General features: G+C 38.6%; 1 protein-coding gene across 1 annotated transcript; it reads right to left on the bottom strand.

The window, feature by feature from the left end:
* Positions 1–13,908: 13,908 nt before the first annotated feature.
* On the bottom strand, positions 13,909–55,689 carry BTC (betacellulin). Its single transcript, XM_019720717.3, has 6 exons — positions 55,186–55,689; positions 32,472–32,570; positions 23,711–23,828; positions 18,796–18,942; positions 17,192–17,287; positions 13,909–15,846 (listed from the first exon to the last, which is right to left on the bottom strand). The coding sequence occupies exons 1-5, from the start codon at positions 55,247–55,249 to the stop codon at positions 17,194–17,196; spliced, it is 522 nt and encodes a 173-aa protein (XP_019576276.2). The 5' UTR covers positions 55,250–55,689; the 3' UTR covers positions 13,909–15,846; positions 17,192–17,193.
* Between the last annotated feature and the right edge of the window lie 16,400 nt (positions 55,690–72,089).

Below are 72,089 nucleotides of genomic sequence, written 5' to 3'. Positions count from 1 at the left end.
ATTAGTTCATATATACTTGGAAGGTAAAGGTTATTAATCTTAATACATTAGCTCTCTCAGATAACAATTTTGAATTTCATATACACATCTCTAGGAACTTTATTCAAAAAAGACAAAAATGTTAGTGAATGAGAATTTTACCAAACTGTGAAAAGACATTTAAGTATTTGTGTTGGGGGGCCCTAAAATCACACAGCTGAGACTCTAGCCCACTCTACTGAAATACTGCTGGCCCCAGAATAGAGGATATTAAGGAGTCTATAATTTGAGTCCAAAATGCCATATTTTATCTAATATAAAATGCCGTTGATAAGAATATACCATTATTTTATGAAAATTAAGAAAGATTTTTTAATTAAAAAAGAAACTATGACCAATGTTTTCTTATCAGTTAGAATTTTAATTTTACCCTAGTTGAAATTAATATTTCAGATGCTTTAGATATAGATTCTTTATATTAATGATCATGTGTATGCCTCATTGTTCTGCTAATATATAGTCCAGAGCAATTCTATCGTCTAATATAATTTGTGCAAGGGAATCCAAAGATTATCAATGGTGGGCTATTTCTTTGGCGGTAGTTCCAGCAATTTAGTTCCAGCAATTTCCCCTGCTATTTGATAAGTTTCTAATTATGTATTCATTCATTGTAACACCTGCCCAAAGAAAAAGTATTCTTCCATATCTGGTACCCTCACTGGGGTTAATACTGCCAGACACTGAGCACCCTTGACTGTATGTACAACCAGTTGCATGGTTTTGACCTATGAAGTGAGTTTAAAGATGATATCCACTACTGAGTTCTTTCCAGGCAGAAACTAAATGGAAAAAAAAAAAAAAAAGGAAACAATAACTATTGTAGTAGGTGCTTGGCCTTTCATATTATTTGTGAAATAGGAATAAACTAAAATAATGAAAAAAGAAAAAATAAAGGTGTAGCTTATACAGGCCTGATCCAGAATCTTTGGTTAGCTATCCACAGTGGATGCTGTCTGCTTCACTTCCTGGATTTTTTTAAATTTCAAATCCTGTGTTGCTGCACATGGATTAGTTAAGAGTACCTGATATGTTCCTTTCCAGCTTAGTGGTAAAGAGTTTTTCTGACGGTGTATTTTTCCAGGATACGTAATCTCCTGGTTGTAAATTGTGGTGTTTTAATTTCTTCATCTCCTTTAATTAATTGAACATCAAAAGCAGAGAAAGCTAAGTGCTTTCTCTTAGGTTGACCTGGTAAGGCTGCTGGAAGCCCTGTAAGCAAGGGCTGCTTTTTCCAAAGAGGATTTTGTAAGTCAGTCTTTTTTACTTGAAGCTATCTGATTATTTCTGAGACTATACATGTCTTTCTCAAACATGACATTGCAGTCAAAGCATTGGTCATACAATCAATGTTTCCAATCTTCTGTTTCAAGAACAGATTCTTATTGAATTTATGTAAATAATTACATGCCATGAAAATAGGAATACTCACCAAGAGGTTTTTGAATTCTTACATAGGGAAGCTCATATTCAAGGGGTGGAGAAATAGATTCCAGCTCTTGATGAGAGAAACTGGTAAACATTGTGGCCATTTGTTTCAGTCTACCACAATACACTCTCTCCTTACTGTTATTTCTATTCCTCCCAATGCAAAATAAACTGACCTCCTCTATGACTGTGCCAAAAACTGATTCAATATGATGTCAGTATCAAGATCTAATATCTTTTAATTTCTATGTTGTTCAGATAGAGATGAAATCCTAGAGTGTGGTATCTTGGGTTCACTCTCTCTTCATCCAGAGACCTCTAATATTATAAAATGATACGTACTCTTCAGACAACTAACATACAATGGAGAAATGGGGACAAAATGACCATAACTGAGACTCTCATTTAAAAATATCAGAAAGAGGACAACACTGCAGTGACCTTTCCGTAGAAATTCTGAAATCCAGCTGAGTATGTTTTTCTCCTGTGGCAAAAAGGAATGATCCCTGATTACAATGGAATTCTGCTCTCAGGGAGTGGTTCTCTTGTCCAGTGCTCATTCCGTCTCTTGGTTGCCCTCCCTATACTCTTGCTTCCATCATGAGATGGCCTTCATTCTCCATATAAAATCACACATGTTTGTAACTAAGTAGCTTTCTCAGAATGCTGTCTTCCTACTTATAAACTGTTGTGGGCCCAGATAATATTTTATAATTTTGAATAATATTTGTCCATTTTAGTCTAAATTTGCCTAGTATGTATAGGGATTCAGGAAAGACTACTAGAAGAAACAACGTTTAAATCGAGACTTGAAAAATGGTTGGAATTTAGACAGGCAAAGAAGGTAAGCAGTGGAAGAAGAATATTGTAAGCAAAAGGAATATGTTCTGTCTATGAACTGTAGGACCTTGGGCAAGTTCCTTGAGCTCAGATTCAGAACCTGTGTCCGTCTCTGAATGATAGGAACAGTAATAGCACCTATACTGTAGAGTTCTCATGAGGGATAAATTAGATTTTGTTTATAAAGTGCTTAATACAGAATCTAGGACATTAGTAAGTACTTAATAAATATTTTCTAGGGACGGTAACAGCCTGGAGCCAGACTTCCTGAGGTTGGATCCTGGATTTGTCACTTAACTAGCTGTGTGATCTTGGGCAAGATATTCACCTCGTGTCCTTCAGCTTCCCCTTGGGGATGACACCAGGTACCTGTGTAGAGGGCTGTTGGGAGGATTCTGTGAGTTCCTACGTGAAGCCTGCGAACAACTCTTGGTACATAATAGTTTCTACATGAATGTTAGCTTCTATTAGGAATAAAGAAACCTCACAACAATCAAATTATGCATTTAGAAATTATGCTATGACGTTTAAGAAAATTGAGACTCAAAAAGTGTAAGTAGCTGCCCAAGTTCACTTAGCTAACAAATTCCATGATCTGAAACTCAAACACACAATTTCGGATTCTAACCTCACTCCTTGAGGTCTCCCTAAGCTCTAGTAAAAATTGCCTTCTTGGAAACGAAAGGAACAACTCTTGACTAATTAACATAATGATATTACCATTGCTAATACCATCCCTTGGCCCTTTCCAAATCAGTAAAGATGAATTTCCTGAGAAGTTTCTGAGCTGTAGGGAAATAGACGGGAATTCTTGTCACTCTGAATTACTCGTACCAGAATCTTCTAACTACAACACTAAGCAATTTGTGTTTGTTAATAAAAACTAAGTCTCCGATTTGCATATGAGCACCTAGAAGTGCAGAGAAAAACGCTCTGGTCCTTGAAGCACTGTTCATTTTTTAAACAGAATCAACTTACATAATAAATTGTCAGCATACCCTTATGTAATAAGATACTCTGGTGTCAAAAGGTAGATGGGTAAAAAGCTCACCAGAGAGCTGAGCTGCAACCCCAAGTCTGTCTGACTCCAAATGCCTTGTCCTGTCCATCGTGCCAGTCCCGCCAAAGCATGCTGCCACCAGAAGTCATTTGCAGTTGCTCTTTTATGAGCCTCTGGAAGAGAGCAAAGGAGATAGAGGAAGGGCTGGTTAAAAAGCACTAAAATGCACAGAAACTTAGGGTTTGGGATGGCTTTAGGATTCACCTGCTATATCTCTGACAGGGAACTGTGGTTCACATTTTCATGGAACAAAGAATTTCAGATCTGAAAAAAGTCGCTAAGGCCAACAAAATCCCTAATATTCAGCCTTACCTTTCTATTCTCTTTTGGTTTGGTTTCTATGGCAACCTGTAGTATTTATTGGGCAATTTTGTGTGTATTCACTGAAGGCAAGTGATTGCTTTTGCTCAGCCTAGAGAGGGAGAAAGGAGTCTGGAGAGGTCATTTAAAAGAAGGAATCTTGTTTTGTTTTTAGAGAACTCTAGGCAAAAGTCTTAAGAAAAGAAAACTGAGTTTATTTCTTTAACTTTGTGGTAAGCATTAGCTGAAAAATAAATAAAAATCAATTATAAGGCGAGGAATAGGAGGAAAAAGAGAGGGAGAAAGAGGAAGAGAAGATGAAAAGGAAGATGGGAGGGAAGGAGAAAGAAAATAAACACAAGTGTGCTGTGTGGATAGTCTCAGAAACCCTATCTAAATTCTAGCCATTTTCACTGCTTGCCATCATACTCCTAGGACATGTGCCCACTTCCACCCCACCTCTCTCATCTTCCTGCACTCTGACTTCTGCTCCTGTCACTTCAATGAAGCAGAGGACACCACCTGGCTGACTTGCAGGGAACCCATGTCCCACCACCACCATCTGGAAATCAGTTCCACAGATCTCGAAATACTACCTCTCCACCTCACATGCCTCCAATTCTCTGTTGCTCCACCTCAGGGCTTTCTCCATAGAGAGGGGATTGCTCTATGTGTGAGCAGGACAGCCCAAAAGTACAGGGGATTCAATGCCACCCACAGAGATACCTCTCAATCAATGAGACGTTGGTGTCTGTACATAAAAATTCCATCTTGACACAAGCACTGGTGGATCACTTCTAAGGGGCACTCTGCATGGTTTCTCAAATGGACCCAGTGGGAATTAGCTCAGTTGTCCAAGGTGTAACTTTCTCTCTAACATACTTTTATGGACCATCTCCCCCTTCTCTGTATCAATTTCCCCACTTCCTCACTTGTGGATCCTGGAACCAGTTCCCAACTAAGCAGTCACTCCCAAGTACTCATCTCAGATTGTGCTTTTAGGGGCATGAAACCTAAGACACTAGGGGTCCCCTTCTTGGCATCAATGTATGTGAGAAATAATATTAATAATTAAGTGAATTAATGTTAACAATTATTAACAATTAAAGCAGAAGTGGTATTTATAAGCATTGACACTGCCCCAGTTCCTCATTCGGGGTCCCGTCAGGGAACTAGAACCTCCCTGGGTGTCCATGGAGAGAGTCTACTGCAGGGAACCGGAGCCCTGTACAACCACTGGAAGAGCTGGGGAATCAAAGGTCAGGAAGCTACAGCTAGAAGCGTGTGATTCTCAGGGATGCACCTACAAATCTCATGTCTGCCATCTGTCAAACATCAGCTTATAACTGCCGCTGGAGAATAACAGCTGCTCTTTTCTTACACCTTTGAAATTTTGTGCTGATTCTCATCTAGACGTGTAAGAGGAAAAGGACTTTGGGAAGCAGGGTCCAGGTCTCTGCCCTTCACTGCAGATGGGAATGTCGGAAAGGAGGTGGTCATGCTAAGATGATAGCAGGTAGTTCAGCACGCACACATATGTGCTTTCCAGAATGTCCTGGCCATGCCAGAAGCCTGACCTCGGGCAGTGCTGCATAGACACTGACAAACTCTCGCACCCGATTTCTCCTTCTCTAGACTCCGTGAGGACCGCCACAAATCATATCATTTGACATAATGTAATGATGCAGAGGTTTCAGTTGAATCAGTTAAATCAGAGACTTTCCCAACAAGCCCATGCTTAACTTACACACCCAGTCACGCTGGCTGCTCCAATGTCCCAGGCCTCTCAGCCGAGCATTTACAAAATGTCTTCCAAATCTTCCTTTTCACTGCTCTGTCCCTCTATGGCCACCAGCCCCACTAACGCCTGCATCCTGCTCCTCCCCTCAGGTTCTCTATTTAGGTTAAACCAGGGTAATAATTAAACACTTGTGCATATACTTTCATTCAGCTGTGAAGAGCTGACTCTTACAAGCTTTACTCCAATGGGCCCATGTGCAAATCAGTGGAAAACTGCAACTTTCTATAATATCCAGAGAATAGATCATTGTTTCTGACTCATTGAAACCTCACACTTTTTCTTAGTTTCATCCTTGTGGCATATTCCACCGCAGGTCACCCTTTCCTGCTCGTTCCCTTCCTCTTTCCTGTGGTTTTCCTTACGATGCACTGTCTTTGCTCTCTTCCCATCTCTGGCCTTTGTTTCTGTCCATGGCTGCTGCTTCTTCTCAACTGGTTACTCCCTTTAAGTCTTTGCACCCAAACTTTTCTACCTTTAACTCTGTGGAGGTCCTTAACACAGGAGGCCGTAACAGATCACTTTGAGGTTCTGAAACATAAAGACTCTCATCCCAGGAAAATGCATGAGCATGTACTGAGGGGTATTCATTTTATTTTTCTCCTTTACCTCACTGAACACACAACCCTGCCGTAGGTTTTCTGTACATGATAGTCAGCTACCACCAAGCAGGAAGCTTAGGTTCCCTCCCTGCATCCATTTCTTTGTGGTTTGGAAGCTGAATTGTGAATTAGGCCACTACCAGTGGCTCCGCCACAGCAGAGTGAGGTAACACCATGGGGGCTGCAATGGACCATTGAGTCAGAGGCCAGATGGAGGAGGAGCCCATTAGATACCAGGGGCAGTCAACTCAGCAAGAACAGGATGGTCATTGATACCTGGGGTCATGCCTGGGCCTAAAATTAGGACCATGAGGTCACCTTCCTTAGATTTCATTACCAAAAGCCAGCGAACACCCAGCAGGTGGGCCAGGAGGCCTATGCCTGGATAACAGTGGATGCTTGCTAGAACAATCCAAGGGCCCACATGAGGCCTAAATCCCTTTCCTCATCCCCTGCACACCACCTTAGTGAGAGAAACAGGGGGAGACGGAGAACTTTGGAGAGCCTGAGCTTGTATTTGAAGGGAGCCAGGAAATTTCTGGAAGGGAGTATTTACATTACTCAGTTGGGCTAGGTATAAATCAGATTAGAAATTTAATTAGTTTGCTTTCCCACTTACTAGTATGTGAGCATTCAGGAGAAAAAAACTAATTAGTAGTGGACTATATTAATTTATTAGATTTTTTTTTTTTTTTTTGCCCAGCCAATTTGGTGTGTGACTAGCATTTTTTCCCCCAGAAACAAGCACAGACATTTGCATTTCTTTTCAAAAAGTTCACAGCATCTCTGAGGTTGAAGACTCCTGCTCTGTATTCATATGTTCAGAGATACCATTTATTGGTGGGGTTCCACCACTTGGCAAAATCTGTATTTTCAACCCTTCTGTATAATTTATACATTACAACCACTAGCAAGACCTCTTAACTTAGATGTTCTATAGGCAGCTTGAAACTCAATGGATGTATCTTCTCTCCCTAAAGTCAGCTCCCACCTCACCTTGCTCTTGCTGTCATGACCATGCATTTCTGTGTTCCAGTCTGCTTGCTCACAGAACCAAAGGTACTGCCGTCTACTCCCTTTCTCACTTATTCCCAAGTGTAGCTGATGTCAAATCCTGCTAATTTTTTTTCCATGAAGTGGATCTAGGTTTACCCCTTATCTCTCCATTCCCACTTTCACATTATTATTCCGTATAGAAGTACTGCAAATTAAGATACAAACTTCTCCTGATTACCTCAGCCCCTGCGCCCTTTGGTCCATCTCTGGTATTTTCGAGCATCTCATAAAGGTGTGATTTCATTATGTCTTTCCCCTGCTCAAAGCTCATCTTTTTTTGGACCTGGATTTCCTTGAACTTCAGATCTACATTTCCAATTACTTCTGGATCCTTTACAAAGATGTTTCTAGAGTCCTCAAATCCAGGTTTTTTAACCAAAATCTTTATCTCTAGTACCTCACCCAATCCTCCACCACCTGTCTGCTCCTCCTCCTCTAATCCACAGCTCAATTCATCACACCAGGAGCTTTCTGGTCATCAGTTTGGGGCTTTCAGTCTGTTCTAACTATTCCCTCTCTTACATCTCCAAATTCAACAGATCACAAAATCCTGTTGATTCTATCGCCAAAACGTCTTGAATATTTTGCAGCCTTTATATTTACACTTCCAATTCCAGCTCTTGTCATTTCTCCTGCTATTCATGTCTCAGCTTTCCAATTTGCCCTTTATAATGCTTGCAGAACTATCTTCTTAAATGATATATGATGTCAGTTGCCTGCGCAAAATATTTTGTCTTTCCCATCCAGTAAAGTCCAAGAATTTTTAGCATGATATATCAGCTATACTGTTGTCTTGTCCAGCCCCTACCTGACAGCTGTTTTCAAAAATAATCCCCTCGACACACTTTGCTCCATTTTTCTAACTAGGATTGTCAGAGTTAGCAAATAAAACTATAGAATGCCTACTTAAAAAGCGATGTTTGGAAAATTTTTTTAAAAAATGTTCATTTTTTGTTTATCTGAAATTCACATTTGACTGGGTTTCTTTCTCTTATATGGTAATATTTTTCCATACAGCCTTTTCCAAATGTGCCTCATGTTACAAGCCCATGTGATCTTATTTGTAATTATTGTTCTCTTCAAGTGGAATTCTTCACCTTACTCTCTCATATATTAATCTCCATCTATCCTATAGATCTCTTACCAACAGAAAGATCAGCTCTTCTTTGATCCTGGGACGTGGACCTTATCTAAAGCTATATAGTGTGGTGAACTCAAGGCTTTCCCTCACTCTTTTTAAAGATACCCTTTATTAAGAAAGAAACTTAATGATGTAACTCAGGGGATTGGGGTGAATGGCAGAAATGCTTGCCAGCATAATAATGCCAAGGTATTAGTTTTTAAGAAATTAATTAAAAAATCACTAATAAAATGGACACAGATTTCTTTTGAAAGGGCAAGGTGGAGAATGAATCCTAGTGGCAAGTTTTGCTTGATTAGATACTTCACAGGGGAAAAGCAGAAGTCCTCCATATCTTTCCACCTCGCCTAAAGAGGGCATAGAAAAGAAACCAGCAGACCCCAAGACAAAGCCCTTCCCCTTTTGTGAAAAGACAAAGGTATTCGAAGGCTAAGGCTGCTAAATATGTGAGACACCAGAAGGGCCTTAGGAGACTGAGATTTGATTAAGACATGGGAATTGATCCCAGGGAACAGGGACAGGCGAGTGTACCTGAAGGGGAAAGCTGTGTGAGGGGAAGTAGAGAGAAAGAGAGTTAGAGTCTGGGAGTCCCTCTGAAGGCCTAGGATGACCGTGATTGGGTCCAAATCCTTCCCTTCCTGCTCTTAACTTGAATGGTTTGGAAACAATTCCCAAAATATTTTCAGAGATGAAATGAGTACACTATAGATGTGTCTAGTAAAGAGTCACTTTAAAGAGAAGTAGGGGAGTCAGCATCCGGAGCAGGGAGAGAATGACTATCCCCCATCTCCTGGTCACAGGCTGACTGGCCACATCTTCAATGTGGCCTACTGAGGTGACCTGGAGCATCTCCACACAGACAGTGACTCAGCAGGAAAAGAGTTAGTTTGATCTCGGCTTGAACCTTGGAATATCTTCTCATCTACACCCGCCTATCGCATCCCACTCGTTCTGTCAGGCCCAGATAAATGCCACCTCTTCTGAGTGTTCCCTAGATGTAACATTCTCATCTTCTCTACTAAAGAACAAAATTCTTGGGGACACAAATTCAGTCTAGTTCCTTCTTTTATCCTGAGTTCTTGGCACTGTGCTATGTAGATAGCAAATGCTGACTATTCACCGGATGAATGAATGACCTTATTTGGGTCTTTATTATAACCATTGTGCATATGTATTTTCTCTTTGAAAATATTGTCTCTTGTTTTCCTTTCTACCTCCTAGCACTTTGAACACTTTTGTGTGTGTGCTTTTTGTCAGTTTTTGGAAATATTTAATCAGTTGAATTAGAATCTGAAGGTAGTTTACAAAAATGACGACTTCGATTTCAAGCATGTAACTGATGTCACATGAGGTGATGATATTATCATGAAAAAAAGATGCTGCTCTGTAGTGTGATTTTCAGTGTATTGAAAAGGTTTATAGCATTGATATCTCCCCTAGGATTTTTAAGCAATGCCGTTTCTTAGTTATCATGAAAGTAAACATCTGGCTAGTCCATGCCTGAATGGTGATAAATTCTAGATCGGTGGGATTTAAGTAGTGAAGTTCCATTGAATTCAAGAGACTCAAGCAATGTATGGTTAATTTTGGTCATTAGAAAAATATTTTTTAAATTACATCAATTTGTATAAAACTTTACTATTTGTTAAAACTTCAGGAACAGCCAAACTGTTACCTCTTCATGCTTTGTGGTTTGGAAAATTATTTTGGTCACATTAAATATTCTCCAATAAGAGCAGGTTCTGCATACCTTACATTAGTGTACATGCCATGTTGTTAATTCGATATATGTTTCACTCAATGTCCTTTTCTCCTATTTTCAAATATTTTGACTTAAGAAAATACAGCTAAGCCTGTTAAATCTGGCTGAAAGGTTAAATTTTAAAAACAAGCAAACAAAACACTTACTAGCTGGTTGCTACAGAATCCTGTTAATTTTTTTCAATGCAATTTTTCAGTTTTTCTAATATCTCAAAGAGTTGTCAGCCACATAGACTTAGTAATCACGTATTTAGACAATTCGCAGAGTCTGGAACAACACATTCCTTTATGTTTCTTTTTATTTGGAAAGTATTTAATTTCAATGTACTTTTATTTCAAAGTCTGAGATATCAGAAGTAAGAAGCAGATGACAATCATTTACTAGTAATATGATTTGGAAAGGTTTAAGCTTCCTTAGGCTTAGATTTATCATCAAATAAATGGGTATGATAATTCTTACTCCGCAAGCACATTGTGAATAACAAATATGAGAGGTTACTCCCAGTCCCTGGCCCAAACTATTTTTAATACAACTACTGATGTTGAATGTATAAGTAGTAAAGTCCAACTCTATCTCCCCAAATAGCTAATTTATCTCAGCATAATTAAAAAATGATTAGGCCTTTAATTGTTTTTAATAGCAATGTAATAATTGTGCCTCAATTTTCTCATTGGGTACTTTGAAGGGGAAGTTGAGAGGGAGAGAAGAAGAATATAGGGAGAAAAAGGAGGCAATTTCACAGGGTTGGAATTCTTCACCTTATCATGGCTCGTTCAGACAAGAGTAGGAAGACATTCTTTCCATAAGGATCATGAAGCCTTAAAAATACAGAGCTCTTTCACTGTATTAGAGCCATGACTTCGGTCCGAACAGAATTCCTTGTTTTCCATAAGACTTAATGGAGCACGACTGTCATCATTATCATCATCATCACTCTTATTATTGATTTTACTACTAATAATTAACATTAATTGAATCTTTATCTAGAGAGTACTTAAAATATCGCAGGTGCTGAGCTAAGCATTTTGTTGGTGATATTTCATCTAATCCACTCAGCCTACCCTACTTATCATTTATTTTCACTTTGTTTATGAGAACAGAAGTGTTCAGAAACTTGCCGAGGGCCTCCCAGTAAGTGACAGACTTGGGATTGAAGCCCAGACTTGTTTGAATAAAGATTCTGTGCTTTATAGCCTTTGCATTACAATAGTTTAGAAGCAAATTCCGGCCCTCACTCCCATCCCTATGTCATTTCTAGAATGATGAGGAACACTGGTGTGGTTAAGAGTTGAGACACTTTGACGTGCAATTGGGGTTGAGAAGCAGAGTGGTGTCGGTATAGCACCCAAGACTAGATTCACTTTAGGAATAAAACCAATCAACCAACAAAACACAGTATGTAAGTGATTTTTTTTTTCTTTAGAATTGCTAGTTCTAGTTCATTGAGTAAACAAATGTTCCTAAGGTGTTAAATATATATATATATATATATATATATATGTATGTGTGTATATATATATATATGTGTGTATATATATATATATATATATATATATATATATATATATATGCTAGAAACGGGTTTATTAAAGTTAGTATTTCAAAATAGTTTTACAGAACAAGTCAGATAAAGGTTCTCTCTCCTTACTAAAAACTAGCATATGACAAATTGTCGTCTAGCTTGGATCACAAAGTTTCAAAATATTTTATTATTCTGCACACATCTTATAACTACAGATGCCATAAAAAGCAACATTAAGGAGCTCTGTGTTTGTGCAGAATTTTGTTTGTCTTGACCTCTTTCAAATGAACTGCAGATGAAAACTGAAAACAACTCTTGAAGTCCTCTGTTGTACATTTTTTTTGTAACTTAAACTTAAGTAAGAATAATAAAACGTGGAAGAAATAGCCTTTAAAAACACATTTAGTGAGCATTTCTTTTGTAATACAAGTACTATAATTATAGCTTGAACATACTTAGATATCCACATTTTGAAATTTTCAATAGCAGAAATGTTCCTAATAATTCGTCTCTTGAAAATAATTGCTGAAGTAGGTTTTGGATATGTAGTTTGTTTAGTTTCCTAATATAGAATTTCAAACACTAATGGCTGACAGGTCCTGGGGAAGAATGAGTTTACAGAAGTGCCAACCAGATGTTATTATAAGTTATACATTCCCAGGAACAGTAACATTAGCCAACACGCAAGAATAGACTATTGCACGTTATGTTCCAGCATTAAGGCTCAGCTGCCAAAGATGATCACATGGGAACAGGTTCCTTTGCAGAAAAATGCTTTGAAGCATAGAGGATTCTTTGAAGAACAGATGCCCAAATGTAACACCCATAGGCATCAGCCATAGCAAAAAAAAAAAAAAAAAGCATAAACTAAGATTTTTATACCAAAGAAACACAGTTATACATGTTTGCTCTTGATAGTTATTATTAAAATATGTAAATTATTTGGGGTCAAAGGAAACCTGCTGGTCTTACCTTATACTGAGTTCTTCTGTCAGTACCCACCTTGAGTTAGGATCGGTTAAAAATATGATGACAAAGCCATGTGGGTAACATTACTTCTTGGATAAGCCCTATTATAAATTCTATGACATGAAAGATGATATCCAGTAAAATATAAGCTCCACAAGGTGACAAATTTGTTTTTAAAATTTTGTTCATTGATGAAGTCCTAGCACCTAAGGTACTTGGGACTTAGTAGGTACTCAGTAAATATTTTTGAATGAATTCATAACTAAGTATGAGCAGAATGTACTAAAATGTAGGTCTCCTTAAGTCAATAGCTTGGTTTTAAAGCCATGGGCACTGAAATATGGCCTGAACTTCCCTCCCAGAATTTTGCACAAACCAGGACCTAACCCAAATAGCAATTTATCGGACTCAGAACATTTTACTCCACTCTCTATGTAACTCGCCTACATCATGAGCCATTATATGAAGTGGAAAATGTGAAAGCCACAAATAATCCACTTCAGGAAAGAAATAAAAAGCTCTCCTCCATCTCTGCCCGTCACTTAATACTGTAACATCATTGGAACCAGGAACATCTCACATGCCCATATACTTTATCCTGTCGTACCCAGGGCATTCTAGAATAAGGTATGAAGCCCTGATCCCTTCTCTTTTTTATTCCCTTGAATAGTCTATTCTTGCGTGTTGGCTAATGTTACTGTTCCTGGAAATGTGTAACAACATCTGCTGGTCCCTCCACTGCTAGAATTTAAGAGAAATTCTGTAGATTTTGACAAGGATCCAAAAAATATCTGCCCTTATCCAAGATTTGGGGCAGAGACCTTGATTTCTCAGAGCCAGTCCAGTTCAGATGTAATTTCCTTCAGGAGTCTTCCCTGATTTCTCCGAAGCTGGCCTGGTCATTCTCCTCTCTGATCCCATAATAACTTCAGCCTTACTCAGAGCTCCAAATTGTATTTAAATGATCTGTAAGTTGCTGTTTCTCCTGTTAAAATGTAAGCTTCCTAAGGGACCATATCGTCATTCTCCTTAGCATTTGTCATAGTGGGTAGCACGGTGCCTAGAATACAGAAGGTGTCCAGTCAGTGCTCGCTGAGCTCCCTGTTCCCTCTCCAGGCTTTCCTGCGGTCATCATCTTGAGGGACTACATGTGACAATGGAATTGCTAGAAATGTCGCTCTCATACAATTGAAGCACTAAGTAAAAACCATAGTTTGATATTCTGTTTCATAGAGAATGTTATTTCTGCTTTAAGAAACTATCGTCCACAATCTCATCATGAGCTGGTACGTGTGTATACATACATATATATATATATATATATATATATATATATATATATATATATATATATATACACATATACACAAAGGAAATGCATACATATATATGTATACATTATTAAAAATAAATTAATTTTATTATGATAATATTGAGTTTACATAAACAAGATCATTTAGTATATGCAAAACAATTACAAAATACATATTGAAACGATATGAAAATCTTTGAAGTTTTTTCTTGACATCAGACCTACCAAATTTCAAGACACCATTGACATTCTAGGATCAAAACAAAATTCCCCAGCCTGGATTGTCTTGAGAGATTCCATTGGTCAACTAACATCAGTTCAGGAAAGAAAAAACTTATACCTTGTTTGTTTGTTTTTTTGTATTTAAATGCTCAAATAAGTGTTTGTTTCAAGGGCTTTGAATATCATAGAAGACTGAGAAAGAGAACAGGCCTGAAATGAGTCTAGGAGACTTTGCGAAATAAACCATATACAACACAAATCAGTTGTATATAATCCTGTTTTAAAGACAGATATTAAGTCAAGAGAAAAAACAGGTTTAGAAAGCCATCAGTTGTGTGACCTAGCTCTCATTGATATTGGAGCTTTATCTGTGTTATTCGGAAGCACAGTCTCAGTTTCCCTCCAAACATGATGTGTGATGGGTGATGTACAACTTCACCTTTTGTCTGAATTCTCCACTTCATTGTGTGTATGGAGTCTACACTGTAAAGCAAAATTTATAGATTCTGGAAAGAAGCTGCTTGGTTGACATGCAGAATAACCGAAGTGTAGCAATTTGGGGACACACTCCATCTGTTTTTGTAAAAGATCCAATCAGACAATGTAGAAAAGTTTCATATTTTATGGAAGATCAGCTAAATGTAGATTTTGGTTTTTCAGTTTTTAAAGAGTCCTTATTAATATTATGGAGTTTAAAGAGCATTTGGCAAGATGGTCCCAAGTAATAGATATATGGCCATGATTTCATTGCAACAGTATTCACCTGAGAGCAATCACAGGTACTGCTTATTAGAAGAAAAACGATGAAGATATTGTCACAACCAGTCTCTGCCTGGGCTCTGCTGTGCTGTCACTGACCATGACTCTGGGATCAACAGCCTCTTTCAGTGCTATTATCGATCTTTTAGTGAGCATAAACTTACCTGGGGCTTCGAAACTGTCAGGCACTTACTTTCTATATCTCTATTCATTACTCTAGCTAGGGGGCAAATCTGTTTGATTTTCTCATGTAAGAATTTGTTCATATCACTGAGCATTTATAAAGGAGCAAAGAAATGTAATAAGAGTCAATTATATTGACTTTATATATACAGAAAACATGGTGGTAACCGTAACATACTTAGAACCCTGCAGAGTTTCTGCAGGAAACTGGCCCCAGCATCTCAGAGTCATGGCAAAACACAGTTCGGTAGAAAGTCTTGGATTATACTATTGAGTTAGATTATACCAACTCTGATCAACAAAAATGATGGTTAATTGTGTAAACTTTGAATTTGGGTAAATCTTGGTTCCAATTTTAACTTCATCAATTCTTAACTCTGTAAATCTGGGTTAGATTATTTAACTTCTTTGGGCTTATTTCTGTATGTGGGAAATGAGAATCATAATTGATATCTCAAAGGCTCTTGAAAGGATTAAAGGAAATAATATATTTTAAACTCTTAGCACGTGGTTAGTGTTGGATAAAAAGTAGTTTTATTATTCATTCAATTTCTAAGTTCTAAACACCTTCCTACATTTCTTTTTTATTTGACTAGTAATCCTGGTGGCAAAACTTAAGTGAAAGTTTATTAAAATTTCCCTTCTTAACTGGGTGTTTCCCAATTACTAATCAATAATAAAATTTATTATTATTAATTATTATAAAAACAATAGTAAATAACACAAACTATTACAAACAAAAGGTAAATACATTATTTAAAATCCATTGTGCTGTTTTCCTGAGACATAGTCTGTCCTTTTTCAAATGAGCAAGGCATTTTGTAGCTTGTCACCATCCTGGTGGTATCTTCATAGACTGGAGGAAAAGGGGGAAAAAAGAGCAAGCCATTTAAAAGAAATGTACTATACAATTACAAACAAAATCTAGAGCCAGCATTTTTATTTTTAGTTGCTACACCCCATTAATCTGCTGGGAGTTTCTGGGAAAGGCGATTCTTTGTGCTGCTGGGAGAGTTATGGAAAGTCACCCCCTCCCTCTTGCCGGATGTCTACAAGGGAGCATGTGGCCCTGACTGCTACGGGCCTCTGCTATGACCTAAGCAGAACTAGCCAAGGACAAAGCCACCTCTTCAGACAGTGAGAAGAAAGAGAGGAATCATATTTCCCTCCGTGGGAGTTTCTGGTTCAACCAAGTGTGCAAAGTACATTCCCTGTGGACTACCAGTCCATGTAAACCAAAACACTTCCTTCACTTTATACAGTTTGGTTGTGTGTGATGCTGTTACAGTCAAAATGACCCTAGTTGATGATGCTGGCTATGCTGTTTGCCCCCTTGGAGCCTCTTCTCTGCCCTGCTGTGTCCTCTAGGAGGTTGACTACAGATTACATCTCAAGGGCTCCCATGCCCTCTGAGTTACCTGCTGAAGATCTAAAGGCAAAAGGAATAAAAATGGAGGGTATTTTTCTCCATTTCCTGCCTTCCTACTTGTTTAGTCCGCAGTGGCTATTTTTATCCACAGCTATGGCTTCTACCTGGTGGGCCCTCTGGCAGCCCCTCTCTCGATGGCAAAGGAACACTCCCCCAGCCCTGTCATGCAGGAGAAGGAGACAGCCTCCTGCCATTGTTAGACTCTGGGAGCTACCACCTTCCTCTGGGTTCCCTTAACCATGACCCACACCCAGGTCCCTTCATCAAAATCTCTTTATTGGATCATCCCAGAGGATTTGTGATTCCTGCTCGGATCCAAACTGATACAACAGTTAAAGAGCTTAGAACAGCATTTGGCATATGAAAAATGCTCCATAAACGAAGTTATTACTACAACATTATGATTTATTTCCTTTTAATGTGAGATGTCTAAACTAAAATACCTCTTCTTTGTGTCCAAAAATGAGGAAGAAAAAAATCATAAAATAACTACCACACCCGTGCAAAATTAGAAAGCCAATTGATGTGGGTACATTAGAAAAGTATCTAGAAGTCCATTCTCCCACATGCCTGTCTCTAGGACAACATGCAAGAAAGATGTGAGAAAGTTTTTTATTTGGTTTCAAAGTCTATTTAAAAAGTCAATTTATTTTTAGATGTTTTTAAACATAATCAAACTCCAGTCAATGATTTACTAGAGGCAGTGAAGCCCTGTTTCACCAGGTAAAAGTCACCTGAATAGTTTCCCATCTACCAAATTTATCACACTCACCATTAAGCAATGCTAGTCTCTTGAGTATCTTCATTTACAGGAGTTATATCTTTACCCAGATTTGCCATTTCTTCTTTCTTTTTCCTTCGAAGAGGACTTGGAAAATAATGTTAGAAATTAGCATGAGCCTGGTAGTTCGTGCAAACACAAAATTAATCATCAAGAGAGTCTATGATCTTATTTCTAAACTGCTAGAAATGCATAGGTTGCTTCTTTCCTTAAATATTGGAGGTTCTCTCTTAAACCATCTCTTTATCTAGACTCCAATGATAGCTACAACAGGCAATAGTCTGGATGGAGTGCAGTTATATCTAAATAGAAAGAATATGGTACCTGATTGTTGATGGAGCTTGGTTAGCACAAGAACACTTTTCAAGCCAAGTTATTCTAGAGCTAGACTGAGAAGCATTATTTAGTGCATAAATAAGATATAATACAATATGAGAACAGACATAAGAAAACAAAGAGAGCCTCTGGTTGTGTTAATTAAACAGTCAAATACATTAAGAAATGTGTTAGATATCTGGACTGCAGTCCAGTTTCTCAGAGTATGATTCAAAATTAATGTAATAAAATAGGCCATTTCCCAGCTTGGCCCAAGTGATGCTCTGGCCCAAACCTGGCATTATAAAAACTCCCTTCAGCCACAGAGGAGGTGAAAAAAAGAAAAAATTTATATATATCTTTTGATTTTACAGTTAAAAGGAATCAGATTATCTGGTTTAATCCTCACATTTTACAGAAAATAAAATGAAATGTAAAGATATTAAAAAAACTTGTGCTAAGTCTCAGAGGTATTCAATGGCAGAGCTGGGACAAAAATCAGACGCCCAGAAGCTCCTCTAGTGTTTTTCTCCCTTGAAGGTTGTGGAGAAAGGAATCATGAGACGCCCTCTTCTGGTCTGTACCACAGCCCAGAATCAATTGGAACAGTTTAGGAGGCTGCACTAGCTTCTCAAAACGGGAAGATAGCACTTGAAGAAAATGCCTTTTTAGCATGCTACCTGGGGTGCTGGTCTTATAAACAATTTCATGGGTTTCCCAAAGAAACTAACTTCAGAATTGTACCAAGCCACCTGTCTCAGAGAAAAAGCAAGGTGTTTCTTGATTCCCAAAGTTATGGTATATAATGAAATGTAAAAAACAAGAAAAAGAGTATAAATATCTTTTGTATATGAAATTTATTTTAACATGGCCAAGGAAAAACATGTGTTGTTTGTCTGCTTCTATCTTTCAAAGTTACTGTGTCATGGTATAGCTTAAGGAAATAAAAGTCTCATTTAGCCTACAAACAAAATGACATAAAATATGACTGACTTTAGGACTAAATAATTGGTTTTTTATAAATTAGGAGATTTATACAAACTTTATTTTAAATTATAATAATTGTGCTCATTAAAACAACAAATATCATGTATCATGGGTTTTATTATAATAAATACTTCAATATAAATGATGGCAAACCTGGAAGAGTGATTTATTTAAATCAAAGCAAAAAGGAAAGAGAAAAGGTAGGGAGGAGGGAAGGAACAGAAAGAGAAAGAAAAGAGTCAGCAAGACATAATTTCTCAGACTTACTTAAAATTAAATTTAAAAATACTTACTGACAACAAATGCAGACACCAATAACCAAAATGATCAAAGTCACCATAACTGCTGTCAAACAAATCACCAAAATTTGTCCTGTATCTTCTCTTAGGTAAAAAAAGTCAACTCTCTCACATCTTGCTCCAGCGTAGCCGTCATCGCAGCTAGAAAAATAAAATAAAATTAAATTTAAAAAAAAAAAAGGCAAGAAGACTTTTAAGAATATCTAATATCTCCTTTTTGAAGAAATTAACATTGTTTTCATTACTTGGAATTAATAAAGGACACAATTCCCCTAAAAAATTTAAAAAGCTGTACCCCACTGTGTTCATGAGTAATTTCTCTTCCTTTGCTTTGCTGAAAACCTGTCATCACTTGAACATTATTAACAATATATCTAATTTAAATAAACAGGGATTTTGACAATATACTAAAATTTAGTTTGAAATTTTAGATTCTGAGTTTGAAAGAGAGGATATGATAAAATTCCCAAGCACTTATACATCCAGAACAAGCAATTCAAAATCCCCAGGATTTCCCATTCATCGAGGGCCTTATGAACAGTTTCAGTGTGCCCAAGTTCTCCTATTGTATTTTAAAATTATACTGTTTTATATGATCAAACATAGTGATGTGTGTGAAAGTTTGTAAATAGGTGCCTACACATGGAAAGATCCATAATCGTTATTCATCAGGATTCATTTCTGTCTCTCTCCCTCTCTCCATGCCCCCCTCCCTCCCTTCCCACCTTTCTCCCTCCTTCCCTCTTTCTTTCTCCCTATAACTTCCACTCATCATTTATTCTGCTTGCAGGAGTCACACATTAGGTAACACCCTCTTCTATTGCTATTCTAGTCACCACCTCCCCAACTACATCCACCCAAACCAACAGGTCTTATCCTCTCTGGTTCAGATTTCTGGTTCCTCTTTCTCATCCTCTAAGGCCACATTTTCAGATCTGGACACCATTCCCTCTATTCTCTTCTAAATGGCCTCCCTTTCTCCATGGTCTTCATGGAGAGGTGCAGTGACCAGAAACCAAAAGTTCCTCCAATGGGGAACTCTTCCCTCATTCCCTCCACTCTCTAGCAATACAGTCTTAGGATTCACCTCAGCTCAGGGGGTGCCCCAAGTCTCAGGTTACAGTTAAAGGTCCATTTGACCAGCCAAGACTGAACAACACTCAAGGAGCTCAAGGCTCAATGATTTGGAGACTCTCTATAGTATTCTCTGAATTGTGTCAATGCTTAAAAGGTACATAAGAAGTTTGGGAACATTTGAAACCAAATGTGTATGTTGCAATATCACCTACAGATATTTCCTTTTTTTTTCTCTCCTCAGATTCATTCAAAACACCAAGAGATATTGGTCATACACATAATTATTTAAATCTCAAAAAGAGGAAATTCTGCTTCTGAAAATATTTGTGTGCAATCTCTTCTTGTTTTGTTTTGTTTGATTTGTTTTTTAAAGAAATAATTAATTGCCAGGTTTCTTATAGTTTATGTCTTACAAGAGCCTAGGCAGTTAATTCCCACAAAGCCTATATTTCTCAAGAAAGGAAATCCCTTAATGCCGATATTGTAGCTGATACAATGCTTCAGAAACAAAAGAAACAAGCTCAGTCACAACCATAAGTTGAAAGGTAAAGGTCAATGCAAGTGGAGGAGAAAAGAAACCTGTTGCCATCTACTGCAAAAGGACCCCAGGATGTATTTGAAGAATGACTTCCTGAAAAAGAGCTAGGCATTTTCATTTCAAGGTTAAATAACAGGAAGAATGCTTAAGAATATCTTGAAATACCAAAATCTCCTGCACATAGGATGGAACTAGGGAAAAAATTACTTTTAATTGCATACTTAGGATGACGATTTTTTTTTAAGAGTCTTTTTTTTTAGGTCATAATTAAAACCTTACAAATACGGTCTCATCCAATTAGCTTAAATGTTTCTCTAACAAATTTAGTATGGCATTTTAAAACAATAACTTTGCTCATAAAATACATAGCACTTACTTCTGCTCTTTTAGAATGCTTTTCTAATTATAAGCTCCGGATTCAGTGGTTTAACCACGCTTTAGTTGAATTTTACTAAGTAGTACTTCTTGCAAGATAATATCCAATGAGCCAGGCTAGAAGGTGAAAAACCTTAATGCAGCTGGTTATAGTGGCTCTCACGTTACTTCACTTCTCATCACGTCAATAACCCACCAACTGACGGCCATTTCAATGATAGAGAATGAGGCAAAGTGTGCAAGATCAGAGCAGATGTTTATTAAATGCTGAATAACTGAATAAATGATTTTTATTTAACAAACACTTTATAAAATAAAATTTAAAATAATTTTTAAAGATGCCCAGGAATGTTGAGGACTCTGCAAAATCGGACTTGGGATCACTTTTCTGAAACAATCACCAGATAGGGTTCTAAGAAATTTATGTGTTAATTAATTCTTAGAATGACCATTTAGGTAGGTGCTATTAGTAACCAATTTTAAAGATGGCGAAACTGAAGTATAGAGAAATTAAGTGAGTGGGGCTAGGATTCAAATGAAAGAAGTTTGGTTCCCAACTTCATACCCCAACCACACATAACCCCACTTAAATGAACTGGGCTAGAGGTGGCCAGTTAGCTCCATTGGTTAGAGCGTGGTGCTGGTAACACCAAGGTTACTGATTCGATCCCCTGTGGGCCTGGGACCCTGTGAGCTGTGCCTTCCTTAAAAAAGAAAAAAGAAAAAATAGATTAAATGAACTGTGCTGCATAAATAAATAAAAATTATTCATCTGGAAACAAATCATCTCCATTTCAAGAACATACTGAGAAGATTAATGCAGGATTAGAGTCATTTGAAACTACTCTATTTTTTAATGTAGTAACAGGAACCCACAAATTCCTGTGATGCTAAGAAGAAGGAGATATGTCTGGTTCCGAGGACAGCATGGGACACGGGCAGGACAGTTTTGACTGAATCCGGGCTACACCAAGGCACCTAAAGTTCAAGCCTAGGTTCAGTATCTCCTACTCACCTCATGTACATTTTATGGAAAATCTACTCTACGCTGGGTACCATGATAAGTAGTTTTGCTTAATGTATTTATTTCGTAACATTTTTAACACTTGAGAGGAAACCATTATGCTCCAGAAAGGTAACTGACACATTGTTAACACTGCTTATAATTGGTGGAAACAACATCTTAACTTATGTCTATCTGATTCCAAAATCTGTGTCCTGACCCTTGTGTTTTTCCCGTTGATTCTGTATCATTCCAGCCCTAAGAAGGTGTTCCTGATTCAGACTGAAGCCTTGCTTTTGAAACTTAGCATAGCATTAGATAGACCGTGACAGAGGGACTTAGTCACTTATTCACCAGTCATTTCTTGAGCACCCAGTAAATTCCAGGCACTGGACTTGGCACTGGAACACAAAAATGAAGAAATTGTGAGCCCTGCCCTCTCCACCTGCACAGTCACAGAAGGGACATTCAAAGAAACAGACGTTTATTCTGCAGGGGAAATGTGTTGTCATAGAAGTGGGACGAGGTCACAGAGAAAGGACACCTAACTCACACTGGTATGTGTGTGAGAAGAGGGAAGTTAATGCAGGGGTCCAGGGAGAGGGGATGTTTGAGTCTCATCATGAAACACCAGTAAGAATAAGCTTTGCAGACTATGAGAAGAGCTTGTGTGATAAACCATGCAAAGGAACGTAGGCTTTTAGAGGAACATTTGGGACTGTAATAAGAGATATGGTTAGAAAGTGAAGCCAGGATCCGAGGAGCTATGGAGGCCAAGGAAGTAAGTTTTCACCTCACACTGAAGGGGACAGGCTGCGGATTGATCTCAGGCAGGTAGATTACACTGTGGTTTCATTTTAGAAGGCAGCAGTATTAAAGAACAATAGATCTACAGACATAGGGACCAGTTAGAAAAATGCACTAGGTTAAAGGGCATTCGTATTTTAAAAACTCAATATATTCTCCCAAGCCAGTGAGCCACTAAATGAATTTTTTTTAAAAATTAGTTCTTTCTCAACACACACAGAGGCACATTTTCCTTGCATTAACAATTCTTAGTCCCCTCTAAGTTTTATCAACGTATGTTTATTTTTTTTAATTAAATGTAAATATAATTAAATTTTAAAGAAGTCCATGACTTTTAAACTTTCCACTAAATTAAGGTTTTGAGCCACTGTTCTGAGATACTTATTTAAAAAAATGTGTAAATGAGTACTGGGGTTACTACACAGAATGTAATAATTCTCTGAACTGTAGGTCAAAATTATACTTTGAAAATCGCTTTGCTCCTCTATGAGGTAAGGTCTCAGAGCACTTTGGAGGGACATCTCTATAAAAGAAAATGAATATTTAAAATATGCAAAAAGGTTGTTTGTGCCTGAGTAAAATGGAACTTGGACTCTTAATCTACTATGAGTTAAAAAGAGAAATTTTCTCCCAATTCCCTGCTCTAATAAACAAAGTCACAAATCTCTATTTATAAATAGGACTGGTTTCTTTGCGTTTAATTGATGCCTGCAAAAGGAACTTTTAATTTGGCAGAAAATCCTTCATATTTAAATTAATTACAAACCACACAACAAATGCCAAAAGAATTCCTTTCCATTTGAACCACATGGGAGATGAATTGAGCTTCTAAAAGTATCTTTAACGCTGGGCAGAAACAGTTTTGCTTGCATAAGGCAGCAGAGGACACAGCTGGGCTTGCAACCAAATCTGGACTCTGGGATGTGCGTCAGTTCTGCGAAAGAGCAGCCGAAGCAGCCCCTAAAAAGTGCTGGGGCAGGACCAGGGGAACTATGCACTGACAGATGGCTTCAGATGGCTTCATTAGCTCAGACTTTCCAGTCCTGCTGAGTCTCAGACCAGCACCATTCTGCACCCCTTTGCTTGCTGGCTCAGGGCACTCCACTTACAGGCAGGAGGGCGTCTGCAGGGCCACCACGAAGCGACATCTCCCATTGATGCAGTAATGCTCATATTTCTTGGGGCACAGAGAGAAGTAGTCATTCCACTTTGATTGTGTGGTGGTAGCTGAAAAACAAGAAAAAGTTCAGTAAATCAAATCACTTTAAATACACATTTGTAAGTAGAATCATATTCCTATCTTTGCCGCGAATATGTCTGTAGAATATACTCCAAGCTCTGATTTCTTCTTATCTCTACACTGGGTTGGGATAAAAGTCATACTTTCATGACCCCAAAAGAGCTCTGGAGATTGGGTAATGAGGATTCTGGTGGGAACATTTCACATTTTGATTACGATTTGTGTCCAACCAGAAACACTGTTGTTGTTTAAAGAGTAAAGATAATTGTTATAAGAAAGAGGCTGTTTTTTCCATGAAGATTATCAGAGGCATGGGAGTGAAGCCATTGAAGAGAGAAGCATGTTGTTCTTTTTTCGTTTAAACTTCTTTTTTTTTAACTTAAACACTTACATAGCACTTACTGAGTCCCAGATGCTGGTCTGCATACTTTATATATTATTAACTCATTCCATGCTGATAACAGCTTTGGGAAGTAGGCATCATTCTAATATCCTACTTATTAATAAGCAAATTTCCTATTTATGAATGAGAGGCTAAGGCCCCTTCCAGGATCGCACAGCAGAGACATGGCAGAAAGGGGACTCAGACCCAGGCATTCTTGCCCCAAGTGTCCACGCTCCTGACCGTTCCACTCTGGTGCTCTGTCAGGACAGCTGTTTAGCAGGTACCTGTCATCCACTCCCAGCCTGAGGCACCCAGAAGTTGTCCTTGCTTAAATGGGAGAGTCTCGCTCTCCTTTGACCCTGGAAGATGTCTCTAGACATGAAGAAGGAAGAAAATACCAGAAGCGTCATATCCAGGATTTCAATCCTACACTGACTTTCTTGTCTTACCTTTTAGAGTCTTGATTGCCTAATTGTTCCTCTGGGGACAGTAATATGCAACCATTTCCTCCTCATTCACACATAGAAAGTTTCAATAAGTAAGGATTGTCAGGAGGAACAGTACAGAAATACTAACTAGCTGTTCCCTGTGTTGACTCACGACAGATACGTGTCCAACTGGAGAAAACAGCTAACCAGCCAGCACCAGCCAGGTTGGACTTTTCCTATTCATGGTATGACCAGCAGCTTGCAGGACTCAAGACACCTGCGGAGCCACAAAGACCACGGTGATCACGTGATCACGTCAGGAGGGCATGACGCACCAGGTTTGGTATGGCACCTGGCACCCCATTTGGATCAAACAATCCTTTTTTTCATAGCAATGGCTACTCAACTTCTTCATTAATGTTATGAAATGAGTGCGTATAATTGCTCAGGGCCACCGGAGAGAGGAATCGCACAGAGCCCGGCATGACCTATACACAGCAAATGCCTGCGATGCCAGGTCACATTTCTGGGGGTGGCAGAACGTTGCTGAGGAACTGGCTGACCTGGTTTTGTTGGTGACTTGATTACCAGCCATGCTCACTGCATTACGTGCCAGGTGTTTGCTCCCATGCCTGCCAGTCCACGGGACTCTTGTTGAAACTTCTGCCAGAAATAAATGCAAAGTGCCTCAAAGGCAAAGACCTGTGTATTGTGGCAAATAGATGGATCAGTCAGCTTCCATTCCTCGAGCACTTTCTGTTTCCAGAGCCCTGTAGCAGGCATTGCAAACCATCAAAGAAATAAAGGAGGTCCTATCTCTCCCTCCAAATCGGTACAATAGAACAAATTCAAGACAACAGTGAGCAACCACCCGGTAACAACAACCATAGTGACTGTATGAGCAGTTGTGGGAAACTGGAAACAGTGGAAGGAACACTGGATTAGGAGGAAGGAAATTCGTGTTTCATTTCCAGCTCTGCCTTTCGTTAGCCATATGGGTCTGGAAAAGCAAATTAAGCTGCCTGAGCCTCAGTTTCCTCATCTGCAAACTGAAGATGATAACATCTACCTTAAAGGGATGGTGAGAAACTCAAAGAAAAAATGCATGTGGAAATTCCCAAATGCGGAGTACCTGGGATAATTAAATCCTCAGTAAATGAGCTGATTCTAAAAGCTAGAGAAATAATGCTAATTGAATTAAAAAAACATTCTGGAAAATATAGATTTTTTGTTTTTGAGAGCTAAGCAAGCAACTGAATATTGAGAATGTCAAGAGCAAAAGCTCAGGGTCAGGACTATGCCAGCCTAATGCAGGGGCTGGGAGGCACATTGCATGCCAATGGAAGGGACATGGTTGGGAGCAGCCAAGGATGGCTGTGAATGGGAGTTAGAGACCTCAGATTGTCAGTCAGCTGAGAATTGACAGTGAAATTCAAGGCAGGAAAGAGCTGAAGAAGGGTTTTGTGGATTAAATTCAGTAGTCTGTGTAAATACTAAACTCGGTAGCATTTTATCAATATATTAGATAGGAGAGTGCAGGCTGTACCAGAGCAGTGAGATGCTGGGGAGGCAAGGAGAGAACTAAGGTCCACCAGAGCCATGCAGACAGATGTGATGTGGGCCTGGGGCAGGGGAGTGGAGGGCGAGGAGAGGAATTTAAGAAGCAATAAGACTGAATGACAAGTCTGCTGTCCTCCATAAAGATCTTTATACTTTGCAAAACACACCTGACGTTAAATATAAGCTGTATGGCTCTGTACCCTGAATTCACTAATTGCTCTAGTTCTTGTGCCCCTTTCGACATAGCCACCTTCTCCTAAACACCACATGATGAGCCATGACGACAAAAAGCACCTTTACCAGCAGCTGCTGGATGCAGTGGTATGATCAGGCTGGGGTCACCCAGCAGCTCACACCCATGCCAGGGAAAAGGTTGCCAGGCACTGTTTTGATGTGTTGCAGAGCTCGCTCCTTTGGCAGATAAGCATGCTCTTAAATATTCCCAGCATTATTTGTATTTAAAAACACTTCCATGCCACCGAGCAGGAAATGTCCAGTGTCCAGTGATTTCTCTATGGGACTTCAAAACCTGGGAGAAAATCAATCACACATACTACCTTCCAAAAGCCAGACAGGATCCCACCTTCCTCTCTCACGGAAATTAATGGCTTACCATAATTTGTGCACCTTTAATTCCAGTTTCTTTTGTCTAACTTCACCAAGGTCACATTATCTGAAAGTTGAACAGCTGTGAACTTTAAATTCTGCGTATTATGAGACCTGACAATTTACGGCAGGGGAAGGCAAAATCTACCATACCATGCCAAGGATGTGTCTCAAGAAAGAAAGTTAATTCTATGATAAAAGAAAGATTTGTCTCATGAATTGTGTTTCTATGTTCAGTCTTGAATATGTAACAGGCCTGAAGATTCCCCTGATACTGGGGGTGGTGAAACTTAATTGATCTTTTTTTCGCCTACCTTGCTCTTTTCCAACCCACATGCCCAAAACCACAACATTCTTCTAGGAATGAGTCTGTCCCAAATAACTGCAGTTGGAAAAGTACAACCACTAGTGGGCCAGGTCACAACACAATCTCATACAAATGGATGGGCACCCCAGATCATATATCTCAATCTCTTCATGACACACCCTATTCTGAAGACTATAAAGTCAATTAAGTAAAAAACCACAAGGGTTACTGCAGGTCAATGTATGTCAAAATCTGATGATAAGAGTTAGCAAAAGGGAACAGAAGTAAGAACATATGTCTTTCGTCATATGGGCAGATAGACAAGTAGTAGTCATCTTCCTTGGGTCATATGTATAGTTAGGAGAGATGTGATGGATTCTTTGGAGCCAAACTCAAGTGGAAGAATATGGCAGACATGCAAACGACTTTGTTTAAATATAGAATTTCCCTCAGTTTGATAGATGCATTGATTAAGCATCATTATTCCCTAGTCTTCTGTACGTGATTATGATTCTCAAGCCCAAACAGGCTTTGTGATTAAACCTCTTGTTATTTTTGTGATTAAAACTCTTCTTATTTGAAGCATTAGGTTTATTTTTCATAAAACCTTCACATACTTATTTCAGTAATGCTCATTACAAATCTATGTAATGATTTTGTAAATGGTATTAATGTCAGCAGCTGTTCTGAAATTAACTATATGGATAATGCACTATTATTATTATAATACTTTTTTATAAATCTCATTACAATATTTACAACCTCATAATATCTCTAACCCCCCAACTAGATATATATTACAGTTAAATCTCTGTGTAAGTGATTTAAAAGTGGATGCTAAATGCTGAGACAGAAGTCCCACAGGTGTTAACAAAGAGAGAAAGAAAGGGATACAAAAACATATAAATTTATCGTCCCACATATCTGTCCTAAAAAAAGGAAACAGCTAATGTAAAGACTAGTTTAACTGATCACAGAAGCGTCTGGAGAAAAGATTCTTCCTGCTCTATGAAGTAGAGGCTAAGGCTTCAAACTTCTGTCCTTGACTTCCAGGTATCTTCCCAGAAGGAGTTTCCTCATTTTACAACTTTCTTAAGCCAAGATGTTAGGGAAAATGTTTTATATTTATAAGTTAATTTTCCTTCTTATCTTGCAAACATCTCCCTGAGACAGGGAATGTAAATTCAAGATGCCCTTGAGTAAGTGCAAAGTGTGACATCTATTGTTTTTGAGGAATCCCATTTGTCTTACATCCAAAGCCATTTCCTATAGTAATGCAAAAGGATAGGCTACTCCAGGAAAAGAAGAATAGATCTCACAGATGTTTTTGTTACCCTTCCTGTGCTCCTAGAACAGGCTTGTACAGGGGCTAGTCAGACCTGATCAGCATGTCTTTTAATCTGGAGGGCTGTGCCAACCATTTCTAGGCTGATAGGAGTGGGCCTTCACTTATTCTCCTTTTTCCATTCTATACCTTTCAAGGTAGAAAAAAGAATCCAGTGTTGAGTGTGAGTGTATTTGCATAAATATTTAAAATTATTCATAGCTGGTGGGGGAAGTGGAGACAAAGAACAATGATGGAAGGAAAATTTGTATTTCCTTTTGTTTTCCAAGAGTGCACACTATGGAATTCTTATGCCTATGATATCTTCTTAGCTCATTTTCCTTTGCTTGTTTTTTCTTAGCTCCCACAGCATCTAGATTTTGCAATGTATTGGGGTTCTATGCTCTCTCATCTTTTCTCTCTCCAATTCTAGGCTTGGTGTTTCTTGGCTCGAAAAACCTTTCTGGTAACAATACCCAAGTTTATATTTCCATCTCAGATCTCTTTCCTCAATGCTAACAATCCAATTAACATTTCCACTCAGATGTCTAACTGGCATTTCAACTTAACACTTCCAAAATGGAACACCTGATTTCCCCCTCAAATCTGGTCTTTTCTCTAGTAAATGGCATCTACATTCTTCCTGTTATTCAGGCCAAAAATCCTGGGGTCATCTTGACTTGTTTCTTTTACAGTACTTCCAATTCTTCAGAAATCTTATTGGTTATATTTAAAATATAAGCAGAATCATCTCTCCATCTCCACTACCCTGGTCTAAGCCATACATCTTTTCTGTGCTGGAAATAGTCTCCATGACACCAAGTTCTAACTAGTCTCCCTGTTTCTATCCTCTTAACTGTGTAGTCTGCATACAGAAACCAGAATGATGCTATTAAAACTTACTCAGGGTCAAAGTTGAAGGCCTTATCATTCTTGGCAAGGCTCTGCAACACATGACCCATTACCTCTCAGACCCCAAATTTGGCCATTTTGTCCAATGCTGGATCCTTGGTACCTGGAACATAGCCTGCTGCAATACGTGTTCACAAGTATTGGAGGAATGAATAAATGCCTTACTCAAGACAGTAAATGACAAACTAAAAATAGAACGCTTACAGATTGGAGCTATTTAAAAATAAAATCATAAAATCATTTAGAAACAGGTACAACTCCTAAAGGTCGTCTGATTCACTTCTTAATTTTACAGGTTAGAAACTGAGCCTTTGAAAGCTTAAGTGACTTGCCCAAGGTCACACTGGAGTCGGTAGAGACAAACTGCTCCTGCTGCACATTAATTCCTTTTTCAAGAATCTTTGGTCCTTATTTGGACTTTACTTTCAAGCAATTATTTTTCAGAATTTCCCTCATTCATTTACGCAGCCTTGTGATCTTCCCATGTGATTCTAGCAGTTAGCATGGTAATTAACAACACACATTCTAGAACCATTCTCCCCTAATTCATGTCAGTGAAGGGGACCAAAGATTTGCCAACCCAAAATATGCCTTTTGGGATATTGACTTTAAGTTGGTTAAGGAACAAAAGACTCAGGAAGAACCTCTGACCTTTCTTCATTACCTGCCTAACAGGAATTTAGGTAGAAGACCTGCTCCAGGAAGGAAGATATCACAGTAACTATAATTTAATATAAACTAGTGTGTGATAGACAGAGAGCAATTTACCTAGCAAGGCCCATTTGATCAAAGTCCTCTCTGTGTCCCATCGTTAAAGATGGCCCAGCAAACATTTATTTACCAAACACTTGCTTTTCCATCCCCATGTGAATTTCCTTCCCACCTTCTGAAGTCCCAAACCACAACCCCTTTCCTCCTTAGCTCCAGAATGACACATATAAGCCTCAGCTGCAGGATCTGCCTTTGGGTCTCATGTTCTTATGGTACCCCCACATGTACATACTTATTAAATTTGGTTATTTTCTCCTATTAATCTGTCTCATGTTAATTTGATTACTAGCCCACCCAGAAGAACTTAGAAAGATGGAAGGAAAATTATATTTTGACACCCCCCCATAGGCTAGTCTGGTAACTGGGTGACTTAAACAAACTAAAAATCTTCTGTGCAGGAAAGAAATAATTAACAGACTGAAAAGGCAACCTATAGTTGCTTTCGAAAATAGTATGGAGTTTCTTCAAAACATTAAAAATACAACAAACATATCCAGTAATGCCATATCTGGACATTTATTCAAAAGAATTAAAATCATGATCTCAAAGTGGTATTTGCACTCCCATATTTACTAAAGCATTATTAACAGTAGCCAAGATATGGAAACAACTTCAATACCCATAAACAGATGAATGGATAAAAAAAATGTGATACACACACACACACACAATGGAATATTATTCAGTCTTAGAAAAGAAGGAAATCCTTCAATATGTAACAACATGGATAAATCTGGAGGACATTATGTTAAGTGAAATAAACCAGTCACAGAAGGACAAATATTGTATGATTCCACTAATATAAGGAATAACAAAGCCACAGAAGTAGAAAGTAGAATGATGGTTGTCAGGGAATGGGGAGAGGGGAAATGAGGAAGGAATGGGGAGTTGTTCAATGGGTATAAAGTTTCAGTTATGAAAGATGACTAATTCTGGAGATCTGCTCTACAATATCATGCCTATAGTTTGTACTGTATTGTACGCTTAAAAATCTGTTAAAAGGGTAGATCTCCTGTTAAATGAGATCTTCCTACAATAAAAAAAATTATAAAACTCACTTAAGATACGATGAAACAGACTGTTTAACACTGCCAATCATCTGATTATGGAACAATCTCCCAAAGGAAATGTGAAAATGTCATCATTTAAGACATTTGAAACCTGACTGAAGAGAAGCACAGAAACACATAAAGTTGGCCTTATTCTTCCTCCTACATGGGTGACCAGACCCACACAAGCATGATCTAAGGCACCAGTGGATTCACAGCCTATGGGCAGTCTCCAGACCACCCACTAGTGTCAGGGAAGAGAAGAAGACTGGCTGGAACTAATGACTCATTTTAGGATGACTGCTCAGCATGTTCCTGGCTCAGTTACAACTTCCCTGGGGTGTTAGAAAAGGAGCACTTACCATCAAGTCATCCCACTCCCAGCTTGGAAAAGTTTCCAGGGAATACAGGAGGCTCTTCACTCCACCCTACTTTTCGAATTGGTATGTGTTTTGTTTTGTTTTAAATCAGATAAAACTGGTGTAGAAGACCAGACTGCAAAATCTATAAAGTACAGACAAAACCTTAGACCAAAGGTCAGCAAACTATAGCCCAAAGGCCAAATCTGGTCCACAGCCTGTTTCTCTAAATAAAGTTTTATTGGAACATATCCAGGGCCACTTGTTTCCATAGCGTCTATGGTGCTTTTACAGTACCATGTCAGAGCTGAGGAGTTGCAACAAAGACTGCATGGCCCACAAAGCCTAATATACGTATTATCTGGCCTTTTATGAAGACCAACCTCTGCCTTAGACTAATAACTTTGAGAATACTATTTCAATCATCTCCAAGGTAAAATATATACAAATGATTGCCTCTTCCCATTGTTTAAGTTATGAAATAGAAAAAACAGAATTTGAATAGAATATGCCAACTTTCTATGAGTCTAGTCCAAGATAGCACATGCTAGGGTCTGGAGCACACATCTGTGACACCTAAAGTAATATCATGATTAAGAATGGAAGCACTAGAATCAGACAGGCCTGAGTGTGAATCCTGGATTTGCTATTTCCCAGCTGTGCAACCTCTGGAAATTTACTTCATCTTGCTAGGCTTCACCTTGAAGTAAAGTTAAAAATAGTAACCAGCTCATAGGGATCTTGTGAAGAATGACTAAATTACTGTATGAAAAGCACTTAGCACAGTGCCTGATACATTAGTATGTGTTCAAAAAACTACCTAGTTTTAAGATTTATTATATTATCAAAAAATTAAATTTAAGGAAACAACTGTCCAAGATGGAATATGAAGCTGATGAAATATAAATGCATCACTTGTTAAACATTACCTGCACAGTTTTCTCCGGCATCTCCACAGAGAAAGCCATCATTTTCCGGACTTCTGGTGGAATTCCCATCTGCCGCAACACAGGGGAGGATCACTAGACCTTCAAGTTCAAAACAGAACCAAAACAAACATGAAAACTTGTCCTCAATGCGAGACTCTATCAAAGTTAGGACCCATTTATAAAACTAACAAGACTATGGTTTCCATTTCCAATTCATTCTCCCACAGTGAGGGAGGGGTACACAGGTTTGCATGTCTCATTTTTTAAGCTCAATGCTAAAGGCAAAAATTTCAGGCTAGTATCATTTATGTCTAACTATGTATCTTAAGCGAGGAAACTTGACCATAACTTGTGATGGAACTGTATCATACAAACAGAAAATAAAGAAAGTTCTGAGCCACTGGATGAATTCACTGGTGAATTTCCAGGGAGAATGGATGATGAACCCATATAGCCATATACTTTCTCCATTCCACACAGACCCAGTGTTTTTCAGGTATTAACTATTGAGTGTCCTTCCTTCTGGGAAGATGTGAACTAGATGTTCAATTCATGGGAATTATTTAAAATATCAGGTTCCTCCAGCTACTTACCTTATCCATTGAGGACAGGCCTCAATGGAAAGGTATGGGGGATAGAAGAACACAGTGCTGTGGTTAGAACAGTTTAGAATGTAATATATAGTTTGTGCCAGAACCTGATTCAAACAAATCAACTGTAAAAAATCACTTATGAGATAATCAAAGAAATTTGACACTGGACATTAGACAATATTAAGGACTTGTTATAGGTAAAATGTGATAATGATATTGTGGTTTAGGTTAATCAACAGAGTCCATATATCTTAGAGATTGAGATTTAAATACTTACTAATGAAATTAATGTATCTGAGTTTGCTTTAAAATAATCCAACAAGAGAAGGAGGTACAAGGTAGTGAGCGAATGTTATAGATTAAACAAGATTGGTCATATATTGATTATTGTTGAAGCTGGGTGAGGGTATATCAAGGTTAGCTATGCTGTTCTCTCTCTCTCTCTCTCTATATATATATATGTATATGTAGATATACATACATATAAAGACATATATGTATATCTACATATATACATGTATATAAAGATATATACATATATATCTTTATATATAAATACATATATGTATACACATATATATTATAAGAATATATGTACACATATTCTATTCTAAGAAGTTGGAGAGGACAAAGGAAGACAGGGAGGAGAGATAAGATAGCTTGGGAGTTAGCTGGTCCTGAGATGACCAGTTTCTGCCACTTTGCAGCCATGTGGCTTGGCAAGTTTCATAACCTGTTAGTTTTATCTTTGGCAAAGTGGAGATAATTATTATCTCTTCTTCAGGGTATTGTTGAGAGGATTTAACCAGGTAAGCACGCAAAGCACTTCACACAATGCTGGCATGTAATCTATGCTCAATTAAATTGCTCATTATTATGCAAGTGGAAGGAATAGAATAATTTGCCAATGGGTCATACTGACATTTACATATCTAGTCAATGGTTCAACTACAGATGTTCTCCAATTTAATTCAGTTCAACAAATATCCGTGAGCATCCAGAAACACACAGGTAGATAGGAAATATTTTACCCCCAAATTGTCCAAAATTACTAAGGCAGGTAAACAGCCAACCAATTATCCATAATATAAAATGATAGTATTATACCAAAGGACAATAGTATCTAGCAAGTTCAAAGGCCACAAGAGTTTTCAAAAAGAATCCTTCAAAAGAGAGATTCTTTTCCATGAATTGAATTAGAAAAGCTTGCTTGCTTGCTTGTTTATTTATTTATTTATTTATTTATTTATTGATTGATTGATTGATTGATTGATTTTAAGGTGGTAACTAGCATGGGAAACTGAAGAGTAATGCATTGGTGATGGGTAAATTTGTACTATTTTTTGGAGGACAATTTAGCATTGTGTGTGCTATAAACAAAAATGCTAAAAAAATGTACAAATGTTTAAATCCAGTAATTTCATATCTAGTAATTTTGCCTAAGCAAATACATCAAGATGCATAAAAAGATTTAGCCAGAAAAATTCTCCATATGACTTGGGTTGTAAAAAATAGAAACTACATAAATACCCAATAATAGAGAATTGATTAAATGTATGGAACTATTTTCATGTAATAAAATGTTACTCAGTCATAAAAATGATTTTTAAATATTAATACATTTGCTATATTCCTAAGTAAGAGAAGCAGGCTATAGAATAGAAATGTAGTGTGATCTGTGTGTGTTTGTCTGTGTGTGTGAGTGATAAGTGTAAAAAAAATATATAGATAGTGAAAAAGGTAGGTACGTAAGTAGAGTGTTGCTTACACTGGTTAGAAGAAGACTTCCCATAATATTCCTTATTTGCATTTTCTATTTTGCCACTAGCGTGTTTTGTTTTTTCCAATAAGAAAAGAAAAATGACTCAAATTTTTTTAGGAGTGCAATTTGGTCACCAAATGTCTAGATTTTTTTATATCTTTTATCCCAACACCTAGCCCCCTCCTTTCACACTTAGAGCAAACCAGAAACAATCATTGTGCTGTGCTCCTCAAGCACAAGACTTTTATATTACTCATCTTTGTAATCCTGGTATCTAACATAGAACACAACGGATATTCAATAAATGTTGAAAGAATGAATAAATTAATCTATAAACAAATCAAACTTCAAATTTAAAACTCCCAATATCAATATTTAGTGGAGAATTTTAATCAATTTTTCAGAAAAGAGGTTTAATTCATTTTTAAAATCCCTTACCTGGGTTTTCTTTATGGGAAGAATCAAGAAGCTTTAATTCTGGAGTTAATCTGTTCTAATGGCGGGAATTAAGACAACTCTAAATCTCATAGAGATTCAGTAGTTGCAAACTAGTAATGACAATATCTCCTTTTCAAGTTACTGTAAAAACTAAATGAAGTAACATAAGAAAAGGCACATGGCTGGGTATATAGTATACAACACTGAATCTACTCACCCACTTCCCACTATCACTCATAATTTAGCTCATCATTCTCCACTTTCACCTAACAGAGGGAGTTCTGATTCCACTGAAACCCTCCCTAGGCTTCCAAACATTCTGGCAGGCTGGGGCCTGTGCCCAGGCTCCCTTCTGCTCAGGCTCACTCCACATGCTGGTATCAGCTGGTGAAGGGATGCCACCAGGAAGAGCCTCTGCAGAGAAGGCATCCAAGGGTAAACCAGACCCCACCTACAGGGCACGGGGGCAGCGTGCACTTTCTCCTCCCACCCAACTATCTTCACGTCATAAGCTGGTGGCCATAAACCAAATCCAGCCTGAAGAAACATTTTCTAAGTCTGCATAGTTTTTAAAAACTAAATCAGGACAGTCCATATCAAACGTGGCTTTTCCTGTTTCCATTGAAAAAGCAGTAAGTCTGGCAACATAGGTCTGAAACGCCTCCATGGCAACAACTGGCTGGAGCTAACTAGCAGGTGATACCTTTAAATGCCCCACACCCCATCAGGCTTGCTGCACTCATGTATTTTAACTGCCCAGACCCTGACAGGCATTGCATCTTGTAATCTGTATGAAGTGACTCAGAAATCAGAGAAATGGTCACAAAACCATCTACTCAATACACAGGGCTGCTTCAAACAGAAAGGACACTCCTGTCCTCTCCACCATTCAACAAATATTTATTAAGCAGTATGTGTCTGATGCTGGTGCAAGACACTGATGGTTCAAAGGTAACATATATTTTCACTGACCTCAAGGGGCTCATGTTCTGATAATGAAGATAGACATGCAAATCTTCAAGGTACAGTGTAATAAGCACAACAACAGAGGTAGTAACACGGGATAGAGAATCAGCTCAGCCCAGCAGCAAAGACTTCATGGAGAAGATGGTAAGGTTTTAATGAGGAATAAATGGTTACTTTAAGGTACCGATTAATAATTTCTAGAAAATTAAAATGGTGTAAGCAAGATAACATAATCATAGTTTATTATTTGTTTCAGCAGTGGACAATATTTACATGGTAATAATAATGTAAATACTGATAATTTAACAAAAAATTGTCGTAAAACCACAGCCAGTAATTAGCCCACATATGCCATGTGGGAAAACTGGTTGTGATTAATCAATATCTGTTCTGTGCTGGTGAAATGTTCTGAGTATCACCCCCATAGTAATTATACCGGAATTCTGAGAGAAGAGAAACTTACTAGGTAAAGCCTAAACTTGACAAGTCAAGAAATAGTGTTACCAGCAAATTATTTCTCAAGACAGAGGTGAATGCAGAAGAAACACCTAAAAGAATCAAAAGTGGCTGCTTCTAGGGAGATACAGAGGCAGGATGGTGCGGTGTGATGATCTGCTATTTGCTGTTATAAACCGTTCAGTACTATATGGTTTTTAAAAATCCATATACATTATTAAAAATAAAATTAATTTTTAAGTAAAGGAAAAATAAAGTTATGATTAATCAGAGCATGCTAAACAAAAAGGACAGCTTGTAAAAAGACATGGCATGACTAATACAACTTGTCTAGCTTGTCTGGAGGGTGGGTTGGGATTGTGATGGAAGAGGATGCTGGAGAGCAAGTAAGGAACAAATGTCCTAAGAGCCATATTAATGGGTTTGAATTCTGTTGTACAGGTAAAATGGGGCCATCGAAAAGTTTTAAGTGAGAAAAAAGATAATTACATATATATATATATATATATATATATATATATATATATATATATACACATATATATATACACACATATCTATTGAAAAGATTAGTTTAATACCAATACAGATGATTCAGACACACCTAAACCAAGGTGGTGACACTGGATATGCAAAAAAGGAATAACTACAAAAGATTATTTACAATGTAAAATATAAAGGATTCAGTGACTGGTAGGATAGGGGAATAGGGTGGGAAGTGAGGAAAAAGGAATCAGAGGACTCCAGAGTTTGTGGCTTGAGTGACTTGCTGCGTTGTGGTACCAATCACAGATACTAGGTATACAAAAAGACAAGTCGAGGATTGCTACAGACTGAATTTTTTTTGTTGAGGCCTAAATCCCAATGTGATGACGTTAGGAAGCAGAGCCTTTGGGAGGTCACTTGGTCAGGAGCATAGAGCCTTTGTGAATGTAATCAGGGCCCTCAGAAGAGACCCTGGAGAATTCCTGTACCTTCCGCCATGTGAGCACACAGAGAGATGGCTGTCTATGAACCGAGAAGCAGGCTCTCACCAGATACTCAATCTGCCGGCGCCTTCATTTTGGACTTCCTAGACTCCAGAACTCTGAGAAATGAATGTTTGTTGTTTACAAACCACCCAGTCTATGGCATTTTGTTATAGCAGCCAAAAGTGGTTAAGACAGCCATAGAGAGAGAAATTCAATTTTGAACATTATGAGATTTGAAATGGATTGTGGCTTATCTAGGAGATAACATGGCTACTAGGTCTGGAACTTAAGAGGGAAGCCAAAGCTACAGGTTCTATATTTGGGAGTCCTGGCAAATAAACTCATATTTCATGCTATGGAAGTGGGTTTCTTAGAAAGTGCCGTGTGAAAAGAGAAAGCTGATTAAGGACAGAATCCTGAAGAATACCAATAAGACAGAGTAGCAGAAAGAAAAATGTCCTCAAGTGACTGAGAAGGTGCAGCCACAGAGGTAAGGAAAGAGTTTTTCTGGAAGAATTTGATCAACAGTATAAAAAAAAAAAATGATGGAGAACTCAGGATAAGAATAGAAACACACACACTGGAAAGCAGAAAGCACTAGTAATATTAGTGACATGAAGAGTGCATAAATTATGGCAGATTACTTTTTAAAGATGTTGAACTGCGAAACAGAGGGATGAGATTAGTCAATATGAACAGAAAAAAAGAAAGTTGCTTTGTTTTTTTTAAATGTGAGAGAAAATTGACAGGAAGAAGCCAAAGGTATAGTAGAGAGGCAGAGGGTGAATACCAATAGAGGCAGAAAAAGTTGCAAAGTTTAGTGTGAAAGGCAGGGCCTCTTCTACAATTACAGTAGTCCCCACTTATCTGTGGGAAATAAGTTCCAGGACTCCCCGGGGATGCCTGAAACCACGGATAGTCCCGACCCCTACATACTGTGCTTGTTCCTGTATATACATAACTATAATAAAGTTTAATTTATAAATTAGGCACAGTAAGAGATTAATAACAGGAACTAATAAAATAGAACAATTATAACAATATACTGTAATATAAGTTACGTGAATGTGGCATTATTAAGTAAAATAAGGGTTACTTGAACACAAGCACTACAATACCGTGACAGTTGATCTGATAACCAAGATGGCTACTGTGTGACTAAAGGGCAGGGAACTTATACAGCGTGGACACACTGGACAAAAAGATAATGCACTTCCCTGAAGCAGGATGATGCGAGATGTCATCATGCTACTCAGAATGGTGCACAATTTAAAATTCATGAATTGTTTCTTTCTGAAATTGTCCATTTAATATTTTCGGATTATGGTTGACTGCAGGTAACTGGAACCACAGAAAATGAAACTGTAGATAAGGGGGACTACTGTATAATCCTTTGCAGTCAAAGTTAGCAATTTTGGCAAATATAACTTCATTTTAAATGAATGAAAAGTCTTTAGAAAATAAGAGCTTAAAGGTATTTTATATTCTATACATCTCACCTCATTGTTCAAGGAAATTCAAGTTCTGATTTAATGAATGGGAAACACCCAGCGGGTTTCTCAATTTTACACTATTGATATTTTGTGCTGGCTAATACTTTGTTGTGGGAGGCTGTGCATCAAAGGATGACTAGTAGTATCCGTAGCTTTTACCCTCTAAATGCCAGTAGTATGCCACCACCACCCTCGCCCTCTATTCCTGAGTTGTCATGCTCAAAAAACGTCTCCAGACATTGCCAAATGTCTCCAAGGAGGAAAATTTTTCTGGTTGAAAACCAATGTAATTCTCTCCAACCTGTTTTAATCCAATATATAGCTTTCATTTTGAATCCGTTATTTTCATCTAAATCAATTGCAAGGCCTCAAAGGTTCAAATTTTGACTTCTTAAAATTATTTCTTAAGGCAAGTACCATTATATTGTGGAAAAATCACCAGACTCAGTCATTAATTCACTATGTGACCTTGAGTTAATTAACAAACTATCCTGACCTTTTCCTCAAGAAAAGTTAGGATAATAGGTTCCTTGCCCATCCCATAATTGTTCATGAAAAGCAAATGAAAAAAATATATAATAAAAATTTAAAAATACATTGTTATAATAATCATTATTATTATTACTTGACTTATAAACAACAGAAATTTATTTCTCACAGTTCTGGAGCCTGGAAGTCTGAGATTAGGGTGCCAGCATGGCCTGGTTTAGTTGAGGGTCCACTTCTGACATGTGGACTGTCATGTTCTTTTGTATCCTCACATTGCAGAAAGGCAATAATAATTATCTTCATCAGTGAAAGTATGGATTGTATTTTAGAGAAAAATAAAAGAAAATATGGCACTTAGATGTGGAAAACAAAACCCTTCTTCAGATGCCTAGAAATATTGGACAAATTTATAGAACACCTTCCTATATGACTGTGCACATGAAATAAAGGGAGTCCCCATAAAACTCACATAACAAATGAATCAGCAGTGGCTGATGGGTGCGGAATCAAGTCTATCTTTATGGAACCATGTCAGACTAAGTTGCATTAATCATGACAGGGAACTCCTACAGCCCTATGTACCAATTACAGGGTGATCTAATCACTGATACCATTTTTCTCTCTCTCTCTCTCCCATGCCCCTTTCTCCACTCTCTTCCTTTCTTCTACCCTCTTTCTCATTATTCTTCTCTTTCCCTTCCTTTGTTTCACCTCCTTTTCTTTCTCGTTCATCATCTCTTCTTCCTTCTTAGTCCTCTTTTTTTCTCCTCCAACTATTTACTAAGTGCCTACCATAGGCCAGATATTTACAATCTAGTGTCATGGAGATAGATAGGTAGGTAGATAGATAAATATAGATAGATAGATAGATAGATAGATAGATAGATAGATAGATAGATAATGTGCGTATTTTCCAGAAGAAATCATTTTATCTTAATCCCGCCTCCTTCAAAAAATAGAAATCTGTCAATAGATGGTCAGAAACCATGGTGAACATGTAAAATTTGTTTATAAAATGTGTTTTATCTAATTCAAATAGTGTAGGTTTCTATTGTCCTCATCACTTCACATCTCCAAGTGATAAGTAGGGTCTGGGTGACTAATGTTAATACATCTCAAATTAATCTACACTCTTCTTAGGGAAATTCTGGTGACAATAAAAGAGTAATATCTTTCGAGCACCTAAAACTGAGCACTGTGCTAGATACTAGAATACAAAGATGTATGGTCATTTCTACGCAAGCGCTTTGAGACTCAGAGGGGACAAATAAAAACAAAGTATGACAGAAGAATAGAGAAAAGAGCTCCTATCTTTGACTAAAGGGCTTTCACTGGTCCCACACATCACTTAGAGGACAAAGATTATGGTGTCATATATGACCCCACAAGATAGTCGTAAAACACTGACTTCCTTACAATTTTTCCCCAGTAACCAGCTTATTTAGTGATAATTTGCCACAGTCTTTCTGCACTTTGGAAATAAATATAATAATTAGTACAAATTTACAAATTTATCTTTATTTACAAATATTCTAAGTAGCACCAATTTACTACTAGGACCATGTAATGGGTTGAATTGTGTCACCGTACCCCACCCCCCAACACACACCCAAATTCATATGTTGAAGTCCTAACCCTTACTGTCTCAGAAAATGGCCTTATGTGGTATAGGGTTATCGCAAATGTAATTATAATTATAAGATTTTTATTCAAAAGGGTCACGATTCATATATTTCAGAATTAGTAAGAACCTTAAAGGTATTAAAATTTCTTACCCACCAACTCTCAACTCTCCAAAATCATCCCTTGGGAGAATGTATCAATCTCATCTTTAAAATTTCAGTAGAGAGACTTTATTGTCTTAAGGCATCCAGTTTCAGTGAGACCATTCTTTCAATCACAGTCATTAGTTCAGTCCAAAAATTATTAGGCACCTATTTCTAAAGCTCTGCAAATGCTTCTTGTTGTTGAGCTGGTTTTTGCCTTTCTGAAAATTTACTCTGCTCAATAGAATCACCTAGAATAACTTTAATATCTCTTTTGCATGATAGATTTTATTTGAAGACAGCCATCAAGTTTTATTGAAAGATTTTATCTTCTTCAGGCTAAACATCCTGGTTCCTTCAACTATATTTTACTTGACATCCTCAAGACCCTCAAAAGCATTGTCATTGTCCCCTATGTGCAAAGTCAAAATAAAGTGCCATTTCACATGGCCTGGCAAAGACAGAATAGAGCGGGACTCTTAGTCTCCACACTGGGGGTACCATACGAGGTCCGACAATTATGTTTGCAAACTTATCCTAGAAAAAGTGCTACATACCTCATTGCTGAATATCACTATGGTCACCTTTAAAGTACTCCCCTTGGGAAGCTATGCCAGTGCCTAGTTCACTCTTCAAAGCAATTTTGGAACTCTTTTTCTGGAATGGCCATCAAAGCTGTCATTGTATTACCTTTGATGTCCTGAATGTCATCAAACTGTCTTCCTTTCAATATTTCCTTTGTCTTTGGGTAAAGAAAGAAGTCATTGGTGGCCAGCTTAGGTGAGTAGGGAGAGTGTTCCAATACAGTTATTTGTTTACTGGCTAAAAACTCCCTCACAGACAGTGCCATGTGAGCTGGTACATTGTCGTGATGCAAGAGCCATGAATTGTTGGCAAAAAATTCAGGTCGTCTAACTTTTTCACGCAGCCTTTTCAGCACTTCCAAATAGTAAACTTGGTTAACCATTTGTCTGTTTGGTACAAATTCATGATGAATAATCCCTCTGATAACAAAAAAGTTTAGCAACATCATTGCAACAAGTTCATGAACTTAATTATCAGAACTTGTATTTCTGGTAAGGCAGCCATATAGTATATCAGCTTTTTTCAGTTGTCCCATTAAAAACTGGGGTTTTATTCTGCTTACAATAAAATAAAGTTCCTAAATCCTATGTACTACTGAGAAGCAGTGTATTGATGGGTTTATTTCTTATTTTTTGTCATTCTGTTTTGCTTCATTTCTATTTTTTACCTAAAAAAAGAGATTTTACACTTGGCCCTTTTAAATGTTATTGTGTTAGATTTCACCTATCATTCAAATATTTCACAATTTTTCTATTTCTTATCCTTTCATTCAACCACACTTCCCTGCTTCACGTGACCTGAAGAATTTCTCAGATGCATCAAAGCAATAAAAACAAAATAAAACAAAATAATGTTAGATTAGCGGTATTTGCTAAGTGATTGAAAATTGAGTCTGTATTTCCAGGGCTAGTTTCTAAATACCAACTTCATACACATAAAATTAAAGACAAAAAGGAAAAAGAACTAATTTCTGCTTTAGTAAGTCACAGCTCCATTTACTTTTATACATGCTGAGATTCCCAAATTAAAAATTACTGAATGTATTAAAAGTATTCTCCCTGTCAGCTATCATGGGGAATGAGATCATTGGGAACAATACAAGCATTGAAAGAAACACATGACAAGGAGCATGACCCACTGTCTCAAAGTTACTGCTAATGCTGAGGTAAGTCATACACCAGCTGAGTCAACTATTTAAAAAGATCAAATGTGACCAACCTAAACAGTTATGTACGTTGTACTTGCCTCATCTCTGAGCTGAATTTTCCATTTTTAGAGCCAAGTGCATTTTATATTTTAAAAATAAATATAACATTATCACAAAATGTCCATTCATCTATTTTCTGATGATTTAGGATATCTTTTTAGATATCCTAACATCTACTTGTGTCTACTGAACTCAGTGATTTCTTATGATATCTTATCAATCTTATTTTAGGATCTGAACCTCACTTCATCTCCCATTAAAAGATCCAACTGTAAATCAAAGGAGAAGTTATTAATCTATGAATATAAGCAGAAATTGGAAGAGTATTTCATGATCAAATCCTTGAAATTTCATTTATTTTAGAGGGAAGCAGTATAGGTTGATGGGTAAAGGATAGGTTTGGAGACAAATGGAGCTGGATTTGAATCCTGGATGTACCTTTTAATCACTAGCTTTGTGATTATGATTAAATTACTCAACATTGAACTTCTGGGTCCTCATCCATAAACTTAGGCCCATAAAATGTAACTTACGTGCTAAAGATTCAGCTATGTGTTTAAAGAAATGAAAAAAGTGAGACATGAATTATTAACCTGGGTAATGCCTTGCACAGGGTAAGTCACTCAACAAAATAGCAGGTGTAAGAGGCCTGAAGTAAAACAAGAATTCTAATTACTCTGGTAGAATAGATTATCACTCTCATAAATAGATATTGGTAAATTTCAACATTTATGGTATAATTTGACTTGTGTATAAAATATGTTTCTGAAACAAATTACAACACACACACACATATACACACACACAGTGCATACTACACACCTCTGCAAGTGTGCTTATATATATGTACTTAGTGAGGCAAAACTGTATGTTGGTCTTTCCACATGCTGTTTCTTTTCAATGCTTTTAAAAGAGTTTTGAAATGAATGTGCCTCAACTGATTAACAGAAATATGGCATTATCTACATGTATGGTTCTTTGTATTCTCAGTACAGTTCTACCAGTGACTCAGCATATTGTTTATGTCAAACTGGATTACTGATTCACTTGGTTGGTTAAATGATTCAGTGACACAAATCTAGCAGATAAAGTCATATCTTATATGTACTAGTATTTGAAAACAAAGTAGATTATAAATCATCTCTAATTTTGGAAAAATAGAGTTAATAAAGTTTTAAAAGTTTGAATCAACATTCGGAGTAAAAACTATTAGCATCTGGGAGCAATTTTCCCATTGTATCTTTACTGTCAAGAATAAAATCAGAACCTTGGGTATGTATCCTATACACAGAACATTTTCCAAGTCCAAAAAGAGATGACATCTAATATGGAGTTGAAAAAATATTAGGGAGTGGAAATGATGTTTAACATTGGCCTTGTAGTTGGCTGAGACAAAAACTGTGAAATAAGGTGAAGTTTGACATCGGTGTTCTTCTCCATCCTTTTTTGTTGACTCTTTTTGTATTTGTTGTTATTGTTGTTGTTGTCTTTCGCCCTCCTATAAACCAGAATCCTCATACTACTTCAACATTCCCCCAGGTAGAACATAATTCTTTAATATATTTCCCTTTCTAAATGTATTTGATTTTAAAGCAGATCTGCAAGGAGAGAAATTACTCAACTCAAAAGAAATATACTAGAATCAAGTGTCCCAACCTGGGTCTTCTAAAAAGCAGAGCCCAAGATACAGATTAAGGGGTTATCACTTTATTTGGGAGATACAAGCTCTGGGCCATGAGAAGAGAAAAAAAGAAATGAAGAGTAGAAAAGAGGCACAGCAATGTAAAGTGTGTACTCATCATTCTGGGTGCAGCTCCAAAGTGAGCCACAGAGACACAGAAATTTGCTCAGATGACATGTTCCCTCATATGGGGCTACATAAAGTGTTCAAAAAGGAGCTGCATCTTGAATGAGTCCTTGGAGAAAGAATGAAGGAGGAATTTGTCCCAATCATTTTCATCACCCATTTTTGATTGGACAAAATACCCCGTACAGGGTGCTAACTCCCTCATTCTCTGGCCCCTTGGTGAGGGAGAGGCCAGAACTCGTGCCCTGGGACACGATCTTGTATCCAAGTCTATAAAGATGGGTGACCTGATATGAGTGGGGAGATCAGCAAGAGACAAAGGAGGTAGTTTAAGGGATTTTAAGGGGAGCACAATGTTTGCATCCCAATACAGAGGATTTGGGGCATCAGGACATGTCATGGAGATCCATGTTCCAGGACAAGGAGGGATTTTTTCCAAGGTCTCTCAAATCACCTGGAGAACTACCTGTTCTACAAAACTAAAAGACAGGCTTCAGGACCATGAGGGGAGACAGAGACAAGAGCAGAGAAACAAGAAGAGGGTCTTCACAAATAGATTATGTCCAGTCAAAATTAGGAAAGTGAAATATAATATAATATGAACTCCTTTCTCCACCAATATAGTATTATATTCCAAATGGCAGAAACAATAGCTTGCTATTTAAGAAAGGATAAGAATGATGGATAACACTTTTTCTTAGCTCATAAAAGTACTGCACAAATTTATTATTTTTAAAGCCTAAAGAAGGAAGCAATTTAACAACCTGTCACACATAAACTAACTCATATATCTGAAACCTGTCAACACTACAATACCTTTGCTAGTAAATCAACCTCTTTATTTTTCACTATGATTGTTATTTCATCTGTGACAACAATGGCTAAATTGAACGGGACCACATAATAACCTATAGCTAGCTATTTAGAAATCAACGAAACTTGACTTTTTGATTCCCATTCCTTTATGATAAGACCAGATCAGACAGTCAGACATTGTAATACTTTAAATGAAAACCTTGAGGCTCACTGAATTTCCATAATAGTTCAAAGAGAGGAGGCAAAAGGAATCAAGAATAACGAACAATTTCTTATCGGGGAGGATTACATGACTGCAAAGTGAGGAGGAATGGTGGAGTTGGCCTCTGGATCTAGCGATAACACAGCCTTTGATCCATGTTTAGTCATCAAACTTTAATAATGGTAAAGAAAAGAACATAGGATTTTGGAGTAGCTGCTTACCTGACCTGAAAGAAACTCCAGAATTTAGGCCCTTACAGTGAGTCAGGGTAAGCCAACCCAACGTAACATTAATCCATCATTATCTTTACTGATAAAAACCATTTGCAGAGACAAGATATATAAACAAATAAACAAATAAATATCAGGCTGTATATGTTAAGTGCCAGGTATATAGGAAATAAATTCTACTGGAATTCCAACAAGAGGCAATGCGTTAAGCGAAGAGATCATTGGGAAAAGTTTCACAGAAGCTGGGAACTAAACAGGACCAAAGGCAGTCCCACAGAGCTTGGTGTTTGGAAGACAGGGTAAAGCTGCCCAGCTACAGTGAAGAATTATACACAGAATTAAGAAACAAAGGCCTTTTTGATACGCACGGTATGACTGTGAAATAATTCAAACGATTCCCTTGTGTGACCTATGAAAATAAGACTCATTAACAAATAGTTGAAGCTTTGCAATGTCTGTTCACCACATCCTGAAAGACAGAGACCCAATAAAGAATCTGACTAGTCTAGAAAACCACTCAGTAAATATTTAATAGTGGGAATGCTCTTATACAGAAATCAGTAGGAAAGAATGGGATGCTTTTCCTTTGTTATGCTTCTGCAAAGGCAAATGACAAGTGTAGTTTATTATTCTTATGTGTAGTTTTATCTCACATCTAAATCAAATTTCCAGTCACTCTTTTGACCCTCTATTACAGGATAATTGTCATTTATCTAAAAATAGGGAATTTTCTCACAGATGTTTTCTATCATAGGGTGGCAATGTTAGAAATGTGTCTTCTGAAATATTTGAAGATTTTGTCAATATAATTTATCAATTATAGTTATGCTGGGGATTTTTTCCCTTCACAATTGGAGGCCAACTGATAATTATTATCCTAATTGATGGTAAAATATAAAGAATACAGAGTCTTTAAGGCAAAATCTGAGCATGGGGCATAAGATTGGTACTATACTTCAAGATGAGAAGACGTGGTCACTGAATCCAGTTTTGAGGGGAAAAACAAGTAATTTTCTTTTAATTTTTGTTTTTATTAATTCTTCACCATTGGTTTCCCAGGTCTCCAAGTGCCCTGCCTCTTTTTTTTCCCCCAGAGAAATCTACTGACAATTTCTTAGTTTGAAACTCTACCTACCAACCTCCAAAACTCGACCTACCTACCATTCTCAAAGTGTGGTAAAATCATCCTGAGTTCTTAGGTGGGAGATGAGGGTAAGGGGGACCAAATATATGGTGATGGAAGGAGAACTGACTCTGGGTGGTGAACACACAATGGGATTTATAGATGATGTAATACAGAATTGTACACCTGAAATCTATGTAATTTTACTAACAATTGTCACCCCAATAAATTAAAAAAAAAAAAAGAATGCTAGGTAGTCATTTGGTCCACCTACCTCACCTAAGAATCATCTCTACACAACTTCCTGTAAGTGCCATCCAGACCACAAACATCCACATCCCAAGGCAGCTGATTTCATTTTTCAAAGTTCTACTTGGGAGAAAATTCCTCCTAAATTAAGGTAAGAGCTATCTTCCTGGAATTTATTAATTCAAGTTGGGCCCTCTGAAGTAAACAGAGGAAACCTTTGTTGAGACAACTTTTCCACTATTTGAAGTTGGCTCTCATAAACCAAAACTTTCGCTTTTCTATTCACCACTCCAACTCCTATCTTCCCAGTTGTGTGTGTGTGTGTGTGTGTGTGTGTGTGTGTAGTTTCTTTAGTTACCACCAATCTGTCTCTGGTCTTTCAAGACCACCAATGATTTCCTCATAGTTCACTCGTCAGAAGCCTCTTCTTGCGCCTCAGCGTCCTCTGTCTCCATAGTATTTGATACTGTTGACCTTCCCAAATCTTCCATGTACAATCCGCCAGAATTATCCTTCCATTTTCAGTCAACTCTGCCAGCTCTATTTCTGACTCCCTCACCATAAATGTGGGTGCCATTAACACTACTGTAGTCCCTCTTTTTCCCCCAATTTTTTATTGTAGTTAAACACACATAACAAAATTTACTAATTTAACCATTTTTAAATGCACAGTTCAGTGGTATTAAACACATTTACACTGTTGTACAACCATCACCACCATCCATTCCAGAACTATTTTCAGCTTGCAAACTGAATCTCTATACCCACTAAACAATAACTCCTCAATCCCTCCTCTCCTGGCCCCTGGCAACCTTCTTTCTATTTTCTGTATCTGGGATTTGCTTTTGTATCTTTTTTTAACGTTATTCAATCTCACAAAATACTCATGGACTCAGTATTTGAACAAATATTTAATGAGGATTTATCATGTGCTAGATCCCGAAATTATAATCGGCTAAATTATTCATTTATATTTTCAGCTCAGTTTTCTCACTAGGTGATTGTCCAAACTGGCTAGTTATTAGAATCTCCTGTAGAGCCTTCAAGAAAATAATAACCTTTATTTTGTGATACAGGTTTTCCCCACTATCCAGAAGTAAAATATTCCTATGAAATCTTTCATAAGCTGAAATGGCATAAAGTGAGAAGCAATTACCTTAGAACACGTCTTGCTAACAGAGGTGCAAAATAAATCGAGATAAAGCACGGATGCTCACAGACACAGTTCAAAGTTATGGCAAGTTGATGCTGAGATGCTACGTGTAGCTCACCAAGTTCCTCGGGAAGGAACTTGGTGGCACTCACTTCTCAGAGTGTGCACTGCCTCTATAACAGCTGCTACAAAACAAACACTATTTTAACCTTTTACCTGTTTTTCACAAAAGCTCAAATCCTCTTCAGATTTCTTTTCACCTAGCGAAAACAGGTATTAGGTTGGTGCAAAAGTAATTGCAGTTTAAAAGGTTACAAACAATTGCAAAAACCGCAATTATTTTTGCACCAACCTAATACTACTAATGTAGAGCTTTCATAAAAGTGAAGTAGCATAAAGCGAACTTTTAAAAAGCGAGAGGTGCCTGTAGAGAAGAGTTGCAAAGTACAGAGCATTCCGATATACTCCTCACCTACTCCCATTTCCTCTAATGTTACCATCTTACATTACAGTGGTACATTTATCAAAACGAAGAATCCACAGTGATGCATTACTATTGACCAAACTCAAGACTTGATTCTGATTTCACAACTTTTCCATGAATGTCCTTTTTCTCTGTCAAGATTCTTAGCGTCCCCTGGTCTGTGACAGGTTCTCAGTCTTTCCTCGTTTTCTATGACTTCATTAACAATTTTAATGAGTACTTGCCAGGCGTTTTGTAGAATGGCATTCAATTTTGAGTTTTTCTAATGTTTTTATAATGATTGGATTTGGGGTTTTTAGAGTGAACTCTAGAGAGGAGCGTTCCTCTCGTCGCATACGAGAGGTACATGATATCCACACGATATCATTGGTGATGTTAACCCTGAGCTCCTGGGTAAGGTAGTGTTTGCCAGATTCTATTTTTTCCCTTTTCATGCTCTGTTCTTTGGAAGCAAGTCACTACATCTAGCCTACATTCAAACGGGGCAAGGAATTAAGCTCCACCTCCTAGAGAGGCATTATCTACATATATAATTTGCCATTATTCTGTAAGGAAAGTTTTTTCTTCTCTTGGAAAGTCTTTAAACAGTTAGATTCATAGGAACATGTTAACCAGACTTTAATAGGTCTGGGGAGAGGCCCAATAACCTGTACTTTTTACATTTCTTGGGAGAAGAATCAGATTTGGGTTCTATTGCTATAATTTGAAGTCAACTTCTATGTTTCCTAATGTTCATAGGACATTTGAATGTCTCCAAAACAGTTCACATACTCACACACAAAAAAAGCTCTCATTCACATGTGATACTGTAAATTCCTTTTCTCTCTCAGTTTATCAGTCTTAGAGACAGATTTACTTTTTCTTTCCCCTTCCTTACTTACACTGGACTTGTCATTATATCCTATAAATTCTCGCTTGGAAACATATATTGAATTTATTTCCTTCTCTTTGTTGCCTGGTTCAGACTTTCTGGGCTAGTTAACAGCAGCTTTCTCTTTACTTACTGTTATTATATTCATCTCTCTTTTTCTGATCCACTCTGCACAGTAAAACCAGTATTTAAACCACTGCATGATCTGTAATATTCCCATATTGAAAAATACCTCAACAGTTACCCATTATCCATTAGTATTACATTCCCAAGAAAAGGCCCCCTGGCATGTCATTATTAAGTAAGGCTAAATGAATGAATAAATCCGTGATTTTGCAGAGGGAAAGGTTGTATTAGTAACTCAGGCTGTTACACAACCAACTTGGGTACTCTGAAATACCAGTAAAAAGGCTGAACACAAACATTGTTATACTTTTTGTCACTGTTTTGGAATTAATGCTTCTAGTCTATAGGTCAGGTAAATAATATACTACATAGCCTCAAAAAAATGTAAAGAATGAATTTAAATATTTCATGGCTATTTGATTTAGCCTTGCTGATAATCAAAGTAGGTTATTACCTAACTGATGTGAATTAAGATTAAATACCCCATCTCTCCTCAACCATCTAAAAAATTCTCTCCTTATTTCTTTGAATTTGACAAGTAGAAATGCATTTGAGCCACTGAGATCCCTATTTAAAAATACAAATATGCCTGGGAAAACTAGCAGTAATGAGCAGTAGAAAGCATACCCATTTTAATCAGGTTGCTTTCCTCTTATTGTACTTTGGAGTACTCCTGACCAACTGGACTACAAATTTTTTGTGGATCCCGAGGTCTGTCAGAGCAGCTTTGGAAGTGTATCATGATCAGGGCTTACACCTAAACTGCATGCAGCCTGTATTCTGGCTTGTATGGATCCTCCTGGGAAGACACTGATTCTAAAGGAGACGCTTACAAGCATGGTTCATGGACCAGAGGGGTGACATGGGGTACAGCTTAGTGTCTGTCCCTCTGACCATCCCCTGGCCCAGCCTCCTGGTGACATTCATGTCTATGTCCTGACATGAGCTGACTACAATAAAAGGGTGAAAAAAACCAAGATTAGGTTTTCGCACCGGGCTCTCTGTGGACGTAAGGAGCACAGGAGGATTGGGGTGGGCAGTCTCCACAGACATCATACAGTGCCAGAGGCTTGGGTCCCTGGGACAGACATAAGTCCTCTCTGTCCTCTGCATCTTCAATTTGGGCACAGACATTGGAAGGCCAAGCATCAGCAGGGCACCTTGAGTGGGCGCCACAAAGTTGTGCCTGCAGTATTCGGGTCTTCCAGAATTATTTGGGAATTTCCACACAACAGGTAGGAATGGAGCAGTAGCAAAAAGTGATTTGTAACAGTTGTTAGAATATGTAGAATATGCAAGTGTGGCCTGTGAAACCTAAGGTTTTTGAACAGGAAAAAAATAACTTCCAATGTTCTTCTGAGCCAAAATTACATCTGAAGAGGCAAATCTTTCAGAGTTTGGGGTTTCCGTCACTTCATTTGTACAATGGGAATTTTACCTGCTGCCACCACCTGCTTTGAAACTTGAGAGCTAGATATTACATCATGAATGAATTCATGTTTTCAAGCAGAACTTAAAACCAACTTACAAACATTGATGTTCTAGATTTTAATAAGGAAAACATATTTTTGACCTTAAAACTCACGCTTTTTTTTAAAGAAATATTTTCCCCCTTTTTCACTGGTTATAATTTTAGCTTTAGTGTTATATAGCAAGTGGATGAGAGGGAGAAACTAAAAAAACAAAACAAAACAAAACAAAAAACTGAATTACAATGAATGATCCAATTTCTTTAAGATAAAAAAAACCCACTTGAAACAAAGTTGTTTCACCTTTACCATATTTCTTAAAGAATCAAGCATCCATGAGTCTTTCTGTGATGAAAACATTTGCATGAAACAAAGATCCCATTACAAAGTAAATGGAAGCTAAATACTATTGTAAAAATGTTTTCTCTTAAATATCCCAATAGAAATGTTGGTTAAAGATCAGTAGCATATCAAGTGGTAAGAACCTTAGTTTCATCTAAAGCAACCCCTTCATTTTACAAATAAGAAAAACAATGCCCAGAAAGCTATAATTTACATATATATTAGAGTTCTGGTGTGCAGAGTTGGAACCAGGTCTCATGTCTGCTCAGTGCCGATTTTCAAGGCACTTTTCACTGTGACACACGCACACACACACACACGTGGATAACACAGCACATTGCTCACATTCCTTTCAAAAAATAAGTAAAATAACATGAGACTTAAATTGGGAATGAGAATTAAAAGTAAAGTGTGCATGGGAGAAAGAAGACCACTTGAAACACTGATGTCAACAAACTACGTTTTGCAAGGAGTGGAGCTTTTAGGGGATCTAAGAAGACTGGATTCAATTCCCTAAACTAAACATTCAACAGGGCAGTTGTACATTTAGGTTACCCTGAGTATACAATAGTACTAGATTTAGAGATTTTTATTTTTTCATTCCTGCCTTTTGACCGGTTTTGAGAAAAAAATAAAGCACTGTGTGATAGTAAAGGGGAAAGAATGTCCATCAACTTGGAATAATCATTTCTACCATAACATTTCTGCTGGCACATCACCCTAATCTAGGCCTGGACTAGCTCATGCCTGGATCGCACCTATGAGACAACCAGGTCCTCTGGCCCACAGCTGCCCTCCCCTCCTCCTACACTGCACCTGCCCCCCCACCAGATTTATCTCCTTAAATCTTTGTTTGCATCATATCACTCCTGTATTCAAGAACTATGATGGTGTGTGTTTAACTGTTTATTGATTCGTGTCCAAATACTTTAATGTGGTTTTTTTGGCTCTTCATAATCTCTTTGCATCCCATAAATTCTACTTTCTGGCAGGCTGATTACCTGTCTCTCCAGTAAAGCAGTCTTATTTCCATCGCCAGCGCTTCACTAAATGCTTTTCCCCTTTTCTATCATTGGTCTCTCTTCCCTACTATTTCAAATCCTACCCAAGCTTCAAGGCACCCACTCCCATCCTCCATGCAGCTGTTCCCAACTACTCCATCCCTCACTGTGGAAGCTTATGTAGGAGGTAGATCTCCCTTCCCTGGTTTCACGACTTTTCTCTAATTGTGTCATAGCTGTTAGTCTTGCATTCCCAAATTCAACATAGCATCTCTTAGGGTAGGAATCACGTCTTAGAAACTATGTCTTAGGAATTTCTTGAGCCCTCATCCCACCCCTATCCCCTGTACTCTAGTATCTTGCTGACTGTAGCAGATTCTCAGTAAATACATACTTTGACTGTCGGACAGTCCAGACAAGGTGGAGGGAGAGAAGGCCACGTTCATCCAGTACCGGCAAAGCATCAGTACTGTTTCTGGGCCTAATTCTCAGACCCATTGCTCTTTAGGCTCCACATCACTTCTTCCTCTGCAGGATTTGTTACGTCAGTCCCTTCTCTCTAACCATGGTTCTAAGTCTCATCCACTTCCAACCAAGAGCACGATACCATTTTAGCCACCCCTCTAACTCCAAGGACACAGCCAAATAAAAGTTTCCATTTAGATTCCATTTATTTTACCTCCATAGGGAAATCCCAGCCCTACCCAGGCTTTAAGCTGTAGACATTTCAGCTGTGAAGACTCTTTCTCCTCCCACATTAGTGCCTCAAGCTAAGCCCAGCTAAGACCACAAAATACTGCCAGTTTCCCTTTCCTTCCCCCTTCTACAAAACGACCATGATGCAGAGGGGGTACCTTGAAGCAGTAGGATTTTCCTGCTCCCTTACCACACTGGAGGGCGAGGGGAGCCTTGCTTCCAGCTGCATAAACCTTCCCCAGCACCCGAAGTTCCATCTCTCTCTGTGCCAGCGCCCACACCCCAGGTGGTTAGGAGAGCCTCTGGTGGGTTCCAGCATCCTGCTACTCCTCCCACCAGCCGGTCTCCCCTTACACCAGGTGTCCACACCTAAGGGTCCTTAATTTATCAAACCAGATTAAACCTTCAAAGAGAAGAAAAGCCCCCCCCCCCAGGCCCAATTTCTCCTTAAAACAGGAAATAATATACAGATGCTGGTGTAAATAAAACGGCGTTGCCAGTCTAATAAAAATATAACACATACAATTATGTACAGTACATGATATTGATAATGATAAGTTACACCGCATGGCCTAGGTGTGTAGTGGGCTCTACCATCTAGGTTTGTGTAAGCGCATCTATGATGTTCGCACAATGAGCAAGTCGCCTAAGGTGGCATTTCTCAGAGCGCATCCCCTTGTTAAGTGGCACATGACTGTATTCCAAGTAAAGCATCTATGTGGCTCATGGATAGCGCCCTAAGTGAAAAACGTTGTTTCCCTTTCCTTCTCTTCCCTATCAGCGACAGGAGACTCAGGTCTCAGAATTGGTCTTTTCTCCAGCTCCTCCCAATTGCCCCAGCAAGAAATAGGTGTAATAATTCCTTCCCAGGCTATGGCCGGCTCCTCTGTCTCTCCAGGGGTCATACGCCTACCTCTGGAACACCCCCCCCCCCCCAATCAAATTGCCCTCCACCTTGCGGGGTGCTTCCCGCTTGCATCGTAAGCCAAGGAGTTCCCTTTCCAATTCCTCCCGGGATGCCCAGCTGGGTCCAGTCTCCCATGCTACTTCTTTGGTGGATTTCCCTCCTGCGCACTCGCGGACACGGCGCCCCCACGGAGCCCCTAAGGCTTGGAAGGCCCCCCAGCCCAACGTACCCGGTCCTCCGTTCTGCGCCCACGTTTGCAGCACCAGCGGCGGGGTCCCCGGGATTCCTTCCGCCCTCGGGTCTCCCCACTCGCTCAGGGACCGCCCCAACAGGTGCCCAGTTTGCTGACCCTTAACCTAGCGTCCTCTCAGTCATCCAAGTTCTCCGACCCGCCCCAGTCAGCACCAGTGCGCCCTCGGGTCCAGAGGCGAGAACGGATCAGGGTTCGCCTTCCTTGCGACTCCACCCCAGACTTTCCTCTTGGGTCTTAAGTGCCCAGCGCGGCCACTTACCCAGGGCGAAGGCCAAGAGCAATGGCTGGGAGCTAGCGCCGCTGCCCGGGGCGGTCCGTTCCATCAACCCCGCGCTGCGGGGCCAGGCAGCCCCTAGAAGAGTCTCCCGTCTCCTCCTGCGCCCCTTTTCCAGGCCTCGGGCGTCCGAGGGAGTGCCTGGAAATTAATCCCGCAGCCAGCAGGAAACGAAACTACTCCTCAGGCTGGAACCCCGACTACAGGGCAGGCAAACACCCAGGGCGGCGGCCGCCGGCTCCGTGAGTGTCGCTGGGCGGAGGAAACCTCTTATTTATTCTCGCTCTTTCTGCACACACCCCACCAGCTAGGCGCAGGACTCGGGGGTGGTAGTCTCCAGGTTGCTCCCACCCAAATTACCCCACACCCACAGCCAAGTGCATATTGGGGTTGCCCTAGGGCCGGCTCAGCCACTCCACCTGCTGGGTCGCACCTGACTGTTAGTGCCCCTCCGCCTTGGGGAGTAAACAGGTAGGAAGGGAGAAAGGAAGGAATGCACTAGAGAGGTGTCAGGTTTGCCCTCCAGGGCCTGCAGGCAGCACGGGAAAAGGCCTGCTAAAACGCCAGGAACCCACAAGGAGAATCACAGACCCAAAGGAGCCCTGGAATTCTAACTTCCCTTATTTCAGCCAATTGCTTGGAGGGAGGAGAGCGCGCATTCACTGTGGTTAACCTCAGGCATTTGACAATTTACAAGTCTTTCATTTACAGATACAATATGTTGGATATATGGGAGTTCGGGCTCACCAAGAGCTACTTCAGAAATTTCATTTATATTTTTATTTATCCATTTACTCGTTTATTCATTATGTTTTCAGTAAATGATTTAATTCTTTTACTCTATTAGATCTGTAAAAATAAGGAGAATGCTGTTTGCCTGTGGCTTGCCAAGTGCTGTCTCTACTTCATCACACCTCCTCTTCGATGGAGAGATGGAATCTGATGGCTGTGCACCAAGCACTTTCTCGAACACAATGACATCCTCATAACTTTTAAGGACAGAAAGCAGCATCCATTGTTACCATACGTGATTGATATACTTGTGATTGCCTCCAAAATAACTAAGGGGCATGGATGTTTTACAGCCTGATATATATTCCTTTTTCAAGATCAGTATTAGAATCATGCATCCTCAGAAATAGTACTTCCATAGCATCCAAAAGTCCAATAAACATTCATTTACATATAAAAGGCAGTTCAGATGTCTGCCCCTTCCTCCCAATTATTTAAATTAAACAAATTACTATGCACTGTTCTTGCACACATGACATTTCATTTCAAAACCAATCCGCATCATTTTAGTGCTCTAAGCAACTGATGTATCCAGAGGAATAAAAATCAGCCATTAATTTTCAGAATCCCATGCTAGCCCCACATGACAGATGGAGGACTGGTATGGGGTTTAGAGAAAACCAAGGTTGTGGGATAGACCATTGCTGTCCCCAGATAAAAAGGAGAGGAGCACAAGAAGCCAAGGATTCGTCACCATCTCCCTCTCCCCCTCCCTCTTCCTTCCTGATCAGGGCCCTATGTTACTGCATCTTTCACTCTGAGATGGCACCCTAGCCAGCAGCAGTCCTGATATCCCTAACAGAATATTACTATTTTATTTTTCTTTTCCATTGATACTGATAAAAAATAAAACACACCTAAGCAAAACATATTAAATCTTTGTCTAGTTTTGTAAAGTGCAGGACTTGGTGTAAGTATCCATCATTCACGCCAATTCAAATGTTAAATTCACTTTGTCAGGCCACTAGCATAAGAAATAGTACAGCTTAATATACTAAATAGGCCAGATAATTGATAATCTTCCCTAAGGGCTTTATTTACTACCAAAAATAAAATAAGTACTCTGGAGACTATGCCTTCCAAATTTCCTGACCCTTGGAGGTCCAATCTCTTCAAGGTCAAGCAACTTCCTTCCTTCTTTTTTCCCTTCCTCCTCCCCTCCCTCCCTCCTTCTTTCCTTCCTCTACTTCTTTCTCTCCCTCCTCTCTCTCTCTCTCTCAATTCATTCACTGCGGGGGAAGGTAAATCTGGGATCCAACCATGAGCTTTGGAAGAGCAGAAGGTAAAAATTGACCTTCCTGGGGCCTCATTCACATAAAGAGGTGTGTCTCAATGTTTTAGATTGTTAAGTAGAACTGTTGTAAGTTGAACTGTTGCTAAGAGAAGAATGGGTCAAAGCTACACTGGAGTCACACGGGAGAACTTGTATGCCCACTATACTCAACTTAGGGATTGCTAGAATGGTGTCTCGCCTGTGCCAACTTTAGGCAGGTAAAACCAGCCCTACCAAATCTGGTATGAAGCTTAAATGAATTCCTTTGGAGGGCCTGTAAGCATCCATCTTTTTTCTTCCTACACAGGGCAGTCTCAGCAGGAATATTGTCACCCCTTGCTCTGTGCAGTATAAGCTCGTGGTTATTTGTGGGGCACAACATGTAAACAGACACACGTGTGGTGGTAGAAAGGAAATTTTTGGAATGTATTTATTCTAGGTAAGCCTGTATTCTTCAAATAATCACTTTAAGGTGTTCGGTAATATAGGAAGATTTCCTCATGGTCATTAACATTATTTAATTCAATACGAGTGGGTGAATGAAAAGAAATATCAATGAAGGACTTTTAGTCTCTAAGGAAAACCAGTGAAAAATCACTGCTCCAAAAGCTATATTCAAATGATTTGGTTGTACAGTCTAGCTTTTCTAGGGGAAGGGGATTTTCTTTCTTTTCTTTTTTTGTTACCAATTATTATTGAACTTTCCTTTCCAATCTTTTATGGATCCATTTTTTTTTTTTATGTTGTGCATTAATCTGTTTGACTTGCTGTCTTTTTTAAGTGGCAGCTTGATATAACTTTAATAAATCTCAGAGATAATCTTTCCTGTAATATTATTGCTGTTAGTTTCAGATCATCATTATGATCGTTTTCTTTGACCATATTCACACGTACTCCAAAAACTTAACTTATGATTTTTAAAAACAAGTCTGGGCTTTTGTGCTGGCCCTAGTTGTAGACTATGTAGGCAAGCAGCTAAGTGTCATAATTTTAATGCTATAGTATGACAAGGCCCTAAACAGCTTTACCTAATACGCCTGTCATGGTGGCTTCATCCTCTCCTACATGGTCCCAGATTTCCCTCAGTGTAGACAATCCTCTGGGTGGGAAAACCGGGGTGGGCTATTATATATAACTGGTTTTGGAGTCTGTTTAGTCTGTTCAAATTGGAGCTATGTCACAGGATGCCTGGATCACAAATTACCTTTCTGAGCCTCACTTTCCTCATCTATAAAATGTGATGGTAATGATTTGCACAGTTTTCATGATTCACCATCTTATATATCTCTACGGCAAAACCTTTGCAGATTAGAAATTATTCAGTGTATTATAGTTATATTATTGTAGCAAGGGAAACTAGTTAGGGATTGTTGCCATGGAGACTACTTCCAGTCTAGAGATGATGTTGGAGTTAGACCAGGGTAGTAGAGATGGAAGAATGAGTATGCAAATAATTTGCATACAACCAGTTGGATTATCTAAGGAATTGGATGTAGAGTATAAGAGAAGGAAGTCAAAATGAGTCCAAGATTTTTGGCCTGAATAACAGACAGAATATAGATATCATTCACTCACATGAAGAAAGACCAGATTTGAGAGGAAAAATCAGGTGTTTCATTTTGGGATTGTTAAGTTGAAATGCCAGTTAGACATCAAGTCTCAGGAATATTAGTTGGATAGCTGGAAGTGAGAGAAGAAATCTAGGATGGAAACATAAATTTGGGAATTGTTCCCATAAAGATTTTTCAAGCCAAGAAACACCAAGGGATGAAGTGAAGAGAGGAGAAGAGATGAGAAAGCATTAAGCCCCAATACATTGCAAAATTTAGAGGTTGTGGGAGATTAAAAAAATCAACAAGCAAAGGAGGCATCATAGGCATAGGAATTCCATATAGTGCACTCTTGGAAAACAAAAGAAATACAAGTTTTCCTTCTATCCATTGTTCTTTGTTTCCCCCCTCAGCTGTGAATAATTTTAAATACATATGCAAATACACTCACACTCAACACTGGATTCTTTTTTCTACCTTGAAAGGTATAGAATGGAAAAAGGAGAATAAGTGAAGGCCCACTCCTATCAGCCTAGAAATGGTTGGCACAGCCCTCCAGATTAAAAGACATGCTGATCAGGTCTGACTAGCCCCTGTACAAGCCTGTTCTAGGAGCACAGGAAGGGTAACGAAAACATCTGTGAGATCTATTCTTCTTTTCCTGGAGTAGCCTATCCTTTCGCATTACTATAGGAAATGGCTTTGGATGTAAGACAAATGGGATTCCTCAAAAACAATAGATGTCACATTTTGCACTTACTCAAGGGCATCTCATCTTGAATTTACATTCCTTGTCTCAGGGAGATGTTGGCAAGAAGGAAAATTAACTTAAAACTATAAAACTTCTTTTCTAACCTCTTAAGAAAGCTGTAAAATGAGGAAACTCCTACTGGGAAGATGCCTGGAAGTCAAGGACAGAAGATTGAAGCCTTAGCCTCTACTTCATAGAGCAGGAAGAAACTACTCTCCAAACTCTGCTGAGACCACTTTTAATGTTACATAGAGATTTAGCTATGTATCTAATTATGGCTTAGAGACTATGTGGCTATAAACATTGTAATGATTATAAAAAAAGAATTGCAATAATAATAGTGCATTACCCTTAGAGTTGATTTAAGAAGAGCAGCTGATATTAATATTATTTCCAAAACCATTACATAGATTTGTAATGAGCACTATTGGAATAAGTAAGAGAAGGTATTATAATACATAAGCCTAATGCTTCAACATGGAGAATTTTAGACATAGAAGTATCACAAAGCCTATTTGACTTGAGCATCAGTATAACGTACAGAAAGACTAAGGAACATTGTTACTTAATCAACCCATCCATCAAATTGAGGGAAATTCTATTATATATTTAAATGAAGTCATTTTCATGTCTGCTGTATTCCTACATTTGAATTTGGCTCAAGAGAATCCATCACATTTCACCTAACTATCCCTATGACCCAAGGAAGATGACTACTACTTGTCTATCTGCCCACATGACTAAAGACAGATGTTCTTACTTCTGTTCCCTTTTGCTAACTCTTATAATCAGATTTTGACATACACTGACCTGCAGTAATCCTTGTGGTTTCTTACTTAATTGACTTTACACTCTTTGGAATATAGTGTGTCATTGAATAGATTGAGACATATTATCTGGGGTGCCCATCCATTTGTGTGAGATTGTGTTGTGACCTGGCCCACTAGTGGTTGTAGTTTTCCAACTGCAGTTATTTGGGACAGACTCATTGCTAGAAGAATGTTGTGGTTTTGGGCATGTGGGTTGGAAAAGAGTAAGGTGGGTGGAAAAAAGATCAATTAAGTTCCACCATCCCCAGTATCAGGGGAATCGTCAGGCCTGTTACATATTCAAGACTGAACATAGAAACACAATTCATATTTCTTTTCTTTTGTCGTAGAATTAACTTTCCTTCTTAAGACACATCCCTGGAATGGAATGGTAGATTTTTGCCATCCCCTGCCATAAATCGTTAGGTCTCATAATACGCAGAATTTAGAGTTCACAGCTGTTCAACTTTCAAATAATGTGACCTTGGTGAAGTTAGATGAAGGTGACTGGAATTATAGGTGCACTTCCAAAGGGGCAAGGCTGGTAAGCCTTTAATTGCCATGAGAGAGGAAGAGGGAATCCTTTCTTGTTTTTGGAAAGTAGTGTATGTGATTGATTTTCTCCCAGGTTTTGAAGTTCCCATAGAGATATCACTGGACATTTTCTGCTCTGTGGCATGGAAGTGTTTTTAAATGCAAATAATGCTGGGAATATTTAAGAGCATGCTTATCTGGCAAAGGAGAGAGCTCTGCAACATATCAAAACAGTGCCTGGCAACCTTTTCCCTGGCATGGGTGTGAGCTGCTGGGTGACCCCAGGCTGATCAAACCACTGCGTCCAGCAGCTGCTGGTAAAGGTGCTTTTTGTCATCATGGCTCATCATGTGGTGTTTAGGAGAAGGCTGGCTATGTCGAAAGGGGCACAACAGCTAGAACAGTTAGTGAATTCAGGGTACAGAGCCACATAGCTTATATTTAATGTCAGGTGTGTTTTGCAAAGTATAAAGACCTTTGTGGAGCACAACAGATTTGTCATTCAGTCTTATTGCTTCTTAAATTCCTCTCCTCGCCCTCCACTCCCCTGCCCCAGGCCCACATCACATCTGTCTGCATGGCTCTGGTGGACCTTAGTTCTCTCCTTGCCTCCCCAGCATCTCACTGCTCTGGTACAGCCTGCACTCTCCTATCTAATATATTGATAAAATGCTACCGAGTTTAGTATTTACACAGACTACTGAATTTAATCCACAAAACCCTTCTTCAGCTCTTTCCTGCCTTGAATTTCACTGTCAATTCTCAGCTGACTGACAATCTGAGGTCTCTCACTCCCATTCACAGCCATCCTTGGCTGCTCCCTTCCATGTCCCTTCCATTGGCATGCAATGTGCCTCGCAGCCCCTGCATTAGGCTGGCATAGTCCTGACCCCAAGCTTTTGCTCTTGACATTCTCAATATTCAGTTGCTTGCTTAGCTCTCAAAAAAAAAAAAAAAAAAAAAAAAAAAAAAAAAAATCTATATTTTCCAGAATGCTTTTAAATTCAATTAGCATTATTTCTCTAGCTTTTAGAATCAGCTTATTTACTGAGGATATAATTATCCCAGGCACTCTGCATTTGGGAATTTCCATATGTATTTTCTCTTTGAGTTTCTCACCATCCCTTTAAGGTAGATGTTATCATCTTCAGTTTGCAGATGAGGAAACTGAGGCTCAGGCAGCTTAATTTGCTTTTCCAGACCCATATGGCTAATGAAAGGCAGAGCTGGAAATGAAACACGAATTTCCTTCCTCCTAATCCAGTGTTGTTTCCACTGTTTCCAGTTTCCCACAACTGCTCATACAGTCACTATGGTTGTTGTTACCAGTTGGTTGCTCACTGTTGTCTTGAATTTGTTCTATTGTACCGATTTGGAGGGAGAGATAGGACATCCTTTATTTCTTTGATGGTTTGCAATGCCTGCTACAGGGCTCTGGAAACAAACAGAAAGTGCTCGAGGAATGGAAGCTGACTGATCCATCTATTTGCCACAATACACAGGTCTTTGCCTTTGAGGCACTTTGCATTTATTTCTGGCAGAAGTTTCAACAAGAGTCCCGTGGACTGGCAGGCATGGGAGCAAACACCTGGCACGTAATGCAGTGAGCATGGCTGGTAATCAAGTCACCAACAAAACCAGGTCAGCCAGTTCCTCAGCAACGTTCTGCCACCCCCAGAAATGTGACCTGGCATCGCAGGCATTTGCTGTGTATAGGTCATGCCGGGCTCTGTGTGATTCCTCTCTCCGGTGGCCCTGAGCAATTATACGCACTCATTTCATAACATTAATGAAGAAGTTGAGTAGCCATTGCTATGAAAAAAAGGATTGTTTGATCCAAATGGGGTGCCAGGTGCCATACCAAACCTGGTGCGTCATGCCCTCCTGACGTGATCACGTGATCACCGTGGTCTTTGTGGCTCCGCAGGTGTCTGAGTCCTGCAAGCTGCTGGTCATACCATGAATAGGAAAAGTCCAACCTGGCTGGTGCTGGCTGGTTAGCTGTTTTCTCCGGTTGCACACGTTGTCTGTCGTGAATCAACACAGGGAACAGCTAGTTAGTATTTCTGTACTGTTCCTCCTGACAATCCTTACTTATTGAAACTTTCTATGTGTGAATGAGGAGGAAATGGTTGCATATTACTGTCCCCAGAGGAACAATTAGGCAATCAAGACTCTAAAAGGTAAGACAAGAAAGTCAGTGTAGGATTGAAATCCTGGATATGATGCTTCTGGTATTTTCTTCCTTCTTCATGTCTAGAGACATCTTCCAGGGTCAAAGGAGAGCGAGACTCTCCCATTTAAGCAAGGACAACTTCTGGGTGCCTCAGGCTGGGAGTAGGTGACAGGTACCTGCTGAACAGCTGTCCTGACAGAGCACCAGAGTGGAGCGGTCAGGAGCGTGGACACTTGGGGCAAGACTGCCTGGGTCTGAGTCCCCTTTCTGCCGTGTCCCTGCTGTGCGATCCTGGAAGGGGCCTTAGCCTCTAAGTATTGTGCTTTGGTCATCCATCAAGAGGAGATTAGAATGATGATCACCTGACAAGGTGTTATGAGCATTAAATTAGTTAATATGTGTAAAGTACATAGACCAGCATCTGACACTCGGTATATGCTGTGTCTAAGTTAAACACACACACACACACACACACACACACACACACACACACACACACACAGGAAAAGAATAAACTCTGCTATCTTTTCAATGCCTTCAGCCACATGGCTCTGATCATCTTCACAGAAAGAATAGCTTTTACCATGACACCTATTCTTTACTCTTTAAACAGCACTAATGCTTCTGGGAGGTAGGTTGGGTATAAATCTTAATTAAAATATGAAATATCCCCACCATAAAACAATTACCCAATCTCTAGAGCTATTATTGGGCCACAGAAGTCTGACTTTATTCCAGTATAGAGAGAAGGAAAAAGGAGTAGTATGTTCTACAGAAAAACTGTGAAAAAGATAGTAATATTAATTTAAATTCTACTTACAGATGTGTATTTAAAGTGAGTTGATTTAGTGAACATATTTTCATTTTTCAACTACCACCACACAAAGTGGAGTGACTATTACCCTCTGTACTTTAAGAAATATGAGCATTACTGCATCAATGGGAGATGTCGCTTCGTGGTGGCCCTGCAGACACCCTCCTGCCTGTAAGTGGAGTGCCCTGAGCCAGCAAGCAAAGGGGTGCAGAATGGTGCTGGCCTGAGACTCAGCAGGACTGGAAAGTCTGAGCTAATGAAGCCATCTGAAGCCATCTGTCAGGACATAGTTCCCCTGGTCCTGCCCCAGCACTTTTTAGGGGCTGCTTCGGCTGCGCTTTCGCAGAACTGCCACACATCCCAGAGTCCCCATCTGCTTGCAGGCAACCTGCATCTTCTGCTGGATTATACAAGCAAAACTTTCTGCCCAGCGTTAAAGATACTTTTAGAAGCTCAATGCATCTCCCATGTGGTTCCAATGGAAAGGAATTCTTCTGGAATTTGTTGTGTGGTTTGTAGTTCATTTAAATATGAAGGAATTTCTGCCAAATTAAAAGCTACTTTTCAAGGTGTCAATTATGTGTAAGGAAACCAGTTCTATTTATATTAAAGGAGATTTCTAAATCTTGTTAATAGAGCATGGAATTGGGAGAAAAATTCCCTTTCCAACTCATAGTAAATTAGGAGTCCAAATTTCATTTAACCGGGCACAAATAACCTTTTTGTATATTTTAAATATTCATTTTCTTTTATAGAGATGTCCCTCCAAAGTACTCTGAGACCTTCCCTCATAGAGGAGCAAAGCGATTTTCAAAGTATAATTTTGACCTACAGTTCAGAGAATTATTAAATTCTGTGTAGTAACCCCAGTACACATTTTTAATATAAGTATCTCAGAACAGTGGCTCCAAACCTTAACTTAGTGGAAAGTGTGGAAAGTTTAAAAGTCATGGACTTCTTTAAAATTTAATTATATTTAAATTTAATTTAAAAAATAAATATACATGGATAAAACTTAGAGGGGGCTAAGGATTGTTAATGTAAGGAAAATGTGCCTCTGTGTGTGTTGAGAAAGAACTAATTTTGTTTTAAAAATCTCATTTAGTTGCTCACTGGCTTGGGAGAATATATTGAGTTTTTAAAATACGAATGCCCTTTAACCTAGTGCATTTTTCTAACTGGTCCCTATGTCTGTAGATCTATTGTTCTTTAATACTGCTGCCTTCTAAAATGAAACCACAGTGTAATCTACCTGCCTGAGATCAATCCGCAGCCTGTCCCCTTCAGTGTGAGGTGAAAACTTACTTCCTTGGCCTCCATAGCTCCTCGGATCCTGGCTTCACTTTCTAACCATATCTCTTACTACAGTCCCAAATGTTCCTCTAAAAGCCTACGTTCCTTTGTATGGTTTATCACACAAGCTCTTCTCATAGTCTGCAAAGCTTATTCTTACTGGTGTTTCATGATGAGACTCAAACATCCCCTCTCCCTGGACCCTGCATTAACTTCCCTCTTCTCACACACATACCAGTGTGAGTTGGTGTCCTTTCTCTGTGACCTTGTCCCATTTCTATGACAACACATTTCCCCTGCAGAACAAATGTCTCTTTCTTTGAATGTCCCTTCTGTGACTGTGCAGATGGAGAGGGCAGGGCTCACGGTTTCTTCATTTTTGTGTTCCAGTGCCAAGTCCAGTGCCTGGAATTTACTGGGTGCTCAAGAAATAACTGGTGAATAAGTGACTAAGTCCCTCTGTCACGGTCTATCTAATGCTATGCTAAGTTTCAAAAGCAAGGCTTCAGTCTGAACCAGGAACACCTTCTTAGGCCTGGAATTATACAGAATCAACGGGAAAAGCATAAGGGTCAGGACACAGATTTTGGAATCAGATAGACATAAGTTAAGATTTTGTTTCCACCAATTATAAGCAGTGTTAACAATGGGTCAGTTACCTTTCTGGAGCATAATGGTTTCCTCTCAAGTGTTAAAAATGTTGCAAAATAAATACATTAAGCAAAACTACTTATCATGATACCCAGTATAGAGTAGATGTTCCATAAAATGTACATGAGGTGAGTGGGAGATACTGAACCTAGGCTTGAACTTTAGGTGTCTTGGTGTAGCCCGGATTCAGTCAAAACTGTCCTGCCCGTGTCCCATGCTGTCCTCGGAACCAGACATGTCTCCTTCTTCTTGGCATCACAGTAGTTTAGGGTCCTGTTACTACATTAAAAAATAGAATAGTTTCGAATGACTCCAATCCTGTATTAGTCTTCTCAGTATGTTCTTGAAATGGAGATGATTTGTTTCCAGATGAATTATTTATTTATTTATTTATGCAGCACAGTATTTTTTAGGTGGTGTTATATGTGGATGAGCATAAACTTGGGAGCCAAACTTCTTTCATTTGAATCCTAGTCCCACTCACTTAATTTCTCCATATTGCAGTTTCTCCATCTTTAAAACGGGTTACTAATAGCACCTACCTAAAAGGTTGTTCTAGGAATTAATTGAGTTAACACTTATAAAACTCTTAGAATGCTGTCTGGTTTTTATTTCAGAAATGTGATCTCAAGTCCGATTTTGCAGAGTCCTCAAGGTTCCTGGGCACCTTTAAAAATTATTTAAAATTTTATTTTATAAAGTGTTTGTTAAATAAAAGCTCACTTATTCAATTATTTAGCATTTACTAAACATCTTGTCTCTTTCTCTCCCTTTGAAATGACCATCATCATGTAGGTTATTAGTTGAATGAGAAGTCAAATAACTTGAGAGCCATTATAACTTGTTATGTTAAGGTTTCACCTTCTAGCATGTCTTCTAGGGTTATAACTTGCAGAAAGTACTGCTGAGAAATTCAACTAAAGCATAGCTAAGCCAATAAACCCAGAGCTCATAATTAGAAAAACATTCTAAATGAGTAGAAGTAATTGCTGTATAGTTTATGAACAAAGTTATTGTTTAAAAATGTCATTTTTAGTAAATTTGTTACACAAACACTTAAGCTATTTGAAAGATACAATGTTTGTAAGAATTTAATTATGACCTTAAAGATTTTAAAAAAAATCTTTATCTCACTTATGCAATTAAAAGTGCTTTAGCCACCAGTCATAGTCTTATGTGCAACGAATTTTTGGTATTTCAAGATATTTCTAAGCTCTCTTCCTGTTATTTTAACAGTGCAATGAAGATACCTAGCTTTCTTGCAGGAAGTAATTCTTCCTACTATATCCAGGAGTCTTTTTGCAGTAGAGGGCATTAGGTGTCTTTTCTCCTGTACTGCATTCAGCCTCAATACTCAACTCGTGATTGTGACTGAGCTTGTTTTTTTGTTTTGTTATTAGCTACAGTATTGGCATTAAGAGATCTCCTTACTTAAGAAATATGAGTTTTGTGGGAATTACTTCTTTGGCTTCTGTCAATCATATACTATAGAATGGCCTGGCAATTGACCCTTTCTTTTTTCTTTTATTTTTTTAAAGATCTTTTTGTATAACTAACATACAATATATCAGTTTCATGTGTACACTGTACTTGTTCATTATTTATATATCTAAAGAAGTGATCACAATAAGCCCCGCAACCATCTGACACCATACCATGTTATCATAATACTATTGACTATATTCCCCACGCTTTAAGTTACATCCCCGCGATTGTTTTATACCTGAAAATTTGAACCTTTTGTTCCCCTTCACCTTTCCCCCCTTTTATCATTTTCAGTTATCGTTAATACCCAATATTATTTTGTATTAATTTCAGGTGTATAGCATAGTGTTCAGACATTTATATAATTTAAGATATAACCCCCCTGACTAGTCTAGTACTCTCCTAAGTGCTATACATAGATATTACCATTTTATCGACTATATTCCCTATGCTTTACTTTACTCCCCAAGACTATTTTGTAACTACCATTTGTACTTCTTATTTCCTTCATCTTTTTACCCTGCTCCCCAACCCCCTTCCATCTATACCCTAATAAATCTAGTACACATCTGACACCAGACATAGTTATGACAATATTATTGACTGTATTGCTGTGCTGTGTCCTATATAACTGACTGAGTGGGACTTGTCCCAGCGGGCTCTAGTGTGTGTTGAGACCACCCTTTTTGTGTGCCGTTTGTGGAGCTAATTGAGTAGTGCTCTGCTGTGATCTGAAGCTAACCTCCAAGCACGTTGGTGCTGAGGCTTCTTGGGAGGGGCTCTGGTGCAGGTCCAGGTCACCTGTAGCCTGGGGACTACCTGATAGGAGCTACAGAGCAATTTGTGGCTGTTCGCTGCCTGTGCTAAAGTTGGAAGCACCTGGGAGAGGCCATGTTGGGAACTGAGGATGGCTGCCACCAGTACTGGGTCTGGGGTACCTCTGCAAAAAGCCAAGTCATCCCAAGGCCTGCTGCAACCTGCCAGCTCCCTTAAGCTTCAGCCACCGATAAAGCCTTGTCCAGTACACATGTTCGGTGATACTGGGTCTCAGGGAATCCGTACAGTGGGAAGTGTTCCTGTCACAAGGTTTAAGTGGACTCTGGTTTGTTGTCAGTGCTGAGTCTGGAGCTACTCAGCAAAAGTCTCAGAGCACACCGAGGCCAGTTACTGCCCACCTGGGGGCCCTCAGACCTGGAGCATTTTCCAAGAAAGAGTTCAATGTGGGAAGGGCTGGCTGCTTGGGAGAAAGTGCCTCCAATGTTGGGGAAGTTGGGTGGGGCGGGGTCCCAGTCAACAGGATGGTGCAGCGGAGTTCACCTGACCAATCAGATTCAGACTTGGCCGTGAGGGGGTGGGCTCAACACAGAAAAGATGGCGCCTGCCTTTTGGCTGCACTGCTGCACTGGAGAAGGATGCCACACAATGCTGACTGTCCTCTAACCCTTGCCCTGAAGCCACACACCTCAGCCTGCCCCTGTATGCCTCTGACAACCCCCGAGTCACCATCCCTCCACTGGAGCCCAAGGTGAGTGCCTGCGAGCAAATGAATCTGTGCATGGGCTGTTTAAGAGGATGTTTGATTTTCCTGCTGCCTTCCATCCCACCTGGATGGTCAGAATTTCTATGTTTTTTCACAGCTAGATATTGTCAGGGCTCCTCTTCCTGACACCAGTACTCTGGGGTGGGGAGGCTGGTGTGGAGCTGGGGTCGCTTGCTTCTCCATGGGAAACCTCTGTGGCTGAGATATGCCTCCCAGTTTTCAGCTGCCACACGGAGGTTTGGGGTCAGCTAGTTTCACATCTCAACTCCTCCTACTAGTCTCGACGTGGATTAATTTTTATATTCTTAGTTATAAAACTTCTGTTCAGCTAGACTTCAGATGGTTCTCCAGGTTGATTGATCTATAATTTAGTTGTCTTTTGATGTGTTCATGGGCTGAGGCAAGCACAGTGCATATCTACTCCACCATCTTGGATCTCTCTCCCGGCCCTTCCTTAAATAATAATAATAATAATAATAATAATAATAATAATAACAATAAAATTATTAAAAAAAACAAACAAACAAATAAATGACACCATCAACAAAAAAACCCAGAAGTTTCACAGGAATATTTTTAAGAAGTTGAATTTTCTTTCTTTGAGATTAAAATATTATATGTATGACAAGTATCTCTTTGTGTTTTGAAGGAGTATGAGGAGATACAAGAAAATATTTGTTAATGCAAAGGTACTGATACTAATACATATAATTTTGGTTTTAAATGTCCTTAAATTTCTTTCATATCTTTAAATATTATATTTGACACAATTCAGAGAATACTATGGATAGTCCCCCAAAAACTGAGCCTTGAGCTCCTTGAGCATTGTTCAGAAAAAATCTTGACTTTGTCAAATGGACCTTTAACTGTAACCTGAGACTTGGGGCACCCACCAAGCTGAGGTGAATCCGAAGACTGAATTGCTAGAGAGTGGAGGGAATGAGGGAAGAGTTCCCCATTGGAGGAACTTTTGGTTTCTGGTCACTGCACTTCTCCATGAAGACCATGGAGAAAGGGAGGCCATTTAGAAGAGAGTAGAGGGGGTGGTGTCCAGATCTGAAAATATGGCCTTAGAAGATGAGAAAGAGGAATCAGAAACCTGAACCAGAGAGGATAAGACCTGTTGTGTTTTGGGGGATGTAGTTGGGGAGGTGGTGACTAGAATAGCAATAGAAGAGGGTGTTACCTAATGTGTGACTCCTGCAAGCAGAATAAATGATGAGTAGAAGTTATAGGGAGAAAGAAAGAGGGAAGGAGGGAGAAAGGTGGGAAGGGAGGGAGGGATGGAGAGAGGGAGAGAGACAGAAATGAATCCTGATGAATAACAATTATGGATGTTATTTCCATGTGTAGGCACCTATTTACAAACTTTCACACACATCACTATGTTTGATCATATAAAACAGTATAATTTTAAAATATAATAGGAGAACTTGGGCACACTGAAACTGTTCATATTGTCCTACAATGAAATGGGAAATCCTGGGGATTTTGAATTTCTTGTCATGGATGTGCTTCGGAATTTTGTGGAGGGAATTTTATAATCTCCTGTCTTTCAAACTCAGAATCTAAAATTTCAAACTAAATTTTAGTAAATTTTCAAAATCCCTGCTCATTTAAATTAGACATATTGCTGATAATGTTCAAGTGATGACAAGTTTTCAGCAAAGCAAAGAAAGAGAAATTACTCCTGAATATAGTGGGGTGCAGCTTTTAAAATTTTTTTAAGGAAAGTGTGTCCTTTATTAACTCCAAGTAATGAAAAGAGTGTTAGTTTCTTCAAAAAGGAAATAGTAGAGATTCTTAAAAGTCTTGTGTTTTTTACCATGTTGCCACCTTCATGCTTTATTTTTCCAGCTGTGATGAGGGCTTTGCTAGGGCAAGATGTGTGAGTTAACTTTTTTTTTTTTTTTTTAACCTTAGAGGAGATACAGGACAGATTTGGGTGATTTGTTTGATAGCAATTATGGTTACATTTATCATTTTGGTTGTTGGTGTCTGCACTTGTCACTATTTTAAAATTTAATTTTAAGTAAATCTGAGAAATTATGTCTTGCTGACTCTTTTCTTTCCTTCCCTCCTCCCTACCTTTCCTCTTTCCTTTTGCTTTGATTTAAATAAATCACTCTTCCAGATTTGCCATCATTTATATTGAAATATTTATTATAATAAAACCCATGATACATGATATTTGCTGTTTTAGTGAGCACAATTATTGTAATTTGAAATAAAGTTTGTATAAATCTCCTAATTTATAAAAAGCCAATTATTTAGTCCTAAAGTCAGTCATATTTTATGTGATTTTGGTTGTAGGCTAAATGAGACTTTTATTTCCTTAAGCTATTCCATGACACAGTAACTTTGAAAGATAGAAGCAAACAGACAAAACATTTTTTCCTTGGCTATGTTAAAATAATAAATTTCATATACAAAAGATATTTATGCTCTTTTTCTTGTCTTCTACTTTTCATTATATACCATAACTTTGGGACTCAAGAAACACCTTGCTTTTTCTCTGAGACAGAATGGCTTGGTACAATTCTGAAGTTAGTTTCTTTGGGAAACCCATGAAATTGTTTATAAGACCAGTACCCCAGGTAGCATGCTAAAAAGGCATTTTCTTCAAGTGCTATTTTCCTGTCTTGAGAAGCTAGTGCAGCCTCCTAAACTGTTCCAATTGATTCTGGGCTGTGGTACAGACCAGAAGAGGGCGTCTCATGATTCCTTTCTCCACAACCTTCAAGGGAGAAAAACATTAAAGGAGCTTCTGGGAGTCTGATTTTTGTCCCAGCTCTGCCATTGAATACCTCTGAGACTTAGCACAAATTTCTTAACATCTTAAACCTTTCATTTTATTTCCTGGAAAATGAAAGGAATAAACCACATAATCTGCAGGATTTCTTTTAACTATAAAACTAAAAGATAATTTTTTATTTTACCTCCTCTATGGCTGAAAGGAGTTTTTATAATGCCAGGTTGGTCCGAACTAGGAAATGGTCTGTTTTATTAATTTTGAATCATCCTTTGAGAAACTGGACTGCAGTCCAGAGATCTAACATATTTCTTAATGTATCTGACCACTTAATTAACATATCCAGAGGCTCACTTGGTTTTCTTATGTCTGTTCTCGTATTGTCCTATGTCATGTTTGCACACTATACAGTTCTTATCAGTCTATTTATTAAATTGAGTTGGCTGGGTTGGATAACTTGCTATTTGGA

This window comes from Rhinolophus sinicus, chromosome 1 (genome assembly GCF_057876585.1).
Source record: "Rhinolophus sinicus isolate RSI-liver-muscle chromosome 1, RSI-T2T, whole genome shotgun sequence".
Classification (NCBI taxonomy): Eukaryota; Metazoa; Chordata; class Mammalia; order Chiroptera; family Rhinolophidae; genus Rhinolophus; species Rhinolophus sinicus.
Note: the sequence above shows the minus strand (reverse complement) of the source record. Positions and strands in the feature narration are given on the sequence as shown.

What these genes read in the sequence shown, in the direction of transcription:
- BTC (XM_019720717.3), bottom strand. Translation starts at nt 55,249, where the DNA reads ATGGAACGGACCGCCCCGGGCAGCGGCGCTAGCTCCCAGCCATTGCTC. An exon ending in GCTCTTGGCCTTCGCCCTGG is followed by an intron (nt 32,571 to 55,185) that starts GTAAGTGGCCGC and finishes TTGAACTTGAAG; the next exon opens with GTCTAGTGATCCTCCCCTGT. An exon ending in GGTGTCTGCATTTGTTGTCA is followed by an intron (nt 17,288 to 18,795) that starts GTAAGTATTTTT and finishes TTATTTTCCAAG; the next exon opens with TCCTCTTCGAAGGAAAAAGA.